This window comes from Petaurus breviceps, unplaced genomic scaffold, assembly GCF_028583685.1.
Source record: "Petaurus breviceps papuanus isolate PSGF00001 unplaced genomic scaffold, PetGlider_PUasm1.0 91041, whole genome shotgun sequence".
NCBI lineage: Eukaryota > Metazoa > Chordata > Mammalia > Diprotodontia > Petauridae > Petaurus > Petaurus breviceps.
The window spans coordinates 13,926,468-13,998,556 of NW_027187400.1; the positions used below are offsets into that span (position 1 = coordinate 13,926,468).

General features: G+C 39.5%; 1 protein-coding gene across 3 annotated transcripts; it reads right to left on the bottom strand.

The window, feature by feature from the left end:
- Positions 1–30,481: 30,481 nt before the first annotated feature.
- On the bottom strand, positions 30,482–49,652 carry OTUD3 (OTU deubiquitinase 3). Of its 3 annotated transcripts, none has more exons than XM_069079370.1 (8): positions 49,313–49,651; positions 44,454–44,602; positions 42,940–43,052; positions 41,359–41,481; positions 39,828–39,953; positions 38,947–39,043; positions 37,886–38,091; positions 30,482–35,935 (listed from the first exon to the last, which is right to left on the bottom strand). In XM_069079370.1, the coding sequence occupies exons 1-8, from the start codon at positions 49,522–49,524 to the stop codon at positions 35,759–35,761; spliced, it is 1,203 nt and encodes a 400-aa protein (XP_068935471.1). In that variant the 5' UTR covers positions 49,525–49,651; the 3' UTR covers positions 30,482–35,758. The 3 variants fall into 3 exon arrangements, with proteins under 3 accessions (XP_068935471.1, XP_068935469.1, XP_068935472.1); XM_069079368.1 differs by having other exon boundaries at positions 39,828–39,959; positions 49,313–49,650; XM_069079371.1 differs by lacking the exon at positions 39,828–39,953 and having other exon boundaries at positions 49,313–49,652.
- Between the last annotated feature and the right edge of the window lie 22,437 nt (positions 49,653–72,089).

Sequence of the window (72,089 nt, forward strand, 5' to 3'; positions counted from 1 at the left end):
AGAACAATTTATACTATAACATCAATATTATAAAACAAACATTTTTGAAGATTTTTTATAAATTGCTGAATAATGAAATGAGCAGAACCAGAAAAATAATTAACAATATTGTAAAGACAACTCTGAAAGCTGCAAGAACTATAATAAATACAATAACTACCTAATATTTCAAAAGATTGATGATGAAACATACTATCTATCTCCTAATAGAGGGGTGAGAGATTTAGGGGGCAAAATGAGACATATATTTTTACATGAGGGAAAGTGTTTTTCTTGACTATGAATTATTACATATTTATTACAAGGTATTACTTTTTATTTTATTTTTCAACTGGCTAGGGTATAGGAGGGAGAAAAAACAGATTTTTGTTCACTAAAAAAAATTGTTTTTTAATGGGGATCATGCTACAGATGTCAAGTGTCAAGATAGGGGAAATGGGACTAGAATTTTTTTCTGATCTTCAAGACCTCTCAAACCTCTCCAAAATAGGATTTATGAACAAGAGATAAAGCAATTTCAGCTGCCTCCACTGCCTAGCACACCAAGAAATCCAAAGAGCTAACAAGTCAACAAACCTACAGCAGAGAAAGCTAATCACAACCCCCTAATAAGCCCACTCAGCACCCTCTCCCCCACTGTCTACCATGTTCTGACAGCAGAGCTGCACAAGCTGACAGTTCTACACTCTCACTCCCCTCCATCCAGTCTCTGAACATCAAAAGAAATCTGCTCCAACTAAGACAACAGCATCAAAGAACCCAATACCATGACAGACCTCAGTCAAGGAACTGAGGAACAGAAGACCCAGGGCAAAACTCATGCATGGCACTCCACTAAGTCTGAAGGGAAGAGCCCAGCATGCATTAGGGCCAGCTCTGTCCCTCCAGAAGTTACCTGGGGCAGGAATTGAGATCAGTGAACTGTGAGTTACCTAGCATGAGAGTAGGCCAAGATAGTTTTGAGAACCAATCCCTGGGAAAAGTACACTCTGAGGGGAATAAGCAAGCAAAAGGAGTGCATAAGGAAAAAAAATACTGAAATTACCAAAAATCTTAGGAGTAAGAAAATTCAACCCACATGTACAAAAATATTTATAGCAGTTCTTTTTGTGGTGGCCAAGAATTGGAAATTGAGGGGCTACCCATCAACTGAGGAATGGCTGAACAAGTTGTGGTGTATGAATGTAATGGAATACTATTGTGCTATGAGAAATGATGAGCAGGCAGACTTCAGAAAAACCTGGAAAAACTTATATGAATTGATGCTGGGTGAAGTGAGCAGAATCAGGAGAACATTGTGCACAGTAACAGCTATATTGTGTGATGACTAACTTTGATAGACTGGGCTCTTCTCAGCAATGCAAGGATCTAAGACAATTCCAAAAAGCTCATGATGGAAAATGCTGTGCACATCCAGAGAAAGAACTATGGAGACTGAATGCAGACTGAAGCAGACCGTTTGCTCTGTTTTTTGTTTTGTTTTGTTTTGTTTTGCTTCTTCATCAAGGTTCCTCCCATTGGTTCTAATTTTTCTTTACAACATGACTAATGTGAAAATATGTTTAATAGGAATGTATATGTAGAACCTATATCAGACTGCACACTGTCTTGGGGAGGGGAGAAAATTTAAAAACTTAAAAACTTGTGGAACTGAATGTTGTAAACTAAAATTAAACATAAAAAAAGAAAGAAAATCTGACCTTGAATATAAGCAGATAAACCACCAAGGAATATGGGCTCAGGATCAGGTAAAAAGCTCAAACATCTACAAACAAATGTTGGAAGAAAAAGGAAAATGAATCAACACCTGATAAGGTAACACACAGAACAAGTAGGTGGTGTAGTAGATAGAGCACCACGCCTGGAGTCAGAATACTCATCTTCCTAAATTCAAATTCAGCCTCAGACACTTGGCAGCACTGTGACCCTGGGCAAGTCACTTAACCCTACTTGCCTCAGTTTCCTAATCTGGAAAATGAGTTGAAGAAAGAAATGACAAAGCACAACAACAACAAGGTGGAAGACCAGGTGGATTCCCAAAGAGAGAATAGCGCCATAGCAGGATGGTCCTATAGGCTTTCAAAAAAGGAATAAGAATTATAAAAGCAGAATTTGTGACCCACACAGCAGAAGTAACTGGGAGAACACAAACACTTATATCCATATTCAAAAGTCTCACTAAGGCAACAAAAGCAAAAAAACTGAGTGAAAATACAAATACACAAAATACACAAAAATGAAGGACAATGTGGAAAAAGAGAAGCAAAAAGCAGTTAACATTAAAAGAAAGTATTATCCCTATACAAAATATCCTTGCAGACTAGATGTGTAGAGACAATATAAGGATTATAAGTCTCCCAAAAGAACATGACAAGTCAAAAAAAATCTGAACACCATAATACAAAAAATAATACAAGAAGACTACTCAGAACTTCTGAACACAGAAAACAAATGAGTATACAAATCATCTACAGAGGAAAAAAATACTAACCTGCAAACTCCAAAACCATGATTAAATTTAACATTTCCATTGAAAAACAACAAATTCTGTAAGTGACAAGGAGAAAAGCCTTCAAAAACAAATCTGAAAAATACAAGATCAGAAAATAGTGGAATGTGTTCCTAAAGGTAAAGGAGTTTAAAATAAAGCCCAAAGTGACTTACCTTGCAAATGTAAGCCTCAGCGTTAAGGGGGGAAAAAAGACATTCAATAAAAATGAGGCATTCAAAACATTCCTAGAAAGAAAACCAGGGGGCAGCCAGGTAGCACAGTGAATAAGAGCACCAGCTCCAGTGTCGGGATGACCTGGAGATCGAATGCCGGGCTCAGACACTTAGCACCCACCCAGAAACACCTGGCCAGGTAACCTTGATCAAGTTACTTACCCCCAATTGTTTAGGGGGGGCCAGGTGGCTCAGCGAGTAAGAGCACCGGCTCCAGTGTCGGGATGATCTGGATCAAATCCGGGCTCAGATACTCAGCACCACACCCAGAAATAACTGGCCGTGTAACCTTAAGCAAGTTACTTAACCCCGATTGCTTTAAAAAAAAAAAAAAAAAGAAAGAAAGAAAACCAGCCCTGAAGAAATTGTTTTCTTCTCAAACAACCCAGACAACAGAAATATAAGAAGGGTAAACAAATACAGCAACCAAGAAAAACTGCAACCAAATAACAATAGAGAGACCATCAAGGAATGTCTTTCTAAATAACACATGAGGTGACAAGGGTGAAAGCAGAAGGTTGAGAAACAAGCTTGAAACATCAAGGACTAAACCTCACCTACAAGTGAATGAATGCTCTTTGCAGATTTAAATTGCCAAATGGAAAGGTACATAAAGGATAAGAGGGGAATAACTGATGTATCCTAACCAAGTTAAAAGCTACCAATGAAGGAAAAATTCACTCCTATAATCTCTTAGGAAACAGAGAACCTAGAGGAGGTTGGACAAGATGGAAAGGGAAGGATTGAAAGGGGGAAAGAAAGAGGAAAATCTTAATTCAGAGGTGGGAGGGGGTACCATTGAAGAATACTTCCAGGGAGAAGAGAGATATTCTACCAAGGAGATGGGAATGTTATGGTCTACAAGGATTTGGTGCTCAGAGAAGGTACTCAGGAAAAGGGAAACTGGAGCAACTAAGGTTAACTGGTACCCAAAAGAATGGAAGGGTATGGACCCAGAAAGGAAATTTCAAGACAAATGGGGAAAAAATGACCATGAGGAAGGTAAGGGTTAATAATAAACCACACAGTTAGGTACACAGGAAAATTCCTATCATAGTACAATATTTTCTCTATCACCTGCAGGAATTGTTTGCTTTTTTCCTAAGAGTGAGGCACAACAGAAAAAAAAAAGAGTCCAAGGGACAACATCCTGTAGCAGCGAGCACCCCAAGTGTGCTCAGGGTGGCTGCCCATACAGGTTCTTGGATCTGCTTTGTTAAAGGAAAGCAACTCAAAATGGGTTAACAAGCTTACTTTAATCAGTCAGACATATATCGTTTACCTTGTTCAGGAGAAAAGGTCAGCACCCCGAACTTCAAAGTATACAGGCAGAATTATCAAGACAGAAACAGATCAAGTAGACAGATTTCCAAACTGTCCAATCATTACATCCATACCCAGTCAACATCTGGGTTTCCACATCTGGGTTTTTCAAAGCCGGGGGGGCCCTGGACAACGGCTTCCCAGAATACAGATCAAATCACAGAACACTTCTCAAAGTGAGCCCCCAAAACAAAGCCTCACATCAGGGCTTATATAGCCTTCTCCTGGCTCAGAGAATGTAACAACCTTATTGACCCACTGGCCAATCAAAAAGTATCTGCTGAAAAACAAGCCTCCCACTCCAGGTTCCAGGTGCACTTTAGTCTAGGGGCAGGGAAGATCTTCCAAATTTGCATTCCCATTACACATCCACAGGACAATAACATGGAAACTGTTTAGAAGGAACCCAAAATAGGTATATTAGAAGCTTTAATTTCATGAGGAGTAGAAACTAAAGAAGGACTAAACTGGTATGAAGGCCATGAGTAAAAAAATAAAAGTCTAAAATAGAAAGGGAAGATAAATAATAAAGATGAGAAAAAACACAGAACATAAAAATTGTATAATGAACAAAACAAGTCAAAGGTAAAGGGAGTAGAATTTTATCTCATTACTTAACTTTCAGATGATATCACTGTATTTTTAGTTTTTGCTTAATTGTTTTATTTTGTTACAAGAGACCTCTCACAGATTGGAAGTAATCCATAAATATCTGCAATGTAAAAACAAAACCTATCATTAAAACTTTAAAAAGAGAGTGAAATCAGGAAAATCTGGGTTCCAGCCCTACCTCTGTTTTGTCATAGCTGCCAGGGACCTCTCACTGCCCAAAGCAGTTCTCTCAGCCTATAAGGTATAGAGAAGGTGCCCATCTGCATTAGTAAAGAACATTCCTCAGTGGGTACTCCTAATACTGATAAAAATCATAGGCACAATAAAATAATTGGAAAACATCAGTTGCTCGTGGCTTCATCAAGCTAACACAATAAAAATAACAATTTTACCTAAATTAATTTACCTATTTAATGCTGTAATGTAATGTCAAGGAAAGGTAACTTCCCAAGGTTCAGAATACCAGCATAGGGGCTCTCCATTTTATTCAGTGACAAACCAAGAACAGAGAAGATCAATACATGACATCATTCAAAATACAGCATTTACTAAGTGTGATTAAATAATCTCCAAGCACTACCCCACCCCAGGACCTTACATTCATTCAATCAATTACAAAGTCCTTGTTCTAAATACTACTCCACCCCTAGGCTATACCTTCATTTAGTCCACCACAAAACCCCTCTTCTCAAATGGAGATTAGTTTCCAATCTAAGTAAAGTATATTCATTTGTTCAACCATAGAACACAAAAAGGTCAAAGGTTCCCCACCCCTGGATCACAATTGAATCTACCCCAGAGTTACATCAAGTTTAAGCACAGCATTTAATACCCAAATGGAGGTCTTTTCTTCATCTTGACATGAGGCAAGTTCTCAGCAATCTTAGTTCCTGGGGAGACAAGGCTTAGCAAGGCCACAATATACATTGCCAGTTTCTTCATTAATTCATCTTCTGTCTGCAGAACAGTCCTAGAACCCCTGAAAACATTAGCAAAACCCTCTCCCAGGATTTCTGTAAACATACAACAAGAAAATCCTTCTTCAGGGCTTCTGAACCAACAACAGCACTGCCCTTCACCAGTGGACAGTATTCACTCTCTGTCTGCAGGACAGTCTGAGTAGCTCTGAACCAACAGAAAGGTTCCCAGACCCCTGCAACAACAGCACTGTCCTTCACCAGTGGACAGTATTCACTCTCTGTCTGCAGGACAGTCTCAGGAGTTCTTAGCCAACAGCCAGGTTCCAGGACTTCTTCAACAGGACTGTCTTTCACCAGTGGACAAATCTGGCAAAACAACATCAAAACAGACAGACAAAGTACCAGCAAAACAGCCATGTCTCCTCAGTCCTTGGCAGCTCCAGGGACAGGTCTCAAAAGTCCAGGGTGATTCAAAGTGGCCCCCAGCAATCCTCTCAGTCTCTCTCTCTCTGCCTCCACGAGGGTGCTGCTTCCAAAAAGTTCTTCTGCCTCTCTCTTGTCTCTCCAAATCTACGTCACCAGCTCCTCCCAGTTCAGGACTTTCTTTTCACATCAACAAGTCCATCCCACAGGTGGGATTAACAAACTCTGGGTTTTAACACAATCAATTTGAAAACCAAGCCAATACAGGGGAATCTTTATATTCCATTACTATCACAAATGCCATAACAATCAATCTACCAAAAAATTATTTTATAGAGCTAGAAAAAAATAGTAACAAAATTCATCTGGAAGAACAAAAGATCCAGAATATTAAGGAAAATAATGACAAGAAATTCTAGGGAAGGTGACCTAGCCATACCAGATTTTAAAATGTATTATAAAGCAGCAGTCATCAAAACTACTTTGTACTGGCTGAGGAATAGAGGAATAGATTAGGTATACAAAACTCAACAATCAATGACTATAGTAATCTACTGTTTGATAAACCCAAAGACTCCAGCTTCTGGGATAAGAACTCACTATTTGACAAAAACTGCCGGGAAAACTGGAAAAGAGAATGGCAGAAATTGGGTATAGACTAGTATCTTACATCGCTATGCCAAAATAAAGTGTAAATGGGTGTACAATCTAGATATAAAGGTTGATACTGTAAGCAATCTGGGAGAGCAAGGAATAGTTTACCTGTCAGATTTATGGAGAAGGGAAGAATTTATGACCAAACAAGAGACAGAGAGTATTACAAAATGCAAATTGGATAACTTTGATTACTGTAAGCAATCTGGGAGAGCAAGGAATAGTTTACCTGTCAGATTTATGGAGAAGGGAAGAATTCATGACCAAACAAGAGACAGAGAGTATTACAAAATGCAAATTGGATAACTTTGATTACATTAAACTGGAAAGTTTTTATACAAATAAAGCCAATGTAACCAAGATTAGGAGGGAGATGGAAAATTGGGAAAGAATTTTTACAACAAGTGTCTCTGATAAAGGCTTCATTTCTAAAATATATAGAGAACTGAGTCAAATTTATAAGGATACAAGTCATTCCCCAATTGATAAATGGTCAAAGGATAATGTAATAGTAATGGAATTTAAAGATCCCCCTGTACTGGCTTGGTTTTAAGGTTGAGTGTTAAAACCCAGAGCTTGTGAATCCCACTTGTGGGACAGACTTGTTGACGTGAAAAGAGAGGGCTGAACTGGGAGGAGTTGGTGCCTTGGATTTGGAGAGGCACAAGCAGAGGAAGAGAGGCAGAAGAATTTTTGGAAGCAGCATCATGGAGGCAGAGAAAGAAGATTGCTGAGGGCCAGTTAGAGCTGCCCAGGACTTTTGAGAGCTGCCACCTGGAGCTGCCAAGGACTGAGGAGATATGGCTGTAATGCTGGTACTTTGTCTGTCTGTTTTGATGTTGTTTTGCCAGATTCGTCCGCTGGTGAAGGACAGTGCTGTTGTTGCAGAGGTCCTGGAACCTTGTTGTTGGTTCAGGGGTCCCAAGACTGTTCTGCAGACAGAGAGTGAATTGCATCCACTGGTGAAGGACAGTGCTGTTGTTGCAGAGGTACTGGAAGCTTGATGTTTATTCAGAAGCCCTGAAGAAGGATTTTCTTGTTGTACGTTTACAGAAATCCTGGAAGAGGGTCTTGCTGATATTTTCAGGGGTCCTGAGGGTTCTGCAGGCAGAGAGTGAATTGATGAGGACACAGGCAATGTATATCGTGGCTTTATCTCCCCAGGAACAGAGATTGCTGAGACTTTGCCTTGGGTCAAGATGAAGAAAAGACCTCTCTTTGGGTATTAAATGCGGTTGTAACTTTAACTTGTTGTAACTCAGGGGTAGATGGCCTTTGTGCTCTCTACTGCCCATTTTGAGAAGGTGCTTGGCTTTAACTGATGATAATTGTAATTCAGTTGTGATCCAGGGGTGGGAAACTTTTTTACTTTTTTGTGCTCTCTGACTGACCAAATGAATGTACTTTGTTTATGATTGGAAAACTAATCTGTATTTGAGGAGAGGGACTTTGTGAATGACTAAATGAATGTACTTTCCAGGGATGAAGGAGTACTTGGAAGAGGGACTTTGTGATTGACTAAATGAATGTACTGCCCAAGGGTGGAGCAGTACTGGGAAAATATTGAATTACACTAGGTGAATGCTGTATTTTGAATTATGCTGTATTTTGATTTTCTCTGTTCTTAATTTGTCACTGAATAAAATCTAGGGCTGCTATGCTGGTATTTTGAACCTTGGAAGTTGCCTTTGCTTGGCATTACAGATATGAAGAGGCAGTTTTCAGAGGAAGAAATTAAAGATATGTCTAAGCATATGAAAAAATGCTTTAAATCATTATTGATTAGAGAAATGCAAATCAAAGCAATTCTGAGGTACCACATCTCACCTGTGAGATTGGTTAACATGACAAAACAGGAAAATGATAAATGCTGGCGAGGATGTGGAAAAATTGGAATACTAATGCATCGTTGGTGGAGTTGTAAACTAATCCAACCATTCTGGAGAGCAATTTTTAACTGTGCCCAAAGGGCTATTAAAAAATAAGTACATACCCTTTGACCCAGAAATACCACTTCTAGGGCTGTATCCCAAAGAGATCATACAAGTGGGAAAAGGACACGTATGTACAAAAATATTTGTAGCAGCTCTTTTTGTGGTGGCAAAGCATTGGAAATCAAGGGGACGGCCATCAATTGGGGAATGGCTAAACAAGTTGTGGCATATGAATGTAATGGAATACTATTTACTATAAGAAATGAGGAGCAGATGGACTTCGTAATAACCTGGAGAGACTTATATAAACTGATGCTGAGTGAGGAGAGCAGAACCAAGAGAACTTTGTACACAATTACAGACACATCATATCTGTGATGACTAACTTTGATAGACTGGGCTCCTCTCAGCAATGCAAGGTTAGAAGACAACTCATGCTGGACTCATGCTGGACATGCAAGACTCATGCTGGAAAGGGATATCCACATTCAGACAAAGAACTACAGAGTTTGAATGCAGATTGAAGAAAAATACTACTTGCTCTCTCTTTTGCGTTCTTTTTTGTTTCATTCCTTCTTTCTCATTCACTCCATTGGTTATAATTCTTTTTTACAACTTGACTAATGTTTAATGTGAAGGTATTTGTAACCTATATTGGATTGCACGCCACTATGGGGGGAGGAGAGAAGGGGGAGAAAATTTGAAACTAAAGATTGTAGAATTGAATGTTGTAAACTAAAAATTAGTATTTTTTTTAAAAAAGAATTGATGACCTCAAACTTCTCCCAGAAACAAATGCCAATCTTTTTAATATCAATGCTCTACCACTATTGTTGAATAGCTACAAGACAAAGAACATGACTGTTCATGACAAACAGGAAATGAGTATGGTTATTTGAGCAAGCTACTATATAATCAATGAGAAACTTTGAAAAACAGTAGTAAAAGATGTCATCACAGAAATTTGTATAAAGAAGAGAAGATGGGATGATGTTTAGTGCTAATTGTAAAGGTGGAAAGCTTAAGTGCTCCACAAGTATTAAGAAAGCCTCAAGGAGGCAACTAGGTGGCATAGTGGATAAAGCACTGACCCTGGAGTCAGGAGGACCTGAGTTCAAATCCAGCCTCAGACCGTTGACACTTACTAGCTGTGTGAGCCTGGACAAGTCATTTAACCCTGACTGCCTCACACACACACACAAAAAAGAAAACTTCAAGAAAATAATATGAATGGGAAGGCATGGACAGGTTACAATCTGCATTTTGGGAGAAAATGTTCAGATTAACAAGATCCTAAATACATTTCAGTATTTGAGTATTATATCGACTCATATTAAGTTTTACATTACAAAACCCCTAGATCTTTTTCATATAAACTGCTATCAAACCATGCCTCTAACATCTTGTACCTGTAGATTTTTAAAATCGAAGTGTAAGACCACATTTACCACTATTAAAGTTCATCTATTAAATATGGCCCAATGTTCTAGCCTATCAAGATCTTTTTAGATACTTGTTCTGTCATTCCATGTGTCATCCGCAAATTAGAAAAACATGCCATCTATCCCATTCACTGATAAAAATATTAAATATTACAAGATGAAGTTTTATATGTGTGGCATTCCAGTGAAGAACTGCTTACAAGTTGACATGAAAACTTTATTGATTATCCTTTGGGTCCAGCTATTCAAACAACTCTGAATTCATCTAATTGTACTATCATCTAGTACATATTTCTCCATCTTGTCTATAAGAGCAAGTAAAACTTTTGTCAAATGCTTTGCTAAAATCTAAATAAACTTTATCTATATCCTTACCCTGACCTACTAGTTTAGGGTTTTTGATGTTTTTAACCAGACCTGTGATTTCATCAGTATAGGGAGTTCCCAACGATGAATTTCTTCTACCAATGCAAATCAGTACCTCAGTGAGGCCATCTTGATTCTTTGTAATTATTGTCTTCCTTTACTAGATGTTCACTAATCAACTCTTTACTAATCTGTTCTAAAACCTTACCAGAAATCACAGTCCAGTTTGCAGTCTGTAACTTGCAATCTGCTCTTTTCCCTTTTCTGAAAATTAGAACATTTGCCTTTCTCCAGTCCTGTGCTGTCTCTCCGGTTCTCTATCATCTTTTAAATATCACTGACATTGGTTCAGCAATCATATTCAAAAGACACATAGATAGATATAGATACAGGGATAGATAGATAGATAGATAGATATACTCATATAGATCTGAACTGGGTGACTTGTATTTATCGAGGCAAGTATCTGCTATCTTGTTTTTCTATATTCACCTATGATATCAATTCCCTATTAATCATTTTTCTGATTTTAAGTAAGGAGGATTTTAGTGTATGTAAAGTAGATTTTTGTTATCATTTCTTAAAGTTCAGTTTCCCAGGATCTATAACCATAACAATCTCTTGTTCCCAGGTATGAGATATGAGTTCCCACAATTATGGTTCAAAACATCTCCACCACAATTGTGCAGCATCATATAATGATAATATAAACATTCACTGCAACTTTGCAGTGAGATACAAGGATGAAGTGATGTAAACTTGTGAGGTTATTGTTAGCAATATGCCTTCTTTGTCTGTTGCCCCTATAAAACAGGTGGTTATTGGTCAGTGAATGGGGAACCTTAGGGTTGAATGCACAAATGCTGCGTGTGCCTCAACTGGCCCTCCCCCCCTGAGGCTTGAAGAGACTTAGAGGGATGCAAAAGTTGTGCCTGTCTCGACTGACCCCATTGACATGAAGGGTGGTTGTCCCCACTTCTTGCCAGTTTCTGTGAGAAAGGTGAGTAGGGATTGCTGCAGGAGTTTGTCCTCCTATTATCAGCAATCCTCTTCTGAGAAAACTAGACTAGAATAAAGTAAAATTATTAACCCTTCTTAGTGTCTTTCCTGTCTGACCAGATCAAGAGTGAACCTGTGCTAGCAGCCCTCCTGTGTGCTATGTTTATCTGTCTTACAGGGATGTTATTTCCTTCTCATATCCTTTGCAGGGAGAACAGAGACAAAATAAGAACTTGGCATATCTACCCCTCCCCCCATTGTCATTTATTGAGATCCTATCCACACACAGCAGTTCTATGCTTTCTTTGATCTTCCCTTCCCCCGATATAACTTTTAAAAATGTTTAAACCTTTTGTCCTTGGCTTTCCTTGCTCACCTAAATTCATTTTGAGGTTTGGTTTTCCAATCACTGTTTTAACTGTATGTGTATGTACATGTTGTTCATTTTAAAAGATTTTATTTATTTATATCTTTTGTTTTAAATCACCTTTACTTCCAAATATCTCTCTCCCCTACTCCAAAAGCCAGCCCTAGAAACAAAAAAATGAAAAAAGCAGTTTCAGCAAAACTAATCAACACATCAACTGAGTCTGGTAATACACTGAAGATTTCCCACCTCCAAGAAGAAGAAACAGAAGTACATTTTCTCCTCTCTTCCTTGGGGCTGAATTATAGTGTTCAGTTAAGAGGTTTTTGTTCTTTACATTTACATGGTTGCAGTCATTATGTATATTGTTTTCTTGGTTCTGTTTACTTCACTTTGCATCAATCAGTTCAAAGAAATTTTCCCATGTTTCTCTGAATTCTTCATATTCATTTTCTTATGACAAACTAATATATTCCATTACATTCACATACAATAGTTTGTTTTAACCATTCCCAATCAAGTGACATCTACTTCGTTTATAGTTTTTTGCTATTACAAAACAAATTGTTGTAAACACTCTAAGATATTATTATATGTATATAGGACTTTTCCTTCTATCTTGGACCCCCTTAAAATAGATGTTTAAGTAGGGTCTATGGGTCAAAGGGTATGGGCATGCCAGTCATTTTCATAGTGTAATTCCAAACTGCATTTCAAAATGGCTAGACCAATTCACAGCCCCACCAACAGTCTGTGTGCCTGCCCACAACTCCTTCAATGTTAACACCCTCATTTTCTGACATTCTTCCTGAAGGAAGAGAGCATGTATTTGAATTCATTCTCTATTACCTTTTCTTGCTTCCAAATTTTTTCTTTTTTTTTTTAATGCAAGTTGGTTGGTGAATTCTCTGTCATCAATATCAGTCTCTTTATGTCTGGATATCTGGACTACCCACCTCACAAAGGAGGTTATGAGGAATTTAACAAACCTTTATTGTTTACCATGTGCAAAGTAATAATAATGATGTTAGTAACAATAATGATAATTATAACAACTAGCATTTGTATAGAACTTTAATGTTTGCAAAGTACTTTACAAATATTGTCTCATTTTAACCTCACAAGAACCCTGGAAGGAAGATACTATTATTATATCCATATTACAGTTGAGGCTGTAATACAAAACTGAGGCTCAGGGTGATTTGCCCAGGGTTACACAGCAACTAAGATTTGAACTCAGTTCTTCCTGCCTCCAGGTTCAGTGCTATATCCCCTGAACCATCTAGCTATTTCTATGTATTATACAAAGATGAAAAATAAGAGTTTCTGTCCTTGTAGGGCTTACAATCTAATGAGGGAAAAATGATATGGAAACAAATAAGCAAAATGTAACATGTGGGGTGCCATGTATGGCTTACATGGAGGCAGGATGGACTCCTCCCTACAATCTTCTCCAAAGTAGACTTTAATTACTGTCAACAAGGAAAGCAGGAGATTGGGGCCAGAAGTGGGCCCCTCTGCTCTCCTCAGAGAGAGGAGGTACTGGAATATCTATCTGCTCTCTTAAATATTATTAGGCTAAGGAAAGTAAGTTTAAAATTAAAGCTAAACTTCTGGTCGTTATTCCTTAATAGAAAAAAGGAGATCCCCAAGCTCTACATACTAGGCTTTGACCTGTTTCCCACTAAATGCCAGTTCCACAATGAACATACACAGCAGGTAGCAAAGAAAGCCACTTATCCAAGTCAACAGCCAGACATTCAACAAGGTATACATAGGAGAATACATACCAGACGACAGAGAGTGAAGGAGCTCACCCACACCTGGGTGAGGGACAGGGAGGAGTTAGTAAGAGCAGAAGAGAAGAGAGATGTGGTCTCTACGGTCTCTTCAGGTTCATCTAGTTTCTGTCATTGAGACAAGACAGTGGGATTCCAGCCTCTTGTCAGAGATGTGAGGGGAGAAAGACTCTAGGAAGAACTACTGACAAAAATCCTACTGGCCTTTTCCTACAAGTTAATCCTCTGTCCTTGCTTTAAGATAGTTCCTTGCTAAGGGACATCACTCCACACCTTTTTTACCTGATCACATTCCATCAGATCTAGGCATTCTTCATTCACTCTCAGGGAAGGTAGCTGTCAAGCAGAACAAACAGTGCAAAGGACTCACAACAGTACTCCTTGAAGGTCAAGCTTTACCCAACCAGTGTACCCTCTACTACCCAACGGGAACCACTCCTTCCCAAAGAAGATCTCATCAGCATGTCACAACCCCTAAAGCTGAGATTCTTAACCTGGAGTCCACGTACTCCTTGAGATCTATGCCTAGACTATGGGGGTCCATGAACTTAGAGGGAGGAAAAATTACATCTTTATTTTCACTAACTTCTAACTGAAATTTAGCATTTCCTTCAATTATTTTAAAATATTATTTTGAAAAGAGGTCCATAGGCTTCACCAGACTACTAAAAGGATTTATGACAAAAAAAAGGTTAAGTGTCCTTCCCATAAACAAGTGGTGATCGAATAAAAGGCTCAGAAATTAAACTTTGTTCTTCTAATTGATTCAAGTCTTCAGCCATGTCCCCAACTAAGAGACCATGTTGGTTCTGACACCAGTTATCTCTGCAACCTTGAACCAATTACTTCTCTAGCTCTCAATTTCAACATCAGTAAAATAAAAGAATTGGCTGAAATGATCCCAAAGGTCCCTTTCTACCAGATATTGAATGCAGAAAGCAAAGAGCAGATGTGGCTGTTGAGAAAATTAATCCTGAGGCTCCCTCTAGGGTTCTACAAAGGCTTCTTGTATAACCAAGCCAGGCAGTTCATGTATGCTTACATCTAGAAGCAATGACCACTTCTTGGAGAGAGAAGAGAAGGAGCAGAGCAGAAATGCCATGCAGATATATTTGTGATTCCTCTCTGTTTTATCAGCCTAAAATTACACTTTCATTATGTCACTACCTTGCTCAAGAGCTCACAAGGGTTTCTTTGTGGCTAACTGAATCAAACCCAAACTCAGCCTTTCAAGCCCTCAATAATTCTGCAAGGAAAATCACTAGATCTTCACGTCCTGACACTTCATGTGTATACAATCAGTCCCAAGTTAGGACAAGGTCTGCACATTGTCTCCACCTCCCAACCACCCTAAAACGACCTCAGCCAGCAACCAGAGTATAGTGAGCCAATGGAACCACCTAGTGTCCATCACTGAGAACTAATCCCAATCTCTCTTCCCTCCCGCCACCTCTCTTCCCCGCAGGGAGGCAATACACACACTGTTTTCCCTTTTTTTGTCTTTTCCTGCTTGCAGCTGTTAGTTCTATCCTACACTAATTCTCACACATCCTTTTTTCGTCTCTTCTAATATCTGTCCATTTCCCTGAAGAAAAATGGATCTTGATCTTTTTTCTCTCACTTCCTTTGTTCTGTGTAAGAACTAAAAAAATCATCTAAACTGTTGGTAAAAGCCACAATTTTAATGCTTACCATACATACATATTAGGGGAAAAGAAAAGCCACAAATATTTAAGTAAAATTAGACATAATAAAGAAATAGTGCCATTCTCTTCTAAAGCCCCTGAAAGTTTCCAGAATTCCCTATTAGATTCTCCACAAGTTTTCATCTACCACTTCAATCTCTTCAAATTAAATCTGCTTTTTCTCAAGCATCATTCAAGAAAACTATCTGATATAGTGAAAAGAACACTGGGTTTAGCTTCAGAGACCCTGTATTCAAAGCCTCACTCTACTATTTTTAGTGTAACTATAAACAAGCCAGTTAACCTGTCTGAGCCTCCACTTATTAATCTAACAAATGATGAGATCCGATTTGGAAACCTCCAACGTCTCTTCCAACTCTAAATCCCATGATTCCATTTTTATTCAACTCTAGATTTTCTGCTTTACCTACTAGAATTTGAACAAGTATTTTCTATTGCAAATGTACAGCATTTTAACTATATTTCAGGTTAAATAAGTTTATAAAATATCTTGAGGACTCATGATAAGGATATACAAACAGATATTGATGGAAGTAAGGAGGGAGGAGTACAGAGAGTGGCTAACATGAACCTCATTTACGTGAACTGGTCAAAAGAAGGAAAATACACATACACATACACAGAGCTGGATACAGAAATACAGTTCACTCAACAAGAAAATAGGAGGAAAAGGGGAAAAGGGGGAGAGGGAATTAGAGAAAGGGCAACTGAACTGTCACATGTACCACCATTGTTTCAATGGGAAAATGTAGCCCAAGTTCCAAGTAACTGGCTTACATATAAACATCTTGAGCACAATCCATTTATTAGTTGGGGACTGCCTATACTGTCTACTGAGAATCAAATAACATAAGAGCAGTAAGGGACATTAGAGTTCACTTAGTCTAACTTTATTTTAGATATAAGTAAAGTGAGTGCTAGAGAAATTGAGGGACTTGGCCAAGGTCACATAGTGGGTTTTTGCCTTGAGCTCCAGTGTTCTTTTTATCACACCTTGTTTCCTCCTATTTCCAGCATCTTCTCACAAACCAGATGTTAAGCACCTGGAGGGAAGGGACTGTGCATTAATTTACTTTCAGTGCTAGCACAGCAATAACATCCTTGTTAGATATGAATTGGTCCAATCCAAACTAAAATCAAACTTCACAGAACAAATCCTCTTAATAAAAGGATTTGTTCTATAAAACTTGGTCTCAGTCAAAAGGTTGCATCCAAGGACCTAGAAAGCCATATGTGAACTTGAGGCTGCAGGTTCGCCACCCCTGGACTAAATGATCCTGTGCCCTTCCAGTCCTAAAATTCTATAATCCTGTAAAGGAATGAATAAATGGAAAAGCATCTATTAAGTACTGGTAACATGCTAGACATGGCTTCATACTGGGGATACAAACGCAAAAGCAAGACAGGCACTGGCCTCAGGTAGTTTGCTTTCTAATAAGAGAAAACAGTAGTACAAGAAGAAGTCTGGCCAAGGAAAGATGGTTTGTCCTGTGAAGTAACAAGGATGATGAGTCAAATAATGGGTAAATTAACGAACAAATCCCTTCCAGGAATTGTAGTGCTGATATGATTACTGTAGTCATAGCTAAAGGTGCAAGCAGAGAGCTGGGGAGGGACACATGGCTGCAGAGCAGCTTGCCGAAGGCTGCTCTCCCCAGTTAGGATTCCAGAGCCCCAGGACAAGAGTTGGACAGCGAGTAAGGGTTCAAGGCAGAAGGAGGAGCAAGGCATAGGGATTCTATAAGTTACATAGCAGGGAGCATTCGACAAGTACCTTGAAAATTGGAGTGAAAATTGTGTTGACGTTTCCGATTCTCTTCATGTTAATCAGAGAATTTGGTTCTGATTTTACTGATGCCATTTTTCTATTCCTTTATACTCTTTTGTGACAATGCCAGTCAAAGGTATCCTTCAGGGATGCAGCTAGGTGGCGCAGTGAATAGAGCACCAGCCCTGGAGTCAGGAGGACCTGATTTCAAATCTGGCCTCAGACACTTAACACAAAAACTGGCCATGTGACCTTGGGCAAGTCACTTAACCCCAACTGCCCTCCAAAAAGAAAAAAAAAAGTATCCTTCAGCTTTGTGTGTTATGAGGAAAAGGATTGGGAGAGGAAGGAGAGAGTAGGAGGTTAAGATTTATTGATATTCAACTATCATGATTATTTACAGCAAGTTGTATTGTTTCTTATAGGAGATACAGATTAATTTATATGAATAATAATAGGCACAGTTATATAGCACTTCAAAATTTATAGAGTACTTTCTTCACAACCATCTTGAGTAGTTTATTACTGTAGTATATTTATTATTATCATTTCACAGATCAGGAACTGAGGCTCTGAGAGACAAAGGCCTTTTCTTTGGTCATGCAACTAATAAGTAGCAGAGCTGGACTTCAAACCCAGATTGCCTAATTCTAAACCCAGTATTTTTTCCACTATACCATGCTTCTTCCCAGAAATAGGTCCATGGCTCAAATTGAATTAATTTATCTTCAACAGGCAAGCGTTGGAAAATTATTAACCTGCAGTGTCCCTGAATAGGTCCTCCCAGCAACTGAGAGAAGTAAAATTGGCTAGAGAAGTAGTATGCAGAATTCTTTCCTTAAGAGGTGTTTACTGTCATGTCTTTCAAGATCAAAATGCCGACACTGCCAAAACTCAAAAACTGATTGAAAAGAGATTAAAGCCTGATAGAGCCACAAGTGTGAGAGACACTGTGGCAGTCACAAGATGGCGGAGGGGGTGCATGTGACCTCTGAGGGGCAGGAGCTTGGAGATGTGGAGGCCAACTCTGCCGGGCCGAAAGGGCTGACATGGAATTGAGCACAGGGCCATGGGAGCCGACTTTGCCAGGTTGGGAAAGGCCGACGTGGCATTGAACGTGCCTTATCAACACGGACTCCTCTTAACACATAATCCTTTGCCCTGCACTTGGGAGAGTGCACAATTGGCTCCCATATGGCATGTGACAGTAAGAAGAATGATAAGGATTATTAGGGAAAAAGCAAGGGGAGGCTCCCTCTCTCTCTCTTCCTCCCTCTCTTTCTCTCTTTCTCTCTCTCTCCCTCTCTCTCTCTCTCTCTCTCTCTCTCTCTCTCTCTCTCTCTCTCTCTCTCTCTCTCTCTCTCTCTCTCTATCTATCTCTGTCCCGCTCTCTCTGTCCCACAGTTCCATTCTGCTATGTTCTGATGGCCACACTGTTAAGATGTAACTGAATAAAGAGCAGCCTCCCTTGGCAACCTCCGTGTCCTTGGGTGTTCTGTGGGGGTAAGTTCTTCTTGGAGACAAAAAGCCGGAGATGTCCGAAGACCAGGTATAAGGTAAGACAAGGCCGGAGCTGGGAAGGAGAACCCAGCAAAAGCCAGGGAGGAATACAGGGGAAATGCATGGTATGCAAAAGATACCAATAAAAATTTATTTTAAAAAGAAATTAAGGCAGCCCAAGTGCACTTAATCTTTGAGATTCACCTGATAAATCCCCTGAGACTTTCTAGAAGCAGAAGGCACAAACCAAACAGCATTTGAAGAGATCAAGTTCATTTCACTTTCTTCTCAAGCTAATACATCTAGAAGCTATGTATTCTAAATAAACCCTGTAGTTGAAAACTGACTTAAAAGAGTCATAGTTACATACCCGAAGGGCTATAAAACTGTGCATACCTTTTGATCCAGCAATACCACTGCTAGGCTTCCAAAGAGATCATTAAAAAGGGAAAAGGACCCAAGTGTACAAAAATATTATAAGCACATCTTTTTGTGGTGGCTAAGAATTGGAAATCAAAGGGATGCCCATCAATTGGGGAATGGTTAAACAAGCTGTGGTATATGGTTGTAAAGGAATAGTACTGTGCTATAAGAAATGACAAGCAAGATGATTTCAGAAAAAACTGGACTTACATGAACTAATACAAAGTGAAGTGAGAAGAACCAAGAGGATGTTATACAGAGTAACAGCAATATTGTATGATGAACAACTGTGAATTACTTAGAGGCTCTCAGTAATACGATAATCCAAAACAATCCCAAAGAACTCATGATAAAGCATGCTATCCACCTCCAGGGAAAGAACTGATACTATCTCAAAGTAGACTAAAGCATGCTATTTTCTTCCTTTCTTTCTCTTTTGAGTCTTCTTGTACAAAATGACCAATATGGAAATGTTTTGCATGACTGCATATGTGTAAACCATATCGAATTGTTTACTGTCTAAGTGAGAGGGAAGGAGAGTAAAGAAGGGAGAGACAGAATTCAGAACTCAAAACTTTTTTTAAAAAGTTAAAAAAATGGTTTCACATGTAATTGGAGGGAAAATAAAATACTATTTTTTCAAAAGCATAGTTACAGGTAACTAAGCTTTTCTCCCGTAGGCTGTCAGAATTTTTCCAAGCAGGCAGGAAGATTTTCTTCCTGCAATGTGTGTAGCTCTGATTCCATTCTGCCAGTGCCTGGCAGATGGCAGGGGGAACAGAAAGGGCATCAAACATACCACAGTCGTGCTCCTTTTGTGACTACAATAGTCGGAAGGTCAGCTCAATTTGTTAGCAAGCATTTAATAAGCACCTATCAAGGGGCAGGCACTGTGCTAGCCACTGCAAATATCCTGTAAGACCAAAAAATGAAACAATCCCGGCTCTAACCAAGCTTACAAAACAGAAGGGCCTGAGGCCAAGGACCCAAGGCACTAATGAGGCTAATGAGCCACCAGGACTGCTTCCACTTGACAGGACAGTCTAATTCCCAACCCAGGGAGGGAATCTCAAAACAACCATATGTCCCAGCAAAGGCCTACCCATACCATAATGCCACTCTATTAATCTCTGGTGGTCCTCAAAAACTTGTATCCACTATCAAACTTCCATTCCAACTAGTACAACTGGAGTTCTCTCCCCATACATAATTAAGGCTAAAAAGACTTAATGACTGATGTGGTCATAGCCCACAACAAAATTTCCACTTTTGAGTTTTCACAGAAACTCAGCATTACAAGAGACCTGAGAGGTCATCTTGTATAACCTATACCCAAACAGTAATTTCTCTGACAGAAATTATTAATAAATAGTTATTAAATTATTAAAAATTAATTATAACAAAGAGCCCGGGTTATCCAGGCTCTACCTGAAGACCTACAGTAATTGAAAATCAATCCACTGGATCCTGAAACAACTGAATTCACTTTTAGACAGCACTAATTGCCAGGAAGCTTTTCCTTGTTCAGTTGTTTTTCAGTCATGTCTGACTCTTCATGACCCCATTTGAAGTTTTATTGGCAAAGATATTGGAGCAGTTTGCCATTTCCTTCTCCAGTTCATTTTTTTCTTTCTTTTTTTTTTTGGAGGGCAATTGGGGTTAAGTGATTTGCCCAAGGTCACACAGCTAGTTTTGTGTCAAGTGTCTGAGGCCGGATTTGAACTCAGGTCCTCCTGCTCCAGGGCCGGTGCTTTATCCACTGTGCCACCTAGCCACCCCTCAGTTCATTTTATAGATGAGGGAAACTGAGACAAACAGGGGTAAGTGACTGAGGCCAGCACTCTACCCACTGTACCACCTAGCTGCCTCAGATCAATCCAAAATCCTCTGCTGGTGAAAAGAACATTCGATTTGATAATCAGAATATTGAAATCCAAAGCCCACCTCTGCCATTTGCTGTGTGACCTTGGGCAATCCTTCTTTTTAAGTTCCTTGAAAGCAAGAATTATTTCATGTTCTCTCTGTATCCACTCTGCCCAGCACAGTGAATAATGGCTGACTGATCTCTCTAGACCTCAATTTCCACAGGTTTCTATTTCTCAATGAAGGAATTGGATGAGGTCCCTATTAGTTCTAAATCCTATGATTCTGCTTTGCCTACCACCACACTCCTTGAATTGTCTGATCTCCAGAATTTTCTCATCTCCAGACTAAACATTCTCATTCAAATGCCTTCAACTGATCCTCAAAAACTATAAATTACAATTCCCTCACCCTAATCATCTTCTTCTCAACATGCTCCAGTTTGCCAATGTCTTTCCTAAAACATGGCAGCCAGAACTGGCCGCAATACTCCAGATGCAGGCTAACCAGAGCAGGAAGCAGCAGGACTATAGGGGCAGCTACACACAAAATCCCCAGCCATGACAGGGTAGTGGATTTGAGAACCAGCGAATCAATAAACAAGTGTCTACTTATGGGTCAGGTTCTAAGCACTAGAGATGTAAATATAACTAGGTACCAACTTGTGTGAATAAGGAACCCCCTGAAGTGAAATCACAATAAAGTTATAATTATGTAAAATAGGGTCATTGTTTTTAGTCCAATGGAAATAGGCAGTGTGATTTAAAGGAATTCATTAGATGCACTAAAGGGACATGGTTATATAAAAATGGGAGAGTACTTGCCCTCAAACAGTTTATATTCTCCTAGATAGATACATGTTCACAAAGAAGTAAAGATAGGATGTATACCAAATAAATGTACAACTTAGGAAGGACTTCCAACTCTGAGAATCAGAAAAAGACTTGAAGAAGTGTCACTTGAACTGAGCATCAAACAAAACTGAGCATCAAACAAGTTTTAAAAGGCAGAAGGGAGAAGGGAGAGCACCCCAACCATCAAGGATGGTCTATGGGAGATGGAATGTCATGGGGGAGGAGGGAGGGAATTTGACACTGTAGCAGAGAGTACATGAGAGAAGTAGTGTGTACTGAGTCTAGAAAGGTAAGCTGTAGCTAGGTTGTGACAGGCTTTAAAATATATTTGTGTTTGTCCTTTGAGGAACCACTGAATCTTCTTCTGAAGAGTGGAGTGACATGGTCAGATCTGTTCTTTAAGAATATCAATTTGGCAGCTATGAAGAACGGATTGGAAAGGGTAAAGACCGGAATGCTGGGAGACCAATTAGGAGGCTATAGAAATAGTCTAGGTGAGAAGGGATAAAAGAGCATGGTTGTGGTGAATGGGGAGAAAGGGACAAATATGAAATTCTGAAAGATGGAATCAAGAAGACTTGTCAACTAATTGGATTTGGGAGAGGAGGGGAATGATTGAGAGAGATTCAAAAGTAATCATAAAGCTTCAAGTCTAAGCGACTACAAATATTGGTGGCAGACTCAAAAGTAATAGGGAAGTTAGGGAAGTAGAGAGAGTTTAGGGGCAAAGATGAGGCCTGGCCTTAAGCTGGACATTTTTTAGCAGATAGATAAGAGAGATAGGAGTGGAATTCAGAAGAAAGAAGGGGGTTAAATATGAAACTTTGGGAGTCATCTACACAGAGGTGATAGTTGAATCCACAGAAGATGATTAGATCACAAAGAATATATAAAAACAGAGAAGATGGCCCAGGACAGAGCCCTGAGTACACTGATGCCCTGGAGGCAAGACATGGATGGTGAACCTTCAAAGAATACCAAAAAGGATCAGTCCAACAGGCAGAAAGAGAACCATAAAGATCATTGTCATGAAAACAGTATCAAGGAGGGATCAACAGTGTAAAATACTGCAGAAAGGTCAGAGATAAGAAATTTGAAAAGACAATTAGAGTTAGTTATAAAAAACTACTGGTGACCCTGAAGAGAGAATTTTTAGTCAGATATTGGGGACAGAAACTGGACTGCAAGGGTTTGAGAAACAAGTAGAAAGTGAGAGGCAGAAATATGAAGCGGTAAATAGTATTTTCTAGGAGTATGGCTATGAATAGAAAGAGAGAACTAGGATGATGGCTTGAAGAGATGGCTTTTTAAAGATAAGGGACTTCTGAGCATGTTTGTAGATAGGAGGCAAGGAGCCAAAAGATAAAGAGGTGCTGAAAATTAGAACGGAGAAAGAGGGACAATCTAAGTGCCAAGTCCCTAAAAGAGATAGGAGGGAATGGGATTGAAGAAACAAAAAGATAGGTTGGCAAGAAGAGCCAACTCATCCTCCAAAAGTAAAGGAGAGGATAGGGAATGATGCTAAGATAATCTGAGGTGGGGAATGGGGGAGCCTTTTTCCTTTTTTTTTTTTTAATCAATCGGGGTTAAGTAACTTGCTCAAGGTTACACGGCCAGTTATTTTGTGTGGGTGCCGAGTATCTGAGGCCAGAACTGATCCCAGGTCTCCCGACACCGGGGCTGGCGCTCTTACTCACTGCGCCACCTGGCCACCCCAGCCTTTTTACTTTTAAAATAAATGTTTATTGATCTTTTGCTTTTGTATTCCTCCCTTCTCCCTCTCTAGGAGCCATCCCTTAAAAGAAAGGAAAAACAAAGGGAAGGGGGGAAAAAATAGTTCAATAGAACTAGGCAACATATCAAAAAACTAACACTGTATGCAGTGTTCCGTATCAACAGTACCCCCTCCACAAAGACTGGGGTTGGGGTGGTGCTTCTCCTATCTCAGTTGTTCTTTCCCATGTAAGCATAGCAGCAGTCACTGTGAAGACTGTTCTTCTGGTTTTGCTTATTTCACTTTTCATTAGTTCATGTTTAAGTCTTCTTATGCTTCTCTGCACTCATATTTTGCTTTACAGCATAATAATAGGCTATTACATTAATTTATCACCATTTCATTAGCCATTCCCCAATTGATGGATACAGTTTCGTTTTCCATTCTTTTTCAATGTAAAAAGTACTGCTATAAATATTTTGGGGTAAATGGGGCCCTTCTCTTTGTCACTGACCTTCTTAGAGTATATGCTTATAATAGCTTTTCTGGGTCAAAGAATGTTTTTGTCATTTCCTTCACATATTCCAAATTGCTTTCCGGTATGATTGAATGAATTCACAGATTCACTATTTGTGCATTAATATACTATTTCTATCTAAGTCACTTTGCTGGAGACAAAGTAAAGGTCTAGAATTGTTTTGATTTGTGTGTCTTTTTTTTTTTTTTAAAGCAATCAGGGTTAAGTAACTTGCTCAAGATTACACGGCCAGTTATTTTTGTGTGGGTGCCAAGTATCTGAGGCCGGAACTGATACCAGGTCTCCTGATGCTGGTGCCGGCACTCTTACTCACTGTGCCACCTGGCCGCCCCTAAACAATTGGGGTTAAGTAATTTGCTCAAGGTTACATGGCCAATTATTTTGTGTGGGTGTTAAGTATCTGAGGCCGGAACTGATACCAGGTCTCCCGACTCTGGGGCCGGCACTCTTACTCACTGTGCCACCTGGCCGCCCCAATTTGTGTCTTATTAATAACTATCTGGAACATTACTTCATATGCCTGTTAATTTTTCAATTCTTTTGAAATTTTTCCATTTTTTTTTGATAATTTGTTCATATCCTTTGTTAGGTGCCTATATATCTTGGATAAAGCCCTTAGAGATATTTGATACAAAGATTTTTTTTTGCATTCAAACACCAGTTGCATTAAAGGTATTCAATTCCAAGTATTTTTCCTTTTGCAAACACCTCTATCTAAACCCTTATTAGCTTAACCTACCCCTAGAATATCTGCGAAACAGTAGTTTTTGATGAGGAGGAAGTACAGTAAGACTCAATCAAGGAAGAATAAAAGGACTGTTGTAAAGTAGTAAAAGCCCAGTTAAGTATGAATAATAAATCTATAGTGGACCCAGTTTATGTAAGCTGTGTGATTCCCTCTAAGAGCATTCAGCAACAGTTGAGCAAGTATGAACACAGACAGGGAGAGAGACTTAGGGTTAATGTTCAGAAAGGGATAAACTGTGGCAGATTAATGGGGCAAAGAATTCAAGGGTCAGAGACAAGAGTCAAATTTTGGGTTGTTTCCATTATATTAAAGTCTTAGTAAAGCAACTGAATCGTGCCCACTTATCTTGCAGAGTAAATAATGTGTCTTCTAGGGGCAGGGACAGGGGGAGCAGGGGCAGGTCATCATCCTGTTTAAAGTAGATATCCATTGCTTGGTGGGAGCTTGGGAACCGGACATTTGGGCTCAAGTTGGAAGGTTCCCTAAAGCTGACCCTAGGGTCATGCTGACCCTAATTCATTAGGTGCCACTTGGACTGAGGCAAGTGATGTCCTTATTTCCCTGCCATGGTGGCTGCTAGCATTAGTCAGTTTTCAGGCATCCTGTTATTGGGCTAGAGCAAAGTAGTAGTCTAACAGAAGTGAGAAAACTTCAAGCCAAAATAATGACAATGACCAAGGGTATAGGTTTTTTCAATGTATCAATGTTAATTACCATCATTGTTTAGTAAAATCATTAATTTCATTTGAATCAATTGCTTTATTTCATAATATCCTCAGCTTAATCCAATGGTTCACTTACATTGTTGCCTTTCTTCTTATTCAATGATGAATCATAATTGCCCTTGGAAATACCAGTACATTTTGAGCTTTAAAAGGGTGGTAGCCTCGAAAATAAAGTTGGTCTTTCCTCAGTAAAAAAAAAAAAAGAATGTGTCTTCTATTTCTATTGACAAGCATGAATGGTAATATACAAAGCACCTAACCTTCATTCATTCTTCTGATTCCTTTGAGTTCCTTAATGACACCTACTACAGATGGCTTGTATTTTTTTTAACTTTTCACATTAAATCCAGATGAAAAATCATTAATCAGGCACCTATTAATTATTGTGTAAATCTCTAGCAGAGTGCCATGCCAGGAATGGTCCCGATCCTGTACTATTTAACACTTTTAAACACAAATCACTCCACTGTCTCTAAGTATGACATGCAACCTCCTCCTCTGGGTCTTGAAAGCCCTAAACCCTACCCCTTCCACTGTTCCCCCAAACTCTCCATTTCCTTCCTCTGAGCCTCTGCATAGCCTGACCTCCTGTCTCACCTCTGACTCTTGAAACCACTAGCTCCATTCAGAGTACAGACTAAGTGTCAATTCCAACACGAGACTTTTACATCAGGAAAAGTCCTGAGGACATTTTCGGGCTTCGCACCCCCCACCAAATTTTTTTTTTACTTTGCATTTCCTTTATTTTGTATTTTCTTATTTGTCTACATGAGAGGCAGCGTGACACTGAGATGAGCAATAGATTGAGAATCAGACCTGGATTCAAATTCAAGCCCTACCACTCAATAGTTGTGTGACCTTGGACAAATTACTTAACCTCTCCTGTCTTCAATTTCTTCTCCAAAAGATATGGGAATTGGACAAGAGAACCTCTAAGGTTCCTTCCCCTCTAAATCTATGATCCTATAATGTTTAGCCACAGCAGAATGCAAGCTCCTTAAGGATAGGGATTTTTCTTACTGGCTTTGAAACCATCCTCCACCCTGCCCACCCAGACACTAGCACAGTGTCTTGCCCAAAGTACGTACTTGACATATGCTTGGTGAATCAAACTAAAGACAGGACTTGTTTGGATGAATTAAAATCTTGAAAGATATTAATAGGCTAAAAGAATGACATTTAATAGAGACGAATACATAGTTCTATGCTTGGGAGTGAAAAATCAGTTTCACAAGCACAGGATCTCAGACATTTTTTCTATCAGTAAAGGTTCTGATGAACTTTTTTCTACATTTCCTCCCCAATTTTCCTTCGTTCTCTCTCTCTGTCTCCTCCCCCCCTTTAACTTTCTTTATCTGTCAAATGGAGAGAATGAATTAAATGATCTCCAAGTTCCCTTCCATGTTTATTTCCTTGGTGCTATGAACTCTGGGATATGACAGTCCAAAATGGATAACACTCTCAGGTTCCACTACTACAGGCAGTATCTAGGACAAAGGAGGTTATCTCAAAATATTTTAGGAAAGGCACTGAAAAGCTGGAATATAGCCAAAGCAGGGTGACCCCGAGGGTGAGGAGCCTGAGAAGGATCAACTGAAAGAACCTAGAAATATGGACAAAGTAAAACAGTGAGAAGAAGATGGCCAAATAAGAATTTTAATGGCTGAATGTGGAAGGACTACTTTGCTTTGCTTGACGTCAAAATACTCAAAAAAAGCAACTAGGTGTGAGGGAAATTGTAGAAGAGATTTCAACTTAGCTAAGGGGTAATTAAAAGTGTTCAAGCAATGAGAGCTGTCTAAATATTGACTGGGCCCAGAGTCAGAAGGATCCAGGATTGGTTCCAGCCTCAAATACTTAACACCCACACAAAAAAAACTGGCCATATAACCTTGGGCAAGTTACTTAACCCCAACTGCTTTTAAAAAAATAAATAAATATAGACTGGGCTGCTATGGGACATAGTTCCCCATTAACTGGGGTCTCCAAGGTGAAGTCAGGAGACTTATTTTCATTGATGCTGTAAACTAAAAGATGCTTCTTGCCCCAATGTTGTGGAAGATGCAATGATGAACAAGACATACCTCACTGGAATAAGAATGGTAAAGGTTATACATATTCTTAAATAATTAATGGATCTGTGATCTCACCAGCATGGGTATTCCTTATCACTGTTACTACCAATCAACAAGCTTTTATTAAGCATTTACCATGTGTGGCACTGTGTCAAGTGCCGTACCTACAAAAAAAATGGCAAAAATAGTCTCTCAAAGAGCTGACATTCTAATGAAGGAAAAACATGGATATGATAGGTATACATAGAACACATAAAGAGTAGACAAAAGTGGATGTAACCTTAGAAGGGAAAGTGTTTGGCAGAAAGCAGCACTTGAACTTGAAAAAGGCTAGGGACTGAATCAGGAGAACATTCTAAGCATGAGAGACAGATGACAACCCATTCACGCCTCCTCTTCCTGTGTGATTCTTGCTCATGCCTCTCCACAGAGGTTCACCCAACATGCTAACAACCTCCCTTTTGATCTTTTTAGATCTTATGGGCACTACAGTAATCCTCTAGCCACCCATTATTCTTTGCCTTTGCTACATGATTGGTCCACTTCCTTTGTTGTTACCAATACCATGCAATGATAGATATCTCCTCCCTTATGCCACATCTTTAAATCACCAACCAACATGTGTTTACTGTAATGTGTGCTTACACCGTGTCTTTCCATTGCCCTTTTGGTGACCCTTCCAACTCTCTGATTCCTTAAAGACAGTAGTACCATTGTTATTAGCTATAAAGCATCACCAGGAGAACATTTGTGTTGAAAAAGATGAGGTTTTGTATCATCTCAAGCTACAAGAAACAATTAAGAGACTTCTAATGCTCTTATCCCAAGGCAAACTATCAGCATTTTCCCTTCTATTCAATTCTAGGCCTGACTCACTGTCCATCTGCAGCCTCTATTCCAAAGATATAGGAACTGATGTACTAACTCAATGGACTGGCCATCCAACTCCATGTCATAGTCTGATCAATGGGAATTTTTCATCCATTTAACTTTTCCTGAGTGGTGGTAAACTGAGCTCTCAGTGAAGTAGTAGGGCACAGTGGAAAAGTACTGGCTCTGGAGTGGAAATACCTGGCTTCAAATGCCACATGACCTTAACCACCCTGGGACTCAGTTTCCTCATATGTAAAATGAAGGCTGTGAATGAAATGGTCTCTGAGGTCTCTCCCAGCTCTAGAGTTGTGATCCTTTCTAGCAATGTCTGTGGAAAATTATGGGTTTCACTAAATGGCCCTGTAATGTTTTGGGATTTGATGAAATCAGAATTATTATTATCTGCAAACAGGGGCATCTCCAGTATCTCACCATCTGTAAAGACTCCTAACTCCTTGTGGGCCTTCTGCAAGGCAACATTCTTGAAAGAGTTAAAGCTACAAAAGGTACTAACCAGGAAATATGCTCAACCTAGATGTCCATCAGTATCATGGATCTGCATAAAATTCAAATAAAATTATTCCCAACCAACAGAGATATTAAACCAAATACTATTTTCAGATTACACTATATTTTAATTAATTCAAGCCTGATCAGTGCTTAAAAGTCAACAGCAATGTTAAAGAGGTCAATTTAATCAACACCAAAAAACTGAATAAAAAAACAAATTATCCAAGCTATGACATGTAGCTTGACAGGCAACACATAAAAAAAGAGTCCTTCAGTGTAAATATCTTATATAGATGTTACAGATGCACAGTGAGCTGGATCCAGAATCAGGGAGGAGACAGGATTCGATAGTATCTGCTGTGCTTTCAATGATCCCAAACTACTTGCTGGTGTGAAAAGCCCTTCTCTGTGGCACCAATAGTACTTTTTTCCAGTGGCTTTCAATGATATCATACAGCTACAAATCATGGAACACCATGATCTCAGAAGAATTAAAATGGTAACCCAAAATGCAATGGAAAGATTAATGATAGTTATTAAGCAACTAGCATGTTACTAATGACTATGAGAAGAGGTATAAAAAGATATTATAAATGTCATACATGAGCAGAAAAGAAGGTTTAAGAATGTTCACAATAAAAAGAATGAAACAGATGGACAGCCAAAACAGTACACTAATTCCACAAAATTTTAAGAGAACAAGAGGAAGATCTCTGGGATAATCAATAAACCCTTTATGGATGATTTAAGGGTAATACAGACTAGAACCGCACAGGATTAAAAGACACTGAAGAAGTCATGATATGCATAAGTGGAAGAAAACACTACATCAAAGTAACCACAGATTCCCCAAAATGCCAAAAATTTTTTCATTTGTATAAGACTTTACCATGGAACTGACTACATAAGGAGTGAAAGAAAGGCTAAGGGTGCTGATTGGTATTGCTCTGTGAAATGACAACTTCACCCTCTTATTTTCACCTGTTTTTTTCCAAGGTAACCATTAGCACCTTAGAAAGAGATATAAGCACTCCATCTTTTTTCCATTTGAACACTAATCTTTGGCAGCATCATAAATTACTCACCCAAAGTAAGAACTATCTCAGATGTAGAGGTGATACATACGTAATAAACTGTGTTCTTGACCATATAAGGACATCTGGATACTTACTGGCAACGCTACTCTGAGTAACTTAAGGATTATTCAATGGGAGAAGAGAGGTCATTTGAATACCACAACCACTTATTTTAGTCCAGATTAAAAGTTGTTTCAAGTTCATTCCCCAAATGGATGTAGAGTTGGGCCCCAAAAGTAGTTTGACATATGCACCCATCTTTCACAAATGACTTTGCTTGGTGAAAATACAGCCAAATTTTTGACCCTATTCTTTATAGAGATGGAGGGATACAAAATGCTACATATACAATCACATGCTTTTTGTGTACACTGGTTGGTTTTGCTTCACTGCTTTTGTTTTTGTTCTTTTTATTTACATATTGAGAAGTGTAGGTGATTAAATTGTATTTTTAAAAAAGAAAAGAAAGCCAAGAGTGCCAACAGTCATACACCAGTCATTCTCAGTCTCACTCACTCACAAAATGTGGTCACACATTGATAAAACAACTTTAAAGTTGGTTTTTAATCTAGATTTCATCAGAATACAAAACTCCATTTTCATAGATAAAGTGGCACATCTTTGCAGCTTCTATTGCACCAAGAATTTAAAATTAAGAACACAAACAGAAACATTTGGTTTGAAAACACTGCAAATAGCCAAGTACAGTACTTTGGTAAATCAAAAATAAAAAAGGCTTATATCGACAGAATTTTTAAAATAAAAAAACACTTTGGGGTGTAAACTACAGACATTAGACTCTAGAACACATTTCTCATCATCAATTTCCATAGATAAGGCAAGACTTGCTAAGTCTATGGATCATGACCCCATGGAGGTCTTAAATATCTCCAAACTGAAGCTAGAACAAGTGTAGTGCAATCTGAAAAAAGAGAAGGCCCCTCGTACATCAGCACACATTCACAACCTTCGTAAAAGGCATGCTAGTATACCAGCACCACAGCTGCAGACCCAAAGGCAGGCAGGCTTGAGATGACAATTCACCTCTATCCTTTCTTTTATGTGAATGCATGGCTATTGAATATACCAGATTGATAGCCAGGGAAACCAGATGCCCTTTAATCCACGGAAAAAAGGAGAAGGGCAGAACAACATAAGGCTCACACCCAAACACTTCCATGTCAGAAGCTCTAACAAAGGGAGCAGCCAGAGGAACAAACAGTAATTTGGTCTCCATGTCCAAGTTCAAATCATTGTAAGGAAATAGTACAAGTAATCTTTCAGATATTCCCTAATAAGAACTGGCATTACACCTGCCAATCCACTTCATGGGGACCACAGAATCACCATTAAGTGGTAAATTACCTTGCACTTCTAACAACCCTGGTGAGAGTCAGGTAATGGGGACATAGGAAGAAGGGGAGAGGGAAGAAGAAAAGGCTCTGCATCACTGGTGTATCTGGCTTAAAAGAAATTTACTGTATAGAAATTTATGCTTGTGGAAATAAGTTTCAAAAACTGGTACCCACACTACTAAATATCTAAACGGAAACATCCAGGAAAGACAAGGCATAATACATCTCTCATATGGCTCTATCCTCAAGATACACATTTTGAGATAGAGAACAGTATTTGAACTTTGTGAGTTATTTTCCATATTATTACGTTCTCAGCAAATCATCATCTTTCATTTAAACAAATAATTTTAAAGGGATTCTGATCATTTTCAGTGTTAGGCAGCATGGTGTTATAGAAAGAGTGCTGGTTTGGGAGTCAACAGACCTGGGTTCAAATCCTGACTCTGACAATTATTTGTTATGTGACCATGAGCAAGCCCCTTCCCTTTTCTAAGCCTCAGATTCCATATTTGTAAAATGGGGATAACACTTATACTACCAACCTCACAGGGCTGTAGTAGGAAAAGTACTTTGTTACAGTATTATGGAAATGTTACAACTTGGGGACAAAACTTATTAGAGCAGTCAATTAAAAAATTCACTTTCAACTTTGTAAGAAGACATCTCTCTGTAAAAAGTGATATCTATTAATCAATGATGCCATCCATGTCAGCATAACCATATGAAGCTCTCTGATTTTAAATGATACCTTCTATTAAGTCTCAGATGACTAACACTAGGAAATAACTAAGACCAACAACATACAGGCAAATTGTATAGTTTCTATAGTTAAAAGCTTTGAAATGAATAGTACCCTGAGGCCAAAATGTGCATTCCTGTACTTCTGCTCCAAAAGATGGGGAAGAACTAAGACTGTATATGCAATGAACCACACTATTTGTCTCTATAAGGATCTAGTTGGCAAGTATGCCTATCTGAGGTTACTTCTGCCCCAGAATACACATTAGTATTTCTTTACTTCCTGCTTTGAAAATAATAAAAAGTTTCATTAGAATTTAGCATTTCAAGAATGGTGAACTGAGATCACTATTGTTGACCCAATAAAACCCAGGCAAGGCCTAGCGAGGTTCCCCTAAACTAGAAAAACTGCAGCAATGGAATCAAGATCTATCATATTAGTTGAAAGGGGATGTCAGGGCATATTTACAAAGGGGGCTTGCTGAATGCCCAAGATAGCAACACAGCCCATCTAATGCATTCATAATAGGTTTTCCCCTCTTCAATTGTACTTTCACAGGCAAAGGCTTCCTTAGAGTAGCATTAGCAGAGCATTGGAAATTACCTACATTCCGGCTTCTCCTGAGCCCAGGTCTAGCTGCTCCAAGAGAGGTCACACAGTGTAAACGCTTGATGCCAAGAGAGCTATGCAAATGTTCTCTGTGCTTATGGAAGAAACTCTAGATGTCCTCAACTAGCAGTTAAGAGTTTTCTTTTTGCCACAACTTCCTCACCCAGATATCATACCTGAAAGTACAGATTCAGTTTGTCAGAAGAGTAGTGTGTTCATACACACACCCACAGAAAATCTAACCCCACAATGCCACTCTGCTAGCTTCTAGGAGCACTAAATAGAATTGCTCTGACCCATACAAGTCTCTCTGGTTCAGCTGCCACCAATGAGCTTTTTTTCCCCTCCCACCCTAATAAAAAAAATTCTTTTAAAACTTTTATAAATATAGTGCTATTAAACTACCACACAGCTAGCTTCTGAGCGCTCCCTTCTTTTCTCTGCAATAAGAGCACTCAGGGATACCTCCATTTAACACTAAATATCTCCCAATGACATGAAAGTTAAGGAAAGATTCAATCCCTGGTCATGATTCAAATGGGTAAACCTGGCTAGGCTAACAGCCACCAAAACAGTGGTCTTATAAGATATTAAAAATATAGAGCTTTCCAAATACTAATGTCAAGACCCTATCAAGAAACTCTAGATGTCCTCAACTAGCAGTTAAGAGTTTTCCTATCAAGGTACATACATGGATTCCATTTGTCATGCTGTATGGAAACTGAGGCAGTAAATTCTTAAATCAAATCTTAACCCTAAAAGATGCCTACTAAGATAAAAATCCACATCCCCAACTTCTAAAAATTAGCACTTAAACAGTACCAATTTACTGAATTAAGAGTGAGAGAAAATAATAAAACATCCCTGAAGCAGCTAGTTGATGAATAGAGCCAATGTAATACCAGAAATTTTATGAATTACAAATTATCTAATCCCAGAAACAAGGAGATATGACAAAGCGTCCTTGAATCTTTAAAGTGCCTCCCAATTCCTAGAGATAGAGAAGCTCCTCTTGACCACTCACAGTGACCAAGGAAGCAGAGGTAGTTTCCTCCAACGCTGCCTACAACGGATCCCTTCAGTTACCTCTGATTAAAAACTCTGCTGAATTTCCCGTTCACGTCACTCTGCCTGCTCTTTCTGATGGGGCCCACTATCCTCCGTCAGCTGTCACGTAGGAGCACCAACCCAACAGAACAGAAAGACAGCTCATTCAGAAAAAGTTTGGTCCCAATCAGGAGTGTGCCCAGAGATGAACACCAACAAACTGTTATAAACGTGTTCAGGAACACTTACAGGTAGCTCTCAAAGACAAAAGGAATCTTTTGTTTAAATAATGGAGAGTATCTCAACTCAAGGGATTCTACAATATGCAGAAGGAAAAAAAAAAAACAACTGACCAGTATGCATGGTCTGTCTCCACCTAGCTGTTCAAGAAACATGATAAATATTACAATCTGTACTCTTGGGAAAATCCCAAACCACAATGTCCTGGGAACAATCCCAGGAAAATGTTAATGTTCCAATCAAAAAGTCATCAAAATGGAGACCAAAAAAAAAATCAAAACACATCATTCAAACCAAAGATAGCATAATTGCTGCTACTAAAAAGATAATTCCACAAATCCAGGGCCAGCCCAGATAACAATATCTACACAATTCAAATATTGCTTTTATAGGTCTTCCTTCTGGGAATCTTTACAATTAAATTTTTTTTAATGGGAAATTAGCTTGTAACAAGCACTGTTTTCACACAAACCGGTCAAAATTTGAAGATTAGACACCATATACACAGATATTCCCAGACAGAAAAGTTTTCCTTCACATAAGCTAAGAATCTTAAGAATACTCAAATTGCTCAAGCCTTACTATGCAATTTCAGAATCAGACTTAATAGTTTAAGGACCTTAGCTGAGATATCTGTTCTGACCCGTGATCCACAATGACAAATGCAGTGAGATTTCTGTACTATCAAAAATGAGAAATAAGTTCATTATTACAAGGAATTTGATTTCCATGACACTAAAGAAATTTTAATCCATGGATCAACACAGTTAAGTTCCCTTGACATCTTTGATAGCAGCTTTCCAAATCTAAAATAGAAGGGAAGAAATCTGAGATGTTTAAAATGTCAACTTGGGGAAAAAAAAATCATTCTTCCTAACATACATGGTTCTCCCTTTATAAAAACAGTCCTACACATAAAGAATCTCTTTGAAGGCAGGTTCTTCTCAGACATTAGGTGAGGAATTCCTTGACCTCCCCTTCATTACTATGAAAGAGAATAAAACCCTATTCCAGTCATGTCCAACGTTCCAGAAATGTTTTGTAAACAATAAGGCAATCTTTTCCATTTCAAAGAAATGGGTAACAAGAAATAAACAATTCTGCCTTTTCTTTCTTCTCTCTTTAACAGTCAGAAGCATTAGCTAGCATATGGCTTGAGTACAACTAGACATGAAAAGCACCTGGTCCAGGTTGAAACTCAAAATCCAGAACGGGGAGAAATCTAAATTATTTGATTTTCACCCTGACTGTAGGCCCCATCTGCCCCTGTATTATACAGCTTTGGAAAAACAGTTCCTGAATTTTTGTCTATGCAATTAGGATCAGAAGAAAATTAAAGAAATCTAAACTTGTTCCTGAGTTGGAGATCATTTGCAAACTACCCTGTATATTAATGTCTGCATATAAACCAGGGAAAGAAAAAAGGCTTGTCATTCTAAATTTGAAACTACTAACTTGGATTAATTTGTGAACAATGCAGCAAAACTCACCCCAAATATTAAGGAAAGAGTTCATAACCACTGAACTCAGTCAGGGAGAGCTGAGCCACACTTAAAATGTTCCACTGACCTAATTAACCATTACTAAGTTCTTGAGTTTTACAGAAGGTGATTTTTACTGCACATGTGGTCAAAACAACAAAAAAGAACACATCACTAATGAAATGCTAAATTAAAAAGAGCTAGGGACAAACTAATATTTTTGTATATGTTTTGTAAGCTTTTTTCTTTCATTTTTGTAAATGATGGCCTTATCAGAAAGCTTAGTCTATTTCCTATTCAGCAATCCATTTTCCATCAGCTCATTGTTTTAAAAGACACCAAGCCCAGTCAGATGTTGAGGGCAGCAAAGGTCTTCACCAAGGTGACCTGTGCACTAGCATCTGCCTCGCTGCGATTGTTATCCGTGTTGTTACTCTTGTTCTCTGGCACTTTCTGACGGTGTCGTTCCTCCTGGCGCTTCTTCTTCTCCAGGCGCTGCTGCTCTCGCTTTTGTTTATTTGTTACCTGAAAGAGAAGACTGTCCATATCAGGGCAAGCACATCTGACTCAGACTGCTGCTGCCTAGGAGAAAGGAAAAACTGCATGAACATGCACCCACCCACACATACACATGTGTGTGTGCACACATACTTTAGCTTTTCTGTAGAAATTCAGAAATCTTTCAACAGTAAGACAAAAAACTTCTGATTACCAATGTTAAGCCTATCTACCAGATGAGATGTAAGAAAACAAAATAACTGTTTCATTATCCATTCTCTAGTTTTCCCTTCATAAGCCAATATTCAAAGACTATGTTACTTTCCAAATTATCTAGCAACCAGAAAAATGCAAATTAAAATAATTTTAAGGGAATCTCACACTCAATTTTTTAAAAACTGCTAAAACCATAAAACTCAATGCTGGTGATACTGTTGTGGAAATGAGCATTCTATTAAGATGTTGACGAACTATGAAATATTGCAAGCTTTTTGGAGAGCAATCTGTTGAGCATTAAGTGTGTACTGAGTCACAGTTACTCTACTAGGCAGGGAAGATACAAAAACAAAAATAAAACCATCCAGACCCTCAAGGAGTTTATCTTCTATCAGAAGAGAATAAGTCTGATAAGAAATGGATATGTAAAAACTAAGTAACATGGCACTAACAACCAGTGGGTGGAAAGGGAGGGGAAGGGGAGGGTGGTGTCAGCAAGATCTATGTAGAAAGTTAACACCTGAGTTAAACTGGGAAGTGGAGGTAAAGGAGTAAGGAGTGGAGTTGAAGGAGTGTGAGGTATAGAAAGAATGCTAGAACACAAGAGTAACATGATGAATAAGGCTAGAAAGGCAGTTTGGAGCTAGGTTGTTAAGGGCTAAAGGAGTTTGTATTTGATCCCTGCCTAGTCAATATTTTTAATCAAAATATAAATAATACAGATTTTATAGTATTGTTTGGAACTCAGTGCCAAATAGCTCCATTTGTATTTTTAGTGAACACAAATAGCATGCCAAGCACACATACATGTGCATTCATGTGCATGTGCGCGCACACACACATACATACACATACACACACACACACACACACACACACACACACACACACACACACACACTGTCTCTCTCTCTCTCTCTCTCTCACTTTCTCTCAAAGAAGTATATTAAAGTATATTATCAGAGTCCAGGCCAAACAGGTTAGCCTACCACAAAATCCAGTAAATTGGACACAATAAGCATTTAATTTTTCATTCATTTTCACTCATTCACCATTCAAAATATAACATACTATATGACAAGTTCCTTTCCACTAATCTAAATGGACAAGGAAAGTCTCTATTTGTGACCTTAGTCTTGTGCTACTTTGGACCACAAGATTTTTTTTAAGTAAATCTAAGTATTTAAAATGAATCCCAGTAATTGCATCAAATTTTATATTTAGTCCAGAAAAAAAAGATTGGGGAAATAACATAACTCTTTTCAAATACCTACTGTGCTGTCACACTTTATTATTCTACATAGCCAAATAGGGTATAATTAGAACTAAAGGACAGGAGTTACAGGAAGATTTTGGATTAGCATAAGGAGAAACTTCCTCATGATCAGAACTATCCAAAAGTGGAATGGACTGTCTTTGTGCATTCTCCTTCATGAGAAACATTCTAGTGGTAATTAATGACCAATTGGCAGGGATGCCATAGAGCAATGGTGTCAGACTCAAATAGAATAGGATCTGTGTGGCCACATACTGACTTAGAAAACTACAAATTAATATTATGTTGTATTGCATTTTTATTTTGTTTAAACATTTCCCAATTAAATTTTAATCTGGTATAGCCCAAGTTTGACACCTCTGCTGTAGAAGAAGGACTTGTTCAATAAAAAGTTGTTAATATGGCAGATGGAGCTCCTTTCAACTCTAAGTCTAACTTTAATAAACAGCATCCTATATCACCCTTTCCACTCCCCTCATATATACCTTCAGGGGCTGGCTTTTACTTGTTTTATTTTCTCCAACAGAACTGGTTTGTGTTTTATTATTTTCATTTCCACTTTCACTTAAGCCTTGACTTCCAAAGATTCTGTTTCCACTGCCGCCCTCCTCCCATATGGAACCACGCTGTTTCTGAGCTCTGCCATAGATCTCCGGTTTCTCCTCCGCCTCATCCAATGAAAGGTATTGTGCTGAAATAAATTGAGAACCCAAGATGTTCAAAGAACACAGCTGCTACATTAAATGACCCCAAGGCTAATTGAGTCCCTAGCACATTATCATTTAGGAAGCCAGTTGTCTTGAGGTATTCTGCTAACAAGCCACAAGTATCAATTGATAACACCAGGAAATAAAGAACCCAAACAGGCTGAAAGATTTTAGATAAGTGGACACAAACACACACAAAAAAAAACCTGATGCTCTTTCCCATGATCAGCCTTCATACAAATTAAGTAAGGTGCTTCAGCTTTCAACATAAGTTTTTGAGAACATGTCCTCATTTTCATTTAACTCCCTAAAGAAAGAATATTGCCAGAGTCACAAAATCTAAGATATAATAATTATACCCTTTGGGGGTAGATATGATAATATAATAATATATTGTGTACATATATATATATATATATATATATATATATGGAGTATATAAAACCAAGCAAAAATCTGACAAACACAAGTACCTGGAAAACTACATGGCTGAAGATAAATCATGAGGTAATATTAAACCTTTCATCTCTGCTGCACCAATAAAAATCTACACTTCAAGTTGATAGAGATTTTAAAAGCTATCATCTGATAGATGTTGGTGATTTAGATAATATGGTAGATTCTAGCTAAGGATTCCAAACAGTATAATAAGGTACTCTGTCCTTCCACTCTATTTTAATTGGAATGGTTCTCACAACTATAAAGCAAAAGAACTCTACCTAGAGGAGCAAATGCTAACAAAAACTATGATGTGTATGGTTTGAGAACAGAGGAATTTAGACCTCACTCTCCATTAATGCTCATTCATTTTGCAGGTAAACAGTATGTTATCTACTTACAGTTTCTTTTCCCCTGGTTCATCTGCACCATCGCAAGTATTGCAGATTCAATATTGTAATTCTCAGCTTCCAAATTCTGGACTATTAAATTAACATCCTACCCAAAAAACAGAAAGATATGTCAATATCCTATTTACATGTGCCTATCCAACTTCATTGTAGCAACGTAATAAACTATTACAACTGCCCTAGTTAAAGATTTCTATATACTTTACTCATTATAGGGAATTCCTTCATTTCAACAATACAGAGCATTCCCTTAGAATACACCCTGAGGGCAGCTAGGTGGTGTAGTTAATTCCACCCACCCTGGAATAAGGAGGACCTGAGCTCAGATATGGCCTCAGATACGTGACATTTACTAGCTGTGTGACCTTAGGCAAGTCACTTAACCCCAACTGCCCTGGCTTCTCCTCTCAAAAAAAAAAAAATATGTACCTAGAGTGATCAATAAAGCCTTTGAAATAACTCTGGGGCAGAGTTAAATACTAGTTTAAGCTTCCTACTTCTAATTTAGTAAAAAATTCCTTTTTTAAGATTTTTTTTTACTAATACTCAGCACTAATTAAAAAAACCCATATATGCTATTTTAATAATGAGAACAATATCAGGCAAATCTACAAAATGAAAGGGAAATAATCAGTGTTCATCAAAGTCGAAAAAACAATCTCATCATATATAATCAGCCAATGTAACCCAGTAAGTATAGTATCATCAGGCAACAATCAGAATTCTCGTGAAACTCTTTTGGCACAGCAGGCAGACTTTTATCACAGAGTGGTAGGTCTTCTCAGTAGTACGAACATTGCAAACCATAGTCAACAAGAGCTATGTCCTCTAATACTGTTTAAAAAGTCTTTTTCTACTATGTAGATACTAACTGAACATCCAGTTGCATTACAAACTTTCTGTACAGCATCTTCTACTTCATCTTTTAAGTCGTCTTCAAAGTCATCCTCCTTTGGCTTAATCTTCTCTCTCTTATTTGATTCATCTTTATTAAGCATCTGAAACTAAAAAAATTTTTTTTTAATTTGGAGACAAGAATCATGGATTGGACTTACTGTTGTCTTCAGTGGAGGCAGATAGACTGATCTCAAAGAAAATAAAATTCATGAAAGAAAAATGATGAAAGACATATTAAGATAGTTCAAGACTGTTTAAATATAATATCAATAAGTGGGTCAACATTTCATTCAGGAAAGCAGACTGAGACAACCCCTGCCCCCCCCCGAAAAAAGATATGTAAGGGCAATCACCACATTAAGTGTTTCTGTTTAAATGTTTTCCTTTGTTACAATGAAGGACGAGGTGTTTTCTTCCAGAAGCAACTGTTGTGTACAGACAGAAGGCTTCAATATAAAAAGACATCTAAGACAACTGGGGAAGGGGGCGGGGGGAGGCAGTGGGAATTAAGTGACTGCTCAGTGTCACACAGTTAGTAAGCATATGAGGCTGGACTGAACTCAGATCCTCCTGACTCCAGAGCCAGTACACTATCTACCCAGGTGCCCCCATTTGCTGAAATGTTTTAGATATGGAGAAGTGTCAGCCCAGTCTACGCCAAACAGACAACATCCACAGCTATTCTTTATGGTCCCAGAAACCATAATATTGATAATAGTCATTTAATATTAGAGGCAAATATCTCCCAGTGAAGTGCCAGAGGTAAGAATAAAAGAATCCACCCCCCACCCTCCCTGTACTGCCTTAGCCCCTGCTGAACTATTGCATCAAGAGAAGGCTTGTCTAATTTTTAGATGTTGTTTGAAGACACAGATGATAGGATAAAACCACCAGCACATATCTTTCATCTGGTTCCCTGGGTTTTGACTAAAAATCAGTAGATCATGATCTAATATCATTTTCATGCCAGTTGATCAATCCTATCTGACCTCACATACCTAATTCCATAATAATGTTCCTATCACACTCAGTTAATACCAAGTTCAATTTCTATAACCACAAAGAACAATCCATTCTTGGGTCTCTAAGACCCTTCATGTACCTAATTCCCCTAAGTGCCATCATGCCTTAGTTTGTAATGAAGAAAAGGAGGCACTGAGTTATCTCTGCCTCTAGTCTATACCGAGAATAAGGCAAGGAAAATGCTACTTCATATAAAAACCAAAGGTGAAAGCAAAAGAAAAAGTGGTAGAGTGAAAACTTAAGTGAAAGGAGACCAGCTTAAGTAATAACTGCTTCTAAAGAAGCAGAAAGTACTCTGGTGAGAAAATATTACCTGTTTCATCTACCTGAGCTGAACAAGAAACAAACCAACCCTGTAGTTCCCTAAAGCTAGCCCTCCATGAAAACATCCATATTAGCTATTGAACTCCAAGGGTACCCTCTGCTTTCTCTCAAGGGCTACTGTTACAAGGCTAAGGAATTTGGGAGAAAGACCATGCTCACGTCTGTCTGAAGATGGGCAGGTGCTTCTGAATTATCATTGATTCTCCGAACGCTGTCATAGTGCTCGCCATAGCGATACGCAATGTGCAGCTCCCGGACATTGGCTTTGTCTGTACCACGAATCTGAAAGCAAAGCAGGAAGAGACATGTGCCAGCAACAAACACTGAAACCCTGCTCCGTACCCAAAAGCCTTACAGTGACACTGCTTTTCTACTAGGGAAGAAGGTCCAATATGTCTGTAGGAATTACCTCAGGAAGGCCACAAGAACTTCACATCGTGTATGGCCTTTAGAAGCAAAAACCAGGCCAGCTTTCATTGCTGATTACGCCATCCACACCCTCTAACCCAGAGATCCCACTGCTAGGCATATATTCCAAGGAAGTCAATAAAAGAAAGAAAAGGTCCCAGATACCAAAATGTCTCCAAATCCCCATTCTCTAAGACTGCATTACACAGAAGAGCCTTTAAAACAAAGATAATCCTGGCACCACCTGCCTCCAAGGGAGCTGTAAGGAGAAGGATTCTGCAAGTCCTAAAGAAGAGCAGAGAAGGAGCCAAGGGCCAGGAGAGATCGGACTGTCTGACCCAAATGTGAAGGAATATTCTTATCAACGGAATTCATTTTTCTAAAAATGTTATCTTTTTTAGTGTGCACAGTCTTCCCTTTTTCCTACTCACCATAAAAAATGAAACAGAACTGGAATTTTATACACTGTTACAGTGTACATGGTACAGCAGGGTGGTGCAACAGAAAGAACACTGGCCTAGAGTCTACTCGGACACCTGCCAGATGTGTGACCCTGGGGAAGTTATGGTTCCTGTAAAATGGGAAAACAGCAGCACCTATCTCCCACGGTGGTTGTGAGGACCAAATAAGAGAATAATGATAAAGTGCTCTCCACGGTGTCTGGCACACAGTAAGCACTATATAAATGCTACCTGTTGTTATTATTTCTACGTACTACAATGCAGACGTGTAATAAAGGAATGTTTCACCTTAAAATTCGAATTTCTAAAAATCATTCTTAAAATTCTCAAGTAAATTTCAAAATGGCATTTTAAAAATACTCCTGTAATACATGTGGTTTGGCTCTCTTTGTTCCCAAAGAACTAATTATGCTACTCAAACATTCCTGGACTTGATAGGTCTCAAGGTATGCTTAACCCAAGGTAAGCATTTAATAAATGCCTGCTGGGTGATTGACTTCCGATAAACTTCGATGTATCAATGTGTAATTTTATGATATTACAATCCATTCCTGTGCATAACTACATTACCCCTCAATGGCACTCACATTAATTACTTCAAGTTTTTCCATCATAAGCCACCAATTATACTTCTGGCCACATTACTTAAGACCCCAGGACAAGTCATTTGACTATTCATTGCTTTAGACAATTCTGAGATTAAAAGTTACAAGGAAAGTGCTGACCTACTGCACAAGTTGAAGGAATTTTCTCATCTAAAGAGTTACTTACACCAATGGAATCACAGATCCAGTCCCTATCCTCCACTTAAAGAAGCACCAGTTAATTTATTTATAAATGACTTTGCTATGAATTCTACTAGGTGACTTACCTGCCACAAAGGGGCATTCAGCTGATGAATAACAACATTCATTTGATGATTTCTTGCAAAGGCTACAATTGCATCATTTCCAGCAAAAGTACCAGGTTTTGCCAAACTGGCAACTAAAGTAAAAATGGGAGAAAAACGAAGGCTTCAGGAGAGAATGCTCAAAGTGCAAACAAAGCTTCAGCAATCATTCTGCTGCACACAAAGACAAGCAGGAGTATACAGGGCTCATCATAAGTAGCTATAGTACATTTCTGGCAAGAAATACCTACACCAACCTGGGATGCCTTGCCTGAGATTCTTACAGAAAAGATGGAGATTCTGTGTAGTTATAAAAAGGTTGTGACCTCTAAAAAAAGAACCAGGGAATCCAGATTCAAGAGTTACAGCCTCCCTAGCAGGGGGCAAGACTGAGATTAGAGTTGAAAAGCCACTGATCTATTTGGTATCCACAGAAAAGTGGAATTAACAAGTCATCTTTAAAATTCTAACTCATTTTACTTTTTTCTAAACTCACCGCAAAGTTTTAAAATCATAATATAAAGGACTACCAGGCATGTTCATTAGCATATTCAGTAGCATTTTTTTCTAAAAAGGATTTCCTAATCTACATATAAGTTTTTGAGGAAATGAAATAATTGAAAACTTCTATTCTCCTTAGGGTCACAACACCAAACTCAACAAATTACTTTGACTAAAAACATCCAGAATGCAATTCATGTTTGCAAAACTACAAACTCATTTTGTAAAAACGCATATAATTTGGCTAAACATTACTGGATCTGTGTAGAAACATTTTCTAAGTCTAACTCGCAAAAAATCAAAACATTCCAACAAAACTACAACAATCTCCTCAGAATAAAGGGAGCTCAAATAACACGGCATTAAGCCGTAAAGGAACTGAGTTGAATCCCAGCACTGTTACAGGTTTACAGTGTAACCTTGGGTAAGTCACCACCTCTCAGAGGCTCAGTTACAGAGCAGGCTGTTGGGATAAACGATCGATAAGATCTCTTCCAGCTCTAAACAGATCTTATAAGGGACTACTGAAGTTGACTGAACATACTAACTGTTCATTTAAAGCATTACTTTCCAGTTGGAACAGACTTTAAGTGAAAACAAAGCTATAAGACCTGCATTTTGGGGGCGGCCAGGTGGCTCAGCAAGTAAGAGCACCAGCCCCAGTGTCGGGATGACCTGGGGATCAAATCCGGGCTCAGATACTTAGCACCACACCCAGAAATAACTGGCTGTGTAACCTTGAGCAAGCTACTTAACCCCAATTGCTTATTAAAAAAAAAAAAACCTGCATTTTTCCTTTTGACTTTAGATTATAAGAAATAAAGTTATAAATCACAACAATGGGCCCATCTCAGGATTACCTTGATATTACTTAATTTACATTCATTTTTAAAATTGCTTTTAAGAATCACTTTGTGACAATACAGTGAAGGCTGCTAATAAGTGTAATTACCTAATGCATTTCTCCAAGAGGATATAATATCCCACTGACCTACCATGTTTCTCAAAGGGAATATCATCCTCCACAAAAGGTTCAAAGTCATCCCGCTGTCTTATCATATAGTCAACAGTCTCCTGTCTGTGTTTCAGATGATTTCGTGAATGTCCCTCTAACTGATCACCAAGAGCTCGGAATAGACAATTGCTGCATAAAAAGAAGTTTTGGTTAACAATATTTTCATTTTAATAAAGGAACAAAAAAATAACAAATTGATTTTTATCAAATGAATTCTGAGGAAAGCCCCCAACACATGGTGCCTAATAGGTTTACAAACTGCTTTCCTCACAGAAGCACTATGAAAGAAGTAGACAGCACAAGTATTATCACATCCATTTTATATAAGAGGAAACTGAGCTCAAGGAAATTGAATCATCTGCCCAAGGTCACCCAGGTGATAAGTATCATAACCCCAATTTCAGAGCATTATCTTTTTTACTACAAACCCACTGCTCTTTGCATTACACTATATTGTCACAAATCCTCACAACTGGATTTATGGACAGACTCGGAGCTTTACCCACCCAGGATAAAATATATACGAAGAGAAGTGCCTATACTGCCTTCACAGATTCCCTCACACTTATTTAATGCTCTAAGGTTTACAACCCTTTGAGATACAAAGTACAAATATTCTTTGCATTTATACTATGGAGGAAGAAAGTAAAGTTCCTTGCTCATAGAAGGAACGTACTTGCCTGTAGGCACATATTGGAAAGGAGAATTTGATCTAGTGGCTCCAAAGCCAGTGATCTTTCCACTATAATAGCAATAATCTCTGCACCTTCCCTATCCATTGGGAAGAAAAACAAAAACCATTACAAATATGTATAGTCAAGCAAAACAAATTTCCACACTAGCCATGTTCAAAATAAAATTTCAAAAAAAAGAAACGAGAAAATGTGTCAATCAGCAAAACTCTTAAATCAGCTCTCTATGTGGAAGATGGAGCATGTTTCATCAAGAGTACTTTGACATTGCAGTTAGCCATTGTAATTGTTGTTCAGAGTTCCTCAGTCTTTAAAAGAACAGTGGCATAGTAGGCATTCTTAAGGAAGAATATGGCATAGCAGGAAAAGCTCTAAACTAGGAGCACAAGACCTCTGTTCTTGTCCCACTTACTAGCTATACAATCCTGGAAAAAACACTTCGTCCCTCAGTGCCTTGGTTGCCTTATCTGTAAAATAAGGATCATACTTTACCCTATAAAAGCAGAGGGAGGGACCTAGATTAGATGACTTCTTCAAGTCCCTTCCAGACCCAAGATCTAGGATTTCCTCATATCACCTTAGAAACAGATAGTCCACATGACAATCCATATCCAGTGCCATTTTTCTGGACCCAAGTTTCAGTAAAGGTTCTGTGACACAGCTATCTCATTACTCATTTTAGATAGTGTACAAAAGAGAAGTGCTCTTTAGGCACTTCTTGGAAGGAGTATGTCCAGCAAGCAGTTTGAGAGAAAAAAGCTCTTGCATCAAGTCTGAATCCTAAGGAGATAGTGGAGAAAGCTATGCAAACGAACATTCATTGAACAAACAACACTATTATGAAATGGAACGTCTTTTTTTCCCCTGACTCCTCAGCAATCACTTGGGGATCAATAACACTTACTCTTGTCAAAGGAAAACCACTCACCTTGGTCACCACAGTTTCCAAATCAAGAATATTCCATCTGAACTTTCAGATCTCTGAAAAACTAATCTATTTTCCAATCTTATCACTGACAAAAAGGCCCAATAGATCTAACAAGATCTAAACAAGACAGGAACACAACCTCAGAAGTAGGGAGTACTGGCAGTGAGTGGAATTATGCCCTTCTGAAGCCTAACAGTAAGCCAAACTGCTTACTTTTCTATACTGTCACTGTAAAGAAACAACTATGAAAGACTGATCACCCCAACAGCAAGTCATGATTCCAGAGGGCTGATGAAATACGCTACCCATCACCACCTGACAAACAAGGGATGGCTTCAAGAGTGAAGACTGAGATATCTTATTTTTGGACATGGCCAATATGAGAATCTATTTTGCTTCACCATCCATTTTTATAACAGGTTTTTGTTTTTCTTCCTTTCTCCATTGGCGGGGGGGAGGGGTGGGGGGGGAAGGAGAGGAAGACAAAGGTAAGAGGGAGAGAAAGCACATCTTCACCGATTTTTTTGGTAAAGACACTAGCTAACCCCATGCCCAAGCATCATAAAATTCCAAACTACTTAGCAGAGTCAGAACTAGAGGTAGGCAAAATAAGTAGCTGAAAATGTAAAGGAAAATGTGCAGGTAAATTTTTTCGCACTTTTTTAAGACTTTCATAATTTTTTAAGGCTTTCTAAATAATTTCAAAATAAATCTTCAAAATATTTATTCTAAATATTCTAAGTATGTATCTCTAATTAAATTTTAATGCTGTTATGTCAACTCAGCAATGGCTCAAAGTGTCCAAGGGATGATAACACACAAAACACAATTGTCAGACCCAGCTGGGATATGCAGTCAGCTCTGGCTGCTCCCCCTTACTATCCCATCACCATCTATGCCCATTGGAAGTCATAGCTTTCATGCAGATGTCAGCTCAGGTTGCATAATTTTATGAATAACAATACCCAAAGAAGCAGTGGGTTTTTCTGAGTTTTTTTCCCTCAAGTGATAGCCAGAGGGGTGCTCAAAAGTAGAAATAAATAAGCTATTAAATCCTGGCCACATGATAAAAGACAAAACAATTTATGCTAACACCTGTTACTTGCCCAAGAGAATACCTTTACTCATATGGTGATGAAACCTGTCACTGACTCTAAGGCAACTCTAAGGCAGAGCCCAGAAGATGACCACAAGCCCTATAACTCAACAGAATCTTAAGTTTCTTGAAGGCAAGAGGTGTTTTATTTTTGTCTCTGTCTTTGTATCCCCAGAATATTACAGTGTCTTACACATTAGGCACTTAATAAGGGGTAGAAGGTTGGGAGAGCAAAGCAGGAAAAGACCTCATTGAAGAGATGGTGTTTAGGCTGAGGCTCAGAGGATAAAGTAGGATATCAAGAGACAAAGAAGGAGGAGAGAATGGAATATGAGGAAGGAAGGAAGGGGTGGGGGGGTCTTTCTTGGGGAACAGCCCAGTCTAGATGGCTGGAAAGGTAATTTGGGCTTACACCACTGAAAGCCTTGGAGGCCAGGTGGCTGTATGAACTGCAAGGACCTTTCTTCACCTTTGAGACAAGGAGTATGAGCCCTATTTCCACTGAATTTTCTTCTCTTCCATCCCATCCTTCTTGCACTCCTATAACTTCAGCACCATAGAGAAGAGGAGAAAGGCTCTGTCAAGACATTTTCCTATCCCATTTTTCCTTCTCAAGGGACATGCTATGTTTCTAAACCAGTCCTCTGTGTCTCTTTCTGCCTTTCAGAGGCTTGCCCTGCTTCCTGTCCCCCCCCCATTACACAGATCCCTGTAACCCCCCTCCCAACAAATGAGCCCTGGTGCCCACATTTCTTCTTCTCCCACCTTTTCTCCCACTGCACCCAATCCCCTAGGTCGCTCCCCTCCCCATTCTCAATTCTTTAACATATTCTCCACATATTCTTCCCCTATGCTCTCTCTCCCTAATAGACAAGATCAAGCTCTGGACCAGAAAGCAAAAGACAGACCTAAAAGACAGTTTCTGGCTCTGATACTTAATAACTCCAAGCACAGTTGCAGTAATGTCACTCCTCTAGACCTCAGCTTTCCTACCTATAAACAGTCATGATGACACACACAAGGAGGAAAGCCATGGGTATAACCCTGAGGAATCATGAGCACCTAAGACTCCTTCTCCCCCCCAGGGATGTTACCCTGTCTTTCCTCCAGAGGTAGGACAATCCTACTTCTCTAGATCCATCCATTCCATTATCCAGAGTCCTTTCTTCCATCTGCCCTCATTCTTACTACTGCCCCATTGTTCCCAACTCAACTCCCTAGTCCACCCTCACTCATTCTGTTCGTTTCCTGTGGCTCACCTCACCCAATCAATCCAACTTAATAAGCAAAGGTTCAGAGAACAGGCCTTGGAGTCAGGAAGACCTGGGTTCAAATCCCCAGCTGTGGTATATATACTAGTGTGACTAGGAAAATCACCCAATGTTTCAGTGTTCCAAGCAATTCTAAGCTAAGAGAGAAAGCCCATCATAGGGCAAAGCACTGGATTCTGAGTCGGTGAAACTGCAAGCGAATCCACCTCTGACATGTACTACATTTACGAATATAATCTTATGCAAGCTACTTAACCTCTCTGGGTCTCAGTTTTCCTATCTGTAAAATGCAGGGGTTGACTTAGGTGACCCAAAGGTCCCTTCAAGCTCTGAATCTATGGTGCTAAGGAGCACCCCGAGTGTGAAGCTAGATCAGGAAAGGGATTTTCCTACAGCAATGAAATCACAAGTTTCAGAAAAAAAAAAAAAAAAACAACAAAGCCCTGGCTAGGCACGGCGAGCACAAAAACACAAACCAACCAGTCCTTAAAGCCAGCTCTTCCTTTTACCCCTAAGGGATCTAGAAAGCAGAAGGACGGGGACACACACACAGGGAGGAAGGTGCCCCATTTAACAGATGAGGAAACTGAGGCGGAGAAGGTTCAGAGACCGCAGCTGCAGGTGCTCATTAAATGCCTGCAGACTGAGAGCTGCCTCCTCGCCTCTTCACCTGGTCAGGTCTCCGGCTCGCACGTCCGCACCCCCACCTCCCCCGGGCCTCCAAGTACGCGCATCCTCCCCCCCTCCCCTGGTCCCTCCTCCTCCCACCGGTCGGCCCCGGCGCGCGCTGCCTCCCCCTCCCCCATCCTCTCTCCCCCGGTGCGCGCCTCCTCCCCCATCCGTCCTCCTCACCCGTCGCCCGGCACCTCGCGCAGCTTGAGCCCCAGGGCCTGCAGCTGGTTGGCGAAGCTGACGAACTCCTCCTCGCCGCCGGCGCCGGGCTCCGTCCGGTTCCGCCGCTCCTTAGCCAGGGCTCTCCGAGCCGCGCGCTCGTCCCGCTTCCGCTCCGCCTCGGCCTTCCGGCCGCTGCCCGGCCGGCTCTTCACCGCCTGCTTTCGGGACATGACCCGGCCCCCAGCCCAGGAGCCGGGAGGGGGAGACGACGCCCCGGGCGCAGCTGACGAGGCGATGCAGGCGGTGGTGGCAGCGGCAGCGGCAGCGGCGCCGGGGCAACGGCGGAGCAGCTTCTGCGCTTGCGCCGCGTCCCTCGAGCCTCTGCCTGGCAGCGGCTTCCAGGAGTCCCTGTCACGTGGCCCAGCGCACTGAGCCCTGAGAAAGGGGACAGAGAGCTGGGGCGAGCTAGAGCGGCCCCACAGGTTCTAGTACTGTTTATTCCGCCCCCTAGCGAAGAAGGTGGTACTCCGAGGGAGGCAGAAGGCGTGGACGGAGTTTTATAGCTGGGAGGACTTTTAAAGGCTATCAATTCCAACCCTTGCATTCTTTATAGATGGGACAGACGGAAGGACGGATGGACGGATTAAACGCTCACTAGGCGTAAGGCACTGTGCTAAACACTGGAGATACAAATAGCATAGCCTCTGCCCTCAAAGAGTTCACATTCTAATAGGAGCAGACAACACACTTGGGTGCCAGAGGCAAATCAAATGGAAAAAAAAGTATCCAGTGGTCCATAGGAAGCAACAAAGCAGATGAGAATTCCTCTTCTTTAAAGTCATTAATTTACTGAGACCCAAGGAGGTGATTTGTCCAAGGTCACAAAGGCAGTGAACCCCAGACTCTCTTTTCATAGTTCATATTTATGTAGAACTTTGAGGTTTTGCATACATTATTATGTTTGAGCTCATCAATCAACAAATATTTCTTAAGTACTATCAGACATTGTACTAAACACTAGGGATGATATTTTTCTGTCTTTACAAATATTTCATTTTATTCTCACAACAATCAAATGCTTTAACCAAATCAAATTATTCAGAGGCATGTGTTGCCCTGAATGTGGGTATGCCCTAGCCACATAAGTATCCCAGGCGATGAATAGCATTAAAGACTTGGAGTCAGAAAGACCTGTGTTTGATCTCACCACTGACACTCATAAGCTGTGTGATCCTGGGAGCTGGGTACTATTATTATTCCCATTTTACAGATAACAAAACAAGCAGAAGAAGGTCTCAACTGAAGCCCTAATCTATACTAGTTGCATACAGAGTAGATAAGAGGTAAACTAGCTACTGGAATGACCAAATAGCATCTAGGATAAAGTGGCCTTTGACCTAAATTTTGAAGGAATTCAGGGACTCTAAGACAGAAGTGAGGAGGGAGAGCATTTCAGGCAAGGGGGACAGACAGTACAAAGGCAGGAAAACAGGAGATGTAGAAAGGGGACAGTAGAGTAAGTAGAGGGGAATAATATGTACAAGTCTATAAAGATAAGAAAAGACCAAACAGAAGTTCATATATGAAGTAATAAGGAACCACTAAAGTTTATTGAGTGGGGAGGGGGAGAGGTGACATGTTTAAGCTTTCACTTTAGGAAAATCACTGTGGCTGCTGTTTTCCTATCTGACTCTTCATGACTCTATTTGAGGTTTTCTGGGCAAAGATACCATTTCCTTCTCCAGTTCATTTTACAGATGAGGATACTGAGGCAAATAGGGTAAAGTGACTTGCCCAGGGTCAAACAATAAAGTGTCTGGGTTCAGATTTGAACTCAATCCTGACTCCAGGCAAGACACTCTATACACTGCCCCAGGATGCTATATGAAGGAAAAATTGGAGTTAGGAAAGGCTTGAGGCACAGAAGATGGTCAAAAAAAATTATTTCTGTAGCACCTTGTATGTGGCCCTGTTCTGGGAATGGGAATCTAAGACCTTCCCTGCCCCTAGGCCCTTTGATAAGCTTAAGTGACTTTGAGAACCTTCCTTGATTTGAAAATATACTCTGCCCCCTAATAGGCTGAATGTGGTCACATGGAGCCTGTGGCAGGAGGCTTGTTTTTCAGGAATGCCCACATCTGGTTGCTTTTTGATTGGGCAATGGGTCTAGAGGTCTGTGATATTCTCTGATCCAAGAGAAGGCTATATATACCCTGATGTGAGGTTTTGCTTTGGGGTTCACTTTGAGAAGAGTTGTATGATTTGACCAGACGAGACTCTGGGTAGCCATTGAGCCCCCCGGCTTTGAAAACCCAGATGTTGGTGCTTCCCTCTCTGGTAACTGACTAGGTATGGATGTAATGGTCAGATAGTTGGAAGCGGGTCTGCTGATCTGTTTCTCTGTCTGCTTGTAACTTCTGCTTGTAACTTGTTTGTATTCTCTGAAGTTCAGGGTGCTGACTTTTTCCCCTGAACTAGGTAAATTATATATGTTTGATTGATTAAAGTAAGATTGTTAACCCATTTTGAGTTGCTTTCCTTTAGAAAAGCAGATCTAAGAACTTGTGTTGGCAGCCACCCTGGGTATGCTGGGGTGCTTGCTGCTACAGGCCCCCCAATTCTACTCAAAAATTGAGGTGTATTTTGGGTATCAGGTCAGCATCAAAATCATGACTCATGATCTACCACTGATGCATTTGTTTTGCCATCTCAGAGGACACATTAGCTCAAAGCAAAAGCTATTTAATTAAACAACATAGCAAGATAAATGCCGAAAGATTTTCCCCTTATGCACACAGGAGACTCTACTCTTTCACAAGTACCATACCACCAATGGGAGAAGAGATCCATTCAGGGAATATCCTCATTCAGAGGGTATATATGTAGCATGGGGTACCTATGTAGAAAACGAGAGTAAGAGTAACTAAGCATGAAGGTTTACAAAATGCTTGACATACATTATTTCATTTCATCCTCACCACAACCCTGTAAAATAATTGTAACAGCTATTTATTAACTTTATTTTACATTTAAGAAAACTGAGACTGGGGGATAAATGACTTGCCCAGGATCCTACAGCTAATGAAAGATGAAAGTGAGATCAAACCCATGTCTTTCTGACTCCTGTAATGGGAATGCAAATTTGGAAGATCTTCCCTGCCCCTAGGCTAAAGTGCACCTGGAGCCTGGGGTGGGAGGCTTGTTTTTCAGTAGCTACTTCTTGATTGGCCAGTGAGTCAATAAGGTTGTTACATTCTCTGAGCCAAGAGAAGGCTATATAAGCCCTGATGTGTAGCTTTGTTTTGGGGCTCACTTTGAGAAGTGTTCTGTGATTTGATATGGATTCTGGGAAGCCGTTGTCCTGAGCCCCCCGGCTTTGAAAAAATCCAGATGTTGAAACCCAGATGTTGACTGGGTATGGATGTAATGGTTGGACAGTTTGAAATCTGTCTACTGGATCTGTTTCTATCTTGATAATTCTGTCTGTGTACTTTGAAGTTCGGGGTGCCAACCTTTTCCCCTGAACAAGGTGAACGATATATGTCTGACTGATTGAAGTAAGCTTGTTAACCCATTTTGAGCTGCTTTCCTTTAACAAAGCAGATCTAAGAACCTGTATTGGCAGCAAACCCTGAGGACGCTTGGGGTGCTTGCTGCTACAACTCCAAGTCCAGAACTCTATTTATTGCGAGGGAAGTTGATATGGGCAGAGCATACATACATCCATGTTCAGGGCACAGCATGGCTGTGAATGCCTAGATTAGATTAGATTAGGTAAAGCATTTATCTTTTTCCTTCCTTCCTTCCTTCCTTCCTTCCTTCCTTCCTTCCTTCCTTCCTTCCCTGCTCCCAAGGGGCTCACAATCTAAAGGAAGAGGCAACAAGCAAACAAAGTTGTACATTATAAACAAAATAAATAGGAAATAGTGAATACTGCTATGGTCACTCTGCTGGGCCTTTTTGCTACTGCTGCTGATCTTTGGAGCTAATGGCAGCTTTGTGTAGTGGATAGGGGGGAGGGGACTTAGATTCAGTGTGGACCTGAGTTCAAAGCCTGCCTCAAATACCTAACAGCTTTATAATCCTGCATCAAGCTGCTTATGGCATCTCACTCCAGTTTTCATGACTGTTTTCCAGTCATCTATAAATTGGGCTTAAAAATAGCACCTACTTTGTGGGGTTGTAGAGAGGATCAAACAAGAATACTTCTAATGGTGTCAAAAACACCCCATCCTGTTTGACTCTAGTGCTTTGATGTAGTGAGAACACTTTTTGATTTAATTACACAATTAAAGCTGAGGGTAAACTGGTCCTCTACGGCAAATGTGAGTCGATCAAGGCCTTGTGTGAAAGATCAGGCCCCCAAAGTGTAGCATGGGGGTATTTTTGTGTGGTGTGGCTCAAATGAAGGCAGAATGGACATCTTTAGTCTCCTCTCCCCCCCGTCCTTCTCCAGGTGACACTTTCATTCCTGCCAAGAGAAGAAGCAGGAACTTGGGGCCTGAAGTCTGGCCACTCTGCTCCCTTCACAAAGGAAGGTTAACAGGCTAGAATTATATCTCTCTGCTCCCTTACATACTATTAGTTCAGATATGGTTTTCAGGCTCAAACTAAACTTCTTATCCTTGTTTCCTAATGAGGAAAGGAGGGCCCTAAGTTTTATAACTAAAGCTTGACCTTCCTACCAAATTCCAGTTACATAATGAATATACACAGGAAATAGCAAAAAAAAAAAAAAAGTCATTTATCCAAGTCGATAGCAAACAGCAAAACATAAATCAGGGAAAAACACATGAGAATCTATAACAAACAACAGAGAGTGGAGTAGCACTCCCACAGGGAATCAGATAACTCTACTCAACCAAGAGAATCCCAGCCCTCACCCAAAGAGGAAATTCCCCAAAGTGGCTAGTAGTATGCTGTTTGTCCTGCATTCTCTAAGAGGACCATGATATCAAGAAGGTGATGTCATGACATGCAAGTGAATTGGATTTAAGTGAGGCAGAGCTGAGCAAAGTTGCCAGCCTCACTTTCTCCTCCAGAGCCATCTGTATTCAATGGCTAGATATAGATCAGGACAACTGGAGATGGCCCTGGACTAGTAGTATAGCAAGATGAGGAAAGGGGGCATAATGGGGACTGCCAGCTCCTCTCATGTCAACTTCTTCCTGGAGTCTCAATCTCCCCTCAAAAGTCAGGTCAGCATCATCCATCTTCTTTTTCAAATCTGGAAGCCAAAAAGCCAAAGAGTCTACAGAACCTCAACAGTAAAGAAAGCAGAACTGTCACTAACCTCACTCTCTCCCCCACAAGAATGCAGGACATCGATCCCCATCAGTGAGGAGACAGTACCCTAACAAGAGGCTTTGGAATTCTGGTTTCATAAGAAATTTGTATGAAAGGAATAAAGTCTCTCAGAATGAAATTCTAAGACTTCTAAGTTTCTGGATTCCAGAGGCTGAAGCAAGCATGGAGCAAAGGAAGGATTGGGATATGGCAGAGAAGGGAAATAATGAGAATAATTAGCTCCACAGGTATCTCAAAGAGGAAAACCTAAGGAAATTCCCAAGAAAAGGTCAGCTGTTTCCCCAGCTTTGCCTCCCTATGCCTGCCTATTGACAGACACTATAATGTAACTTGCTATTTCATTATCAAAATGTTTCCAGTTAGCTGAATTTTTGCCTCTACCACAAATATGTGTATCTGGGACAAACGATACAAAACCCAGAGTTGAGAATGAGGACTGCAGGTTATATTGCTTTAGGAAAATAATGAAGTTCTTCCATTGACTCTGAGCTTCCCATGAAAGCAAAGGATTGTCTTTACAATAGAAACATTTTTACTAGTGTTACTGTATGGTAAAGAGACTTGGCATGTTTCTAAAGAGTTAATGAGTACACAGAAGGCAATGGAAAGTGTATGGTGAGAAGATGTGAGAAGACCATAACATACAAAGTGTCCCAAAAGTCTTAGTACAATTTTGATTATTAAACTTTGGATAACCTGTATGACCAACAACTCCAAAAAAGGACTAGGTCAAAGGATGTCATCAAATAATTGCATGATAGGAAGAGAAAACAGTCTGGTCATGTGGTGAGAGTGAAGGATGACAAAGGAATGGCCAGAGCCTAGTACTCTATCTATTGTGCCATCCCACTGCTATTTACCTGTGTGACCTTGGGGGTACTTCACCTCTCTGGGCCTGAGTTTCCTCATCTGTAAAATAAGGGGTTCGGATGAGGTGACCTAAGGTACCTTCTAGCAATAAAGCTATGTTCATAGGATCTCATAGTACTCTCCTTCATGCACTGTGTTCCATATAAATTGGATCCTTTGCACCCTTTTCTTTTCCTTTTATTTCCCTTGTCTCTGGTTTTGCTCATGCAATTTCTCGTGTTTGAAATGGGCACACACACACCCCAACCTCATTTCCACACAATCTTCTTTCAAGACCCAACTCAAGTGAAACCATCTCTATGAATTCTCATTTTTTCCCTCTGTCCTTCCCCTCAACCACACACCTACCAGGTCAAAACAATCCCTTCCACCTCATATTTCTCATAGGACTTATCCTAGACCCTACTTTGCTCTTAACTCAGTCTTCCTTTGTACCATAGTAATCTGTGTGTATGTTTTCACCTTGCCTCCGGATTAAAAATTAAATCTTTGAGAGTATGATCTAGGTTGTACTTATCTATCTTTGTAACCCCCAAAACTAACTCAGTCTTACACATGGTAATAATAACTGACATTTATATAGCATCTTATGGGTAATAACTTTCTCTCATTTGATTTTCATAAATTGCAACATTTTCTTTCATTCCCAATTTACAATTGAGACTCAGAGGCTGTGACTTGCCCAAATCAATCATTATCATTTTTTTTATAATTACAACAAAAATGGTAAAGTGTTATTATGATTTGTTCTTTGACCCACTTATTATTAAGGATACATTGTTAAGTCTTCCTTTTATGTCTGTGCCTTTTGTTTGTGCCCCCTGAGATGAATATTATTTTTATTTTGCAAATGGATGTATGCCTTTTTGCATTTATTTGCATATTTCTGTGCCCTGATATATGGTCAGTTTTTCCAAAAGTTCTGTGTGCTGCTGTGAAATTCATATTTTTTAGCAGTTCCATTTAAAATATGCCATAAGTCTTTTAGTTCTAGTTTGTCCAGCAATTTGTTCATTACTATATTTTCCTTTTTGTTTATCTCTCTGTTATATTTATCCAAAACTAAGAGAGGGATATTAAAAATCTTTTGCCACTATTGTTTTGCTACATCTGTTTATAATTCAGCTAATTTTTCCTTTATGAATTTAGATGCTAAGACATTTGAAACATCCACCATTTTAATATTTATATTGATTTTTTGCATGATTCCTTTCAGCATAATGTAATTTACTTGTCTAATTTTTTTAAAGTTGTGAATGTTTGTTTTTGCTTTGTATGATACAAACTCCTGATTTTTTGGATTTACCTGATACATAGCCAGTTTTTTTCCAGCCCCTCAAATATATATATATATGTGTGTGTGTGTGTGTGTGTGTGTGTGTGTGTGTGTGTGTGTGTGTGTGTGTGTTTGGGGTTTTTTGTTTGTTTGTTTTTAATTAATTTTTAATTTATTAATTTTTAGTTTTCAACATTCATTTCCACAAGATTTTAAGTTAAAAATTTTCTCTCCCCGTCTTTCTCCTACCCCCAACCCAAAATAGCAAGCCTATGGAATACCCCTTTCCCCAATCTGTTCTCTCTTATATCCTCCCCCTTCATCCCCCTAATTTTCTAGTAGGGTAAGATGGGTTTCTATACCCCAGTACCTATATATCTTATTGTAAAAAAACAATTTTTAAACATTTGTTTTTAAAACTTTGAGTTCCAAAGTTTTTTTCCCTTCTTCCCTCCTCACCCACCCCCACTGGGAAGACAAGCATTTCAATATAGATTGTGTATGTGTAGTTACCCAAATCATTTCCATAGTAGTTATATTGTGAAAGACTACCTATATTTCCTTCCATACTATCCTTTTCCCCACTTATTCTGTTTTCTCCTTTGACCCTATCCCTTTTCAAAAATGTTTGCTTCTAACTACCCTCTCCCCCAATCTGCCCTGCCTTCTATCCTCCCCCCTCTTATCCTCTACCTGCCTATTTTCCTGTAGGGTAAGATACTGTAGCAGCAAAAACACCAAGTGTCCTCAGAGTTTGCTGCCAACACAAGTTCTTGGATCTGCTTTGATAAAGGAAAGCAACTCAAAATGGGTTAACAAGCTTACTTTAATCAGTCAAATATGTATCGTTTACCTAGTTTAGGGGAAAAAGGTCAGCACCCCGAACTTCAGAATATACAGACAGAATTATCAAGACAGAAACAGATTAAGTAGACAGCTTTCCAAACTGTCCAACCATTACATCCATACTAAATCAACATCTGGGTTTCAACATCTGGGTTTTTCAAAGCCGAGGGCCTCTGGACAACGGCTTCCCAGAATCCAGATCAAATCACACAACACTTCTCAAAGTGAGCCCCAAAAACAAAGCTACACATCAGGGCTTATATTGCCTTCTCCTGGCTCAGACAATGTAACAACCTTATTGACCCACTGGCCAATCAAAAAGTATCAACTGAAAAACAAGCCTCCCACCCCAGGCTCCAGGTGCACTTTAGCCTAGGGGCAGGGAAGATCTTTAAATTTGCATTTCCATTACAGATACCCAATTGAGTGTGTATGTTGTTCCCTCCTTAGGCCAAATTTGATGAGAATCAGATTGCCCCATTCACTTTCACCTTCCTGCTCTTCCCCTCCATTGTAACAGTTTTCTCTTGCCTCTTTTATATGAGATAATTAATCCTAATCTATCTCTTCCTTTCTTCTTCTCCCAATAAATTCCACTCTCACCCCTTAATTTTATTTTTTAAATATCATCTCTTCATATTCCACTCATCCTGTGCCCTCTGTCAATGTATACATGAACATACAAATGCCCACACTCACATATATATTTATATACACATACATCCTCCTATACATACATATATATTGCCTTCAGCTATCCTCATACTGAGAAAAGTCTTATGAGTTATAATCATTGTTTTTCCATGTAGGAATGTAAATAGTTCAACCTTAATAAGTTCCTTACGATTTCTTTTTTCTGTTTACCTTGTCATGCTTCTTGTATCTTCAAGTCAAATTTTCTGTTCAGCTCTGTTTTTTTTTTTTTACCAAGAATGCTTGAAAATCTTTTATTGCATTGAATGACCATATTTTCCCCTGAAGCATTATACTCAGTTTTGCTGGGTAGGTGATTCTTGGTTTTAGTCCTAGCTCCTTTGACCTCCAGAATATCAAATTCCATGCCCTTTGATCCCTTAATATAGAAGCTGCTGGTCTTGTGTTATCCTGATTGTGTTTCCACAATACTCACATTGTTTCTTCCTGACTACTTGCAGTCTCCTTGACCTGGGAACTCTGGAATTTGGCTATAATATTCCTAGGAGTTTTCTTTTTGGGATCTTTTTCAAGAGGCAATCAGTGAATTCTTTCCATTTCTATTTTGCTCTCTGGTCCTAGAATGTCAGGGAAATTTTGCTTTATAATTTCTTCAGAGATGGTGTCTAGGCTCTTTTTTTATCATGGCTCTCAGGTAGACCAATATTTTTTAAATTATCTCTCCTGGATCCTATTTTCCTGGTCAGTTTTTCCAATGAGATATTTCACATTGCCTTCTATTTTTTCATTTGTTTGGATCTGTTTTATAGTATCTTGATTTCTCATAAAGTCATTAGCTTCCAATTGCTCCAATCTAATTTTGAAGGAGTTATTCTCTTCAGTGATTTTTGAAATTTTTTTTCCATCTGGCCAATTTGGCTTTTTAAAAGCATTCTTCTCCTTATTGGCTTTTTGGGCCTCTTTTGCCATTTGATCTAGTCTATTTTTAAGGTGTTATTTTCTTCAGTATTCTTGGGGGTTTCCTTCAGCAGGCTGTTGACTTGCTTTTCATAATTTTCTTGCATCATTCTCATTTCTCTTCCCAATTTTTCCTCCACTTCTCTTACTTGATTTTCAAAATCCTTCTTGAGCTTCCTCCATGGCCTGTAACCAGTTCATATTTTTCTTGGAAGCTTTTGATGCAGGAGTTCTGACTTCATCATCTTCCTCCCATTCCGTGCTTCGATCACTTTTGTCCCCAAAAAAGGAATCTATGGTCTAATTACATTTCCTCTGCTTGCTCATCTTGCCAATCAATTACTTGACTTTTGAGCTCTTTTCCATGGTAGAACTTTGCTTCCAGAATGAAGAGAGCTTTGTCTCAAATTGCTGGGGGTTTTGCAGCTTCCAGAGCTATTAAGAGGGTACCTTCCCTAGAGCCCCTACAAGCTCTGGCACACTGGTCACACACCCCAGGACCACCACCCAAGACCGGGATCCAGATCCAAGCAGGTTAAAGCAAGACCAATTAACCTCTGAATGGTTGCTTGGTCCTCCTACGATTTGCAGGCTAGGCGCTCTGGTGGTAGCTATGTGGCAGCAGCTGCAGCCACCACACCTCCACCACTTCTCACCCCAGGGGCAGGGGCTGGACCATGCTCTTCTGTGCTCCCTGTTTCAACAGAGTTCCACACTGACCTTTTACTTTTTCTTTGGCATTTATGGGTTGAGAAGTCTGGAAACCACTACAGCTGCTGGTGATTCACTCTCCTGAAGTCTGCTTCTGGCTGCCGCTTCTCAGGGCCACCCTGAGGCCAGAACAGTGTGGCTCATGCAGGGCTGGGATCAGCTCCCAGCTCAGTGTGATAGACCCTTCCTGCCAGCCTGCCGGGCTACCTTCAGTGGGAGATTTGTTTCTCTCTGTCACTTTGTGACAGAGTCACAAATTTGGTTAGTCATTTTTTACATGTATCAGAAGTGATTGGAGTGAGAGCTCACACCAAGTTTGTGCTTCTACTCTGCCATCTTGGCTCCATCACCTTGGGATCTTTTTCAAGAGGAGATAGGTGGAGTCTATCAATTTCTATTTTACTGTCTGGTTCTAAAATATCAGGGAAGTTTTCCAGGATAATTTCTTGAAAGATGATGTCTAGACTCTCTTTTTGATTGTGGCTTTCAAGTAGTCCAATAATTTTTAAATTGTCCCTCCCAGATCTGCTTTCCAGGTCAGTGGTTTTTCCAATGAGATATTTCACATTGTCTTCTATTTTTTCATGCTTTTGGATCTGTTTTATAATATCTTGGTTTCTCATAAAATCATTACCTTCTATATGCTCCATTCTAATTTTGAGGGAATTATTTTCTTCAGTGAACTTTTGGACTTCCTTTTCCATTTGGCCTATTCTGTTTTTTAAGGCATTCTTCTCCTCATTGACTTTTTGAACCTCTTTTGTCATTGGGGTTAGTCTATTTTTTACAGTTTTTTTTTTTACAAAATAGAGAAAAGAATCAAATACATCATAAATGTAAACACTGGAACTTGAATACAAAGTTAGAAAGGAAAAAAAGCATGTCGTGTACATAGCAGAACATAAGAGAGGATTCAAAATATGTAACAATAAATTTTCATTTCAAGAAAGTCTATATGATAAATAATACTCATGTTGAGAATTGTTCATCTTTTCTTTGCTTCCTTGTGAGTTTTCTTTTGTTCTCTGCATGTTTTTTTTAACTTTTTTCTTTTTCCCCCTTCCCCAGCTCCTCTACCCCCCCCGCCAGAAGGTCACAATAAAGTTTAGATGTGTTTCTCCATAGCTATAGATATATACATACATATATACATATACATACATATAGAGACATATACTTTCCCAAACTTATTCTACTCCTGATCTTTGTTTTTATGTATGTGCATATCTCTTTTTTCCTATCCCTCCTGCCTCATCTACTTTACTTTTAACCACTACCTTGCCCTCCTATGACTTGCCTACCCCCCCTCCAAGGATTTAACCCCTATCCTCCCATTCCCAAAATCTAAACACTCTTCTGTGCCTCTATTTACCTTTTCCTTCACCTTCCCCTCTAAAGATCCTTCCCTTGTTCTCTCCCCCCTCCCTATGCCCCTACTGTTTTATTTCTTCTGAATTTAGAAGATTTTTATACTCTTTTAAATATATATGTATTGTTCTGTCTTAAACCCATTTCCAGTGAAAGTAGGTTAGCATAACTATCAGCCCTCCTCTCCCATCTAATTCCTGTGTATCAGTTCTTCCTCTTGCACCTCATTAGTATAAAATAATTACTCTTTTAAGCTGTTTCTAAATAGTTTTACTTTTTAAATTCATATCATACTCAGGTTCACCCCAATCTTTCTTATGAACTACCCAATTATTAATAAGAATCTTAGACATACACTTTACATGCATAAAACGTAAGCAGTCTGTCTTTATGGATCCCTTATAATCAGTCTTTGTTATGTACCTTATATTTCTATTGGTTCTTGTATGTTGAATTGTCTATTAAGTTTGGATTTTTTTTAACAAAGTCTTTAAAGTCTGGGAGTTTATTAAATATCCTTTTTTTTGGTTCAAGATAATACTTAACTTTTCAGGGTATATTTTTGGTCAGAGCCCCAGTTCTTTTGCTCATCAATATGTTGTGTTCCAAGACCTGCGGTCCTTTAATGTCTCTGCTGCTACATCTTGTATAATTCTAATTGTGGCACCATAATATTTAAATTGTTTTAATCTTGAAATTGCTAATATTTTTTTCCTTTCCTTGGGTTTTGAAATTTGACTCTGATATTCCTATGAGTTTTCCTCACAGGTTCTCTTTTAAGTGGTGATGGATAGATTTTTTTTTCTATATCTACTCCCCCCTTCCACCTTTTTCTGATGTTTTAGAATAATCTTCTTTAATTATTTCTTGTGTCATTGTATCAAGATTCCTTTTTTGATCATAACTTTCAGTTAGTCCAATTATTTTTATATTTTATCTTCTTAATCTATTCCTCAAATCTGTTGTTTTTCTTGTAAGATGTTTCACTTTCTCTTCTATTTTTTCATTGTTCATATTTTGTTCAATCATTTCTTGATCTCTTATAATTTCACTGGCTTCACTTTGCCCAATTCTAATTTTCAAGGCATCATTTTCTTCCTTAAGATTCTGGATCTCCTTTTCTATTTGGTTGACTTTCCTTTCATACCCTTCTTGTTTTTCTTGGATTATTCTCATTTTCTTTTTTAGTTTTTCTTCCATCTCTGTCATTTGATTTTTAAAGGCTTTTTAAAGATCTATAAATTCTTTTTGGGCAGGTGACCATTTGGTGTTACTCTTTGGGGGTTTCTTTACTTCAGTATCCTCTTCTGAAGATAAACACCAAAAAAGAAAAAAAACTGATAAGGGGAGGGTAGGTAGCACAGTGAATAGAGCACTGGCCCTGGAGTCAAGAAGAACTGAGTTCAAATCCAGCCTCAGACACTTAACACTTACTACCCGGGTGACCTTGGGCAAGTAACTTAACCCCAATTGCCCTGCCTTCCCCCCTCCAAAAAGCCCCCCCCAAAAAAGAAGATGAACCCTAGTCATCTCTATTCCCATAATAGTTTTATATGGTTGATTTCTTTCTCCTTTGCCTGTGTATGTGTGTGTGTGTGTGTGTGTGTGTGTGTGTGTGTGTGGTGATAGACTATTATTTGTAGTCACATCTAGCCCTGGGGCATGGGAAATGGTGCCTTTTGCCCCAGATCTTCAATTCTTCCCTCCAGCCTGAAACCAAAGCCAAACCTCCAACCTCCTGTAAGTGCCCACAGCCAGAGACTTTCTACCCCACTGCTTCTGCACTCACTGGGCATGTTCTGATTCCTTCTTACCCCCACTGCTCTTCACAGCACTGCTGGGTCTGGCATTCCTGGTCAGCAGAGGTTCCCTCTATCTTCCTAGGCTCAAATGTCCAACTCCCCTCACTATCCCAGGGATTAGTCCATTTTTTAAGGTGTTATTTTCTTCAGTATTTTTGGGGGTCTCCTTTAGCAAGCTGTTAGCTTGTTTTTCACGATTTTCTTATGTTACTCTCATTTCTTTTCCCAATTTTTTCTCTAATTCTCTTACTTGATTTTCAAAAACCTTTTTGAGCTCCTTCATGGCCCGTGACCAATTCATATTTTTCTTAGAGGTTTTTGATGCAGGAGTTTTGACTTTGTTGTCTATTTCTGGTTGTATGTTTTATTTTTCTTTGTCACCGAAGAAAGATTCTATAGTCTGATTTTTTCCCCTCTGTTTGCTCATTTTCCAGCCAATTACTTGACTTTTGCCAAGGTAGGACTCTGCTTCCAGAGTGGAGAGTGCTCTGTCTTAAATTTCTGGGGCTTTGTACAGCTGTTGTCAGAACTACTTCTAGGTACTTGTAAATTTTCAATTCTTCTAAGGTGATATGATCAAAAGAGAGGTGTTTACTCCTTTCCTGGTCTGTGGTCTTGTCTGTGAGTGACCACAAGCACTCTTTCCTGCCTCCGAATTGTGAAGAGGACTTCCTCTCCACAGCCATGACAAGCTCTGCCACGCCAGTGCTCCTCCTCACCCCAGGACCACCCCCCAAGACTGCGACCCAGATCCAAGCAGTTACCCTCTGATCAGCCACTTGATTCCCCCACCGTCTGTGGGCCTGGAGCTCCAGAAGCAACCACTGCTGCTGGGCCACCACCTTCACCACCCCTGGACTGGACGGCACTCTCTCACCCAGGTCCAACAGAGTTTCCTCACTGACCTTTTACTTTGTCTTTGGTGTTTGTGTGTTGAGAAGTCTGGAAAACGCCACTGCTGCCAGCGATTCAGTCTCCTGAGGCCTGCTCTGCCAATCTGTGCTGGTGTGGCCCATGCTAGACTGCACTCCACTCCCAGCCAGTATAATAGACCCTTCCTGTTGGCCTACCAGGCTGTCTTCACCTGGAGATGTGTTTCACTCTGTCATTTTGTGGATTCTCTAGCTCTAAAATTTGTTTAGGGTCATTTTTATGGGTACTTGGAGGATTTGGGGGGGAAGAACTGAAGCAAGTTCCTGCTTTTACTCTACATCTTGGCTCTGCCCCTGTGGTCTTTCTTCTTCCTGAAAGAATGTAGAAGTTATTTTCCCTTGTTAGACTTTGACTCAATTAGATACATCACATATGTCCCTATATGTTCCTCCTTCTCTCTTCCCTTTAATATACCCTCTCATTCTATAATTTAATCCCACACACCCCTGCCTCTCCCCCCCTCCCCACAAATGATTTACTTGTACTCAGGATGTTGTGAGGTTTAGTCCATAATGTTTGAGACTTGTTCCCTCTACCATAACTTCTGCTATTTGATTTCTGTTTTCATTCTTATTTCCTTTTGAACTTTTAGGAAGAATTCTCTTAATGATCTCTCCATTGCTGTTTTGTTATTGTTTTGTTGTTAACCCCATAGGCATCTTCCTCTTTTTAGTTTTTTTCTTTGTTATTTTCTGGAGTAATTTACCTGTGCCTTAGTTGTATCTGTTTATCTTTCTTGTTTGTCTGTTGTCCAGGATATTTGCAAGGCAAGTAATTTATGAAGTTCTGGTTTTCTTTGTAGATGCATTGAATGGTTCTTTTTTGTTGAACTTACATATTTTTTCATTAATAGTTAGGCTCACATTTGCAGGGAATGTCATCTTGGGTTGAATCTTGAGCTCCTTTGTTCATTGGAACACATTATTCTATTGCCTCCTGTGGTTTTTGGTGAATGCAGAAAAGTTTCATGCTAGTTGAATTTCCTTTTCTCCTGAACCCAATCCTTTATATTCTATTATAGGATCCTTTCCAGATCTAACATACTATGTTCTAAGGTCCCCTCCAGATCTGACATTCTATGATTCCATGAGTACTAGGAGCAAGCTTACTATGGAAGTCACATGAGAAAGAAAGGAAGGTGAAAATGGCCCCTTTTCTGAGTAGTTAGGGAAAAGTTCACAAAAGATGTATGTAGCACACATAGACACTGGGGTGGTCTTTATCCTGACTCTGATTTACACTGACAAGGCAGGTTCCCAGAGCATGGCTACTATATCCCTTAGGGTTCTAAAGATTGATGAAGGGGTCCTCTTTCTTTTTTCTTCCTTCCTTCCTTCCTTCCTTCCTTCCTTCCTTCCTTCCTTCCTTCCTTCTTTCCTTTCTTTTTAGCATTTCAAATTTAATTCAAATACTTCCAGATTTGATGTGAGACTATGATATAAAAAACCCTTTTAGACCCCAAATTAAAAATAGGAGAAAATGGTATATATAAATCTCAAATAGCAAGTACTTTAAGAATACAATAATATAGAAAATATATTTTAAAAGTTTAGAATTTAATTAAATTACAAAGGAAATAAAACCTAGGTATGAACATTCAATTTGAAATGCTGAGATCATTTTTTTTAAAAACTGTCTTTCTAGTCTTAAACAAATTTTCTCCAGTTCCTTCTGAGGCTGACTTTGGTTTGACCCACTCCATAGAATAAAACCTGATGGCTCAGTCCTATACTGCCTAGAGCAACAGAAATCACACTTAGGATCTCTCCCTTACTCAGTGTTATATACCTCATAGAGTAATTTTTTAAATATGAATGTCGATGATGATGGTACAGAATCTTCCACACTATGGAATGTTCAAGGAGAGAGAACCAAATTTTCACTAAATACAGGTAATGTTTTGTTACTTTGGGTTAGCATCTCTTCAAGAAGTCATAGAGGTGGTGTAAGGAAAGTATGATAGTAGGAGCTTTGCCACAGGGTAAGATTCAGTCCAAGGCTGGCAAATTTCCTTCAGAGAAAGAACTGTTAAAACAGGAAGCTTCCGGATGACTTCCTCAGGAGTAGAACGCAGACTCAAGGTACCCCTGGGTGTATCCATCTCAGGAACTAGTGAACTAGTATCTCTGTTTCTCCCCTCTAAATGGTGTCCACTCCCCAACTCCACACCCCTTGTGACTTATCCCAAATGTGGTTTGCAGTGCTTGTTGACCCAAGTTAAAAATTCAGTTATGGTTTTGAAATAGAAGGCCATTATTTGAACTGATGACCATACATTGTCAATTATGAAATCTATCTACTGAGATACTATTTGATACAATAATCCTGTATTAATGGCGGTAGGGGGATGTCCTCCCAGTGGTATAGCTCCTAAGGCCCCCCTCCATTATTTTCAATGACATCAATTAGTCAGCCAATTAGATTTTTAAAAGGGGTGTTTACTAATATTGTTGTTATACACTGAATTTGTGGTCTGTCCACACAGCCTTGAAGAGGAGTGACCAGAAACCAGCCTTCAATGGATTGACCCCAAAGCCAAGATGGTGGATCTGGTAAGAGGAACCATCTGTTACACACATTCAAAAGTTAATTCAGTGGGCCAAATGTTTTATAGAAGCTGGTGTAAGTTTGAGCCTACTCTCTTCAGAGACCAAGATGGTACTGGGGAGAGTGTTTCTCCTGGTGTTGGGGGGAAAGCTTTGTACCTTCTGTTCTTAATATATCTTCTCTGTAAATTTCCCTTTGCAAAGATAACTGATGCTAATTGCTTAAATGAGACTTGGGCACTAAGTGCTGGGGACTGACTTTGGAGGGAACACATTGGAAGGGGGGCTTAAGTCAGTAGCATTAGAGAAAGACACCCTAACCCCTCAGGGGGTATACCTCTAGAGCTGTGGGAGGAGATGTTGCCTTGTTAAGGTACCTGACTCATCTGTGAGAATTCGAGTTGGGATAGCTGCCTTAGGGAATGTTCTACATATACATTTATGTAACCTTGCATTACTTTAAACAAATGTCTTCACTTCTCAGGGCCTCAATTTTCTCATTCATTATATGACATAGAGGACTAAATGAACCTGAAAATCCTTTCCAGATCTAATATGCTATGTCCATAGAGTTACAGATTTAAAGCTGGAAGGGACCTTAGAAATCATCTCTTCTAAATTTGATTTCACAGATAATTAAACTAAGGCACAGAAATGTTAAGTAATCTTGCCTAGTCACCCAAATAGGAAGTAGCAGAGCCTGCATTAAAAACTAAGTCCTTTGCCTCCAAATTCCAAGGTTTCTCCCAACTCCAAAGTTCTCTATCCTAAAGCCAGTTAGTCAGTCTGTCAGTAAACATTTATTAATTACAGGCACTGTGTTGTGTCAAGAATACAGAAGAAGCAAAAGACAGCCCCTTCTGTCAAGGATCTCACAATCTAATGAGGGAGACCACATGGAAACAACTATGTAAGACTAAGCAGGGTGCCCTCCAGAGCTAAAATTCTACATGTAAGGCCCCTCCCAGGTCTCACATCCTGTGTTCTAAGGGCCCTCCCATCTCTGACATTCTGTGTTCTAAGGGCCCTCCCAGCTCTGACATCCTGTGTTCTAAGGGCCCTCCCAGTTCTAACATCCTGTGTTCTAACAGCCCTCCCAGCTCTGCCATCCTGTGTTCTAAGGGCCCTCCCATCTCTGACATTCTGTGTTCTAAGGGCCCTCCCAGCTCTGACATCTTGTGTTCTAAGGGCCCTCCCAGCTCTGACATCCTGTGTTCTAAGGGCCCTCCCAGCTGTGACATTCTGTGTTCTAAGGTCCCTCCCAGCCCTGACATTCTGGGTTCTAAGGGCCCTCCCAGCTCTCACATTCTAGAATTGGAGGGGGTGGAGGGACAGGCAGGGGGGAAGAAGGAAGAAGACAGCTATGAGTTAGTAGACCCTGTTAGGAAAAAAAAAAAAAGTTCCCACAGCCAGTCTAGACACTAAGTGACCTTTCTAATACTTTCCTTTCTAAGTTTACCTTATAGCTCCATGGTGATTATCTTTGTTTATTTTCCTAGTGCTAAAGATCTCAACTACTCCATAATTTATGTTTTTATTGTCATTCAGCATAAACCAAAGGCCCCCTAATTGCACCATCTGCACTTATTTCCAGGGCTACACCCAATAGAAAAAATTAACTCAAATGAGATGCTGATCCTTCACTGTACACCAGATGGCAGCAAAATGCCAACTTGGATGATTGGGTCTCCAGTCAGCAGGCTGCCATTGGATCCTAGCTGCTTTCTAGGAAGTATAGAAGGATGGATATCAGAAAGGGAGAATGTCCAAAATGGGAATCTTCTCATAATAACAGCTCCTATTATATAGTGTTTCTTAAGGATAACAAGGAAATGTGGGGTAATGCAGTTGTTTCCCATGCTCTCCCTCTCATCTCTGCCTTGCTTCTTGGGGAGCTATGACCTTAAACCAGAGTAGCAGTGGACTGATTCCAAGGGCTGTCTGATCAACCAGTCAGGAGGGGATGAAGATGAATCACATCCTACCTTTGTATGATAGCCAGAAATGGGGCTTGTCTCCAAAACAACCACATCTATCCTTGTCCCCCAATACTCTTCCACTCTGCTAAGCAAATTCAGACCATTCCCCTTCTTAGGTAGGCTTGGACCCTTGGGACTCTCAGGGATTCATAGCAACTGCTCGGCAGGAGCAATGGGAAAAAATTCTGCCCCTATGTAACCCTTATCCCAGATCACTTTGTGGTTTGCAGCAAGCATCCTGGGTTTCTACACTCTGGGACAATGACCATGAACAAGAGCCCTGACTCCCCTCTTTTCACTTTTGGTGGTACAGAGGGAGTCAGACAGGACGAACGAGGGAGAATTGGTTGAGATCTGCTTCATGGAAGATCTCATTACATTCACTTTCTTCCAAATCCCACCTGTCTTCCAACTGTTGAAGGCACTGCCATTCTTCCAGGCACCCAGGTTCTTACAACCTTGGTGTCTTCCTTGACATCTAACTTTCTCCAACTCCTATATGCAATCAGTTGCCAAAACATGTCACTTTCTATGTCCCCTACAGCTCTCTCATCCTTCCCCTTCTCTCCACTCACACAACCACCCCCCAAGTTCAGGCCCTCCTCCTTTCTCAACTGGACTATGACAATAGCACCTTAATTGGTCTCCTTGGCTCAACTCTCTTCCTACTCCAATCAATCCTCCATACATACAACTGTGCTAAGGCACCACTATCACTACCACCCTGCTCAGCAACCTCCAGTGGTTCCCAATTACCTCCAGGATCAAACTTTTTTCATCCTTATCACAACCTTTTTTATTTCTATTTTTATGTCCATTTTAATAATGCATATGTTTAATAATGAACTTGTAAGGTAGGCAACAGAGTGAATGGAACATTGAACTTGGAGTCAGGAAGACCTGAGTTCAAATCCTGCCTTAGATATTTCCTAGTAGGCAAGTGATTCAGCTTCTCTCAAGCTAAGTTTTCATATCTACAAAATGGGAATAATAATGGCTCTTACCTTACAGGGTTGCTATGAAGATCAAAGGAGATTTTATATATATATATATATATGTATATATATATATATCACTTTGAGAACCTTAAGATGCTAGCAATTATTATTATGTGATTTATAAATAAGTAAATATACACATATTGAGAGGGTGTGATCAAAATATTTTTACTGACAGGTGTACAATCAAAAAAGTTTGGAGACAATTGGTATAGTATACAGGGTGCTAAGGTAGGACCCAGGAAGATCTGGATTTAAATCCAGTCATTGACACTAGCTGGGTAGTAGTTCTCAGGGCATCATTGCATGTAGCTCAGGCTCATAGGGTAGGGAGACCAATCAAGTTTAGATGTGTATGGTGATCTGAATAAGTGGAGGGAGCTCCCATACTGGGTAAAGGAAAAAATCTCAGATCCTTTGAATATTGTTAAGGTTATCAAAATGTTTTTCTTACAATAATCTTATGGGAGACACAGTAAAAAATATCATCAACTGCCTTTTACAGATGAAGGGACTCATTTTTTAATTAATTTTTTTTTCAGAAAAATCTACTTTTTCTTTCTTCTACCCTCCCACTCATTGAGGAAAAAAACCCAAACATTAGAAATGTGTATAGTCAAAACAAATTTCCACATTGACCATGTCCAAAAAAATTTTATCTCATTTTGTACCCTGCCTTGTAGCATGTTTCATCATTAGTCCTCTGAAATCGTAGTGGGTCGTTAGGCCGATCAGAGTTCCTAAGTCTTTTCAAGTTGTTTGACTTTATGCTATTGTTGTCTTCATCTAAATTGTTCTTCTGGCTCTGCTCACTTCACTCTGCATTGGTTCATGTAAGTCTTCCCAGGTTTCTCTGAAACTGTCCCTTTCATCATTTCTTACCACACCGTCATATTCCATCACATTTGCATACCACAACTTTTCAGCTGCTCCCCAATTGATGAGCACCCCTTCAGTTTCTAATTCTTTGCCACTGCAAAAAGAGCTATAGACATTTTGATACATCTTTAGTCAGGTTCTGCTTTGTTTGAGACAAATCTCTACCTTAATCTACTCTCCCTCTAATTCTCCCTCCTCCATTATCCCCCTTTCCTTCCTATTTCTCTATTGTATGAAATGTATTTCTGTACTTGTGGGGTGTGTGTGTGTGTGTGTGTGTGTGTGTGTGTGTGTGTGTGTGTATTCCCTCCTTTAACCAGTCAAGATGACAGTGAGGTTCAAGTGCCAGTTGATTACCCCACCCTTTCCTCGTTTTATAGACTTCTGGTACACCCTGTTTCTAAGCGATCGTTTTCCCTAATGTTTCCAGTAATCTTCTTCCCCTCCCTTTCTATTCTTCCTTCAAGATCATCAACATATATCAGAACCATTCCCAGGCCTTCTATCTAATTAGACAGTATATAATCCCTGATGGATTGTGATCCCTAAAGGGGACATACGTATCTCTATATTAGAATATAAGCAGTTTACCCTTGTTTAGTTCATTATGATTGCTCATTCATGTTTACCTTTTTATATTTCTCTTGAAGCTTGTGTTTGTACTTTAAAGTTTCAACATAGCTCTGGTCTTTTCATTAAAAGTCTATTTTTTCCTACTGAAGGATTATACTCAGTTTTTCTGGGTAAGTTATTCTTGGCTGTAAGCCTATATCCTTTGCCTTCTGGAATATTGTATTCCAATTCCTCCACTCCTTTTTAGGGTGCCTATTAAATCATGTGTGATCTTGAATGTGGCTCCTTAGTACTTGAATTCTTTCTTTCTGGATGCTTATGATATTTTTTCTTTGATCTGCAAATTCTGGATATTGGTTATAATCTTCCTGAAAGTCTTTGTATGGGAGTTTCTTTCAGGAAGTGATCAATGGATACTATTTTCACTTTGCCTTCTGGTTTTAAGAGATTAGGGAACTTTTCTTTTAAGATTTCTTAAAATATGATACCTAGGCCTTTTTTTTTTGGTTCTGGCTTTCAGGTAGTCTAATGATCTTTAAATTTCTTCTCCTTGACCTGTTTTCCAGGTGTAGCAGCAAGCACCCCAAGCATCCTCAGGGTGGTTGCCAGCACAGGTTCTTGGATCTGCTTTGATAAAGGAAAGCAACTCAAAATGGGTTAACAAGCTTACTTTAATCAGTCAAACATGTATCGTTTACCTAGTTCAGGGGAAAGAGGTCAGCACCCGGAACTTCAGAATATACAGACAGAATTATTATGAAGACAGAAACAGATCGAGAAGACAGATTTCAAACTGTCCAACCATTACATCCATACCCAATCAACATCTGGTTTCAAAGCCGGGGGGCTCTGGACAACGGCTTCCCAGAATCCAAATCAAATCACAGAACACTTCTCAAAGTGAGTCCCAAAACAAAGCTACACACCAGGGCTTACATAGCCTTCTCCTGGCTCAGAGAATGTAACAACTGTTATTGACTCACTGGCCAATCAAGAAGTATCTCCTGAAAAACAAGCCTCCTACCCCAGGCTGCAGGTGCACTTTAGCCTAGGGGCAGGGAAGATCTTTAAATTTACATTCCCATTACACCAGGTT

Bases quoted from the DNA above. Each gene is read 5' to 3' on its own strand.
- OTUD3 (XM_069079368.1), bottom strand. From the start codon at position 49,524: ATGTCCCGAAAGCAGGCGGTGAAGAGCCGGCCGGGCAGCGGCCGGAAG. The intron at 41,482-42,939 runs GTAAGTCACCTA...CTTTGCTTTCAG, and splicing joins TGAATGCCCCTTTGTGGCAG to ATTCGTGGTACAGACAAAGC. The intron at 35,936-37,885 runs GTATATATGAGG...CTTCTCTTTCAG, and splicing joins GTAAAAGCCAGCCCCTGAAG to GTAACAAATAAACAAAAGCG.